The sequence below is a fragment of the Typopeltis vanoorti genome, chromosome 15 (assembly GCF_054136105.1).
Source record: "Typopeltis vanoorti isolate ZY-2024b chromosome 15, IOZ_Tvanoo_1.0, whole genome shotgun sequence".
Taxonomy (NCBI): domain Eukaryota; kingdom Metazoa; phylum Arthropoda; class Arachnida; order Uropygi; family Thelyphonidae; genus Typopeltis; species Typopeltis vanoorti.
In genome coordinates, this window is record NC_143563.1 from 38,582,780 (window position 1) to 38,654,868 (window position 72,089).

General features: G+C 36.3%; 1 protein-coding gene and 1 long non-coding RNA gene across 4 annotated transcripts; one reads left to right on the forward strand and one right to left on the reverse strand.

The window, feature by feature from the left end:
• The first annotated feature begins 4,678 nt into the window (after positions 1-4,678).
• On the forward strand, positions 4,679-11,737 carry LOC150098648 (uncharacterized). The gene is made up of 2 exons (XR_016549492.1): positions 4,679-5,035; positions 8,798-11,737. It is a non-coding gene; the product is annotated as an uncharacterized LOC150098648 (long non-coding RNA).
• Positions 11,738-32,195: 20,458 nt separating this feature from the next.
• On the reverse strand, positions 32,196-40,579 carry LOC150098649 (uncharacterized). Of its 3 annotated transcripts, none has more exons than XM_090405308.1 (2): positions 40,416-40,579; positions 32,196-33,714 (listed from the first exon to the last, which is right to left on the reverse strand). In XM_090405308.1, the coding sequence occupies exon 2, from the start codon at positions 33,543-33,545 to the stop codon at positions 32,418-32,420; it is 1,128 nt and encodes a 375-aa protein (XP_090261434.1). In that variant the 5' UTR covers positions 33,546-33,714; positions 40,416-40,579; the 3' UTR covers positions 32,196-32,417. The 3 variants fall into 3 exon arrangements, with proteins under 3 accessions (XP_090261434.1, XP_090261432.1, XP_090261433.1); XM_090405306.1 differs by having other exon boundaries at positions 40,402-40,579; XM_090405307.1 differs by lacking the exon at positions 40,416-40,579 and adding an exon at positions 39,979-40,347.
• Positions 40,580-72,089: the final 31,510 nt, after the last annotated feature.

Sequence of the window (72,089 nt, forward strand, 5' to 3'; positions counted from 1 at the left end):
TGTTAGAGAGATTCATAAGTGATAGAATACAAAATTGGGTTGATCAGAATATGGGGTATTTCCGTGGACTTCTTAAGGAGAGGTATTGTTTCAGTAGCCTAGTAATATTTTGTAATGGATCAATTACTGTACTGTACTGTATTAAACAAAGAAGATTTTATATGGTGATTTTTCTAGATTTCATAAAAACATGAGATACAAATCCACATGGAAAACTATTGATTAAATTGAATATAATGGAAATGAATGTTCAGTTCGTAGCTTGGATGCAAGGATGGTTGGCAGATAGAACCCATTGTAAAATGCATGTAAGAGCAGTATCCCAAAAATCAAAGGAATGACATGTGGTATTCAAGGTATTGCTCTGTATTTTCACTGTTGTAGAACTTATATATTGATGACATAGTTCGTTTATATACATCGTTTAAGATATACACATATATAAACGAATATATAACGATATACATACATCGTTTAAGAACAAATATTCAACAATATTCTCAGTTTGTCCCCATACTTATATTAGTCCCTTAACTTTATGTCATCAGCATAAAATTAAGGGACTAGTATCAGAAAGTTTCATGATGAGATGTGCCATGGCTGCAACAGGATTTGAATACATTGAATCTTTGAGTATATAAATGCAGATTTCAGTTTAATGTTGCTAAATATAAATCATTCAGTTTGGCTAGAGATGAAATGAAGTATATTTTATTAGTGAAGTTTTACTTCAAGCAGTGAAGAAACTTGGGCATCTGAAAATTATGGTGGACATGGAGTGGAAGCACACGGATCACATTCCAAACATTGTACACTCAGAAAATTGCTGCCTTAATAAAAAGAACAAAGACAAGTAGGGACAAAGAGATGATGCCACTGGATAAGGTGATCAGGTGATCGAGATTGGTGTCGATGTCGATTTGGCACCTGTATTGTTCAGGAAACAGTAGCGAAAGCGCGCGCGCGCACACACACACACACACACACACACACACACACCGCTGGTGAATAAAAATGTCTTGGTACGTAGAATATTGAACACAAGAATAAATTAACGGAATATGCTCTGCCGACTGGCAGATAAAATGAGAAAGAGTGACAAGAATGTGACATAAGTTAGCTAAAGTAGTTTATTAGTAGGCTGACGATATTTCTTTGAGACAAAAACGGGACATTCAGATGACAAAAACGGGACGGGAGTTATGTACTATTTTGTATTCATGAAAAAGTAAGACGGTAAAAAAGTTTTATTACACAAACATATTGAGCTTACCATTATTCTTCAGTCACAGAATCCATACAAAAATTTTGACAGATGTAAAGGGGGACTGTATTTCATCACGATCGTACCATGAAAATTTCACCGATGAAGTGATCTTACGCAACAAATTTCGATCTTTCAACACCTTATCATAAGACTTCTACATTCCATCACACAATTTTGGTCTCAACATTTAATCTAGATTTCTCCTTTGACCACATACTGTTCATAACAGAAAATGTTCCCTCAGCAAGTGCTGCACTTCCTGGAAGACAAAGAAGAAACTCTACAATATTAAAAAGTCTTGAAAAAAAGTCTAGGCGTTTTTCCCCTCATTTCAGAAAAAAATCTGTCCCCATCTGTCAGATACAGGAATGTTTTCTTTGCTCCATGTATCCAACTGCCTCACAATTATAGATTTCACGAGGGTCAACTGATCCACAACCGATTATAGGTTATGAATAATAATTTATGATTGGCCACCTTACCTGCCATTATGGATCAAATATGCATCCGCAAACGCTTCGTATCCATCATATATTTCAATGTAATATCAATGGTATTACAATTTTAATATGCACTTCACATCCATGATAATCGTGACGTCTATATGCGTCTTGGCCGGTAACGTGGTTAAAATATATTTGTAGTTTTTATTAAAAATGGGACAAAACTGACATTTTTATTAAAACGAGGGGATGGCAGGGAAATATGAAAAAAACGGTACTGTTCAAAACGGTACGTTTGGTTAGCCTATTTATTAGGCATATACCAGTTAACTACTATGAGAATGAGTAGCCATCCCTCGACACTGTATCAAGGCCATATAAATAACAATAATTATTATTACAAGTATTCTGCATGGAAGCAGGAAATTCCATCGTCGGATTGTTACCCACAATAATCATTCACACAATACCTACCATACTTCTTGAACTCATTCACAACCACCTCTGTTACACAATTTCTACAGGTAATCCCCTCGTTCACGTCCTTTACTGACGTGTACTAAAGAAAAGTCTTCAGTTTCAGTCCTGTAAAACCCTTTCAATGCGTATATTGTTCTTTCACATTCCGTTTTTCGCCTATCCGCTATTTCTTGATCCCACAGATATTGTCTATTCTCAGAGGAAGTATTCTATAGATTTACAACAACCTTCTCATTCGTCTCTGGATATTTTGCACTTCATCCCCAGAAGATTCAGGTTTCACATCTGCATGCAGTAGTCCTGTGGCTTTATAAAGGGGCATAAAAGTTCTCTGTCCCTGATTATTAGGTGTGTTCCTCAACCACCAAGTAATCCGATGTTTGACTTCCTTTTGTATGATATTGTAATAAATCGACGCACAAAATTAGTTTTATTCTTGTTAAAACGCTCTAGCACTGTTCAGACATTTTAATGCGAGTGGGTTTTAATCTGCTCGGCACCCATCTTGTGCAAAATTTTTCCATTTGCAATTCTTCATGCAAAATATATCCTACATGTTCTTTTGAAATGCCTATAGTCTCAGCAATTTCACTTGATCTGACTTGATCAGAAATCATGATCAAGTCAGACACTTGATCAATGATTTCTGATGTTATACTTTTTGAACGTCCTTCATGTGGATCATCTTCAAGGCCGGTACGGCCACGTTTAAACTCGGAATCCCATTTCTTAATTGTCGAAAATGACGAGAAGAGTGTCCATAAACTTTTTTGAACTTCGAATGAATTTCTTTTAGCGTTAAACCTCCTTTTACAAAGAATATTATAACCGCACGATATTCGATTTTATCCATTTCAAGGGATACAGAAAATACTTGATAGAATGACTTGCAATTTCACAAGGATGCTTGTAATAGATGCATCAAGGTAGAAAAAAAAAATCTTGCCGATAGTGTTGCCATCTATGGTCCAGGTCGAGAACTTTTCAGACCACCCTTGTATTTTGTCCTCTTTCTACTTTGCTAGAACTTTCCTAAAACTGAGGCTTAAATTAAACAGCTTAATCAGAGGATGTGATAGTTCCTTGTGCATACTCGTAATTCACGGCCTGAGATATACCATGTGAACCCAATACAGTGATTGCATTAAAGTTTTGCATTAAGTACCTTAAGTGTTTCCAATTCATGAACCTCCTATGTTCTCTCACCAATCAATGTTGCATCTGGCACTGTAACACTGTAATATCACCATCTGGATAGTACACACTTGCAAAATGATCATTAAGTAACTCAACTGTTCTGTTTATTTCTGTTGCATCTTACCATCAGCACTATTTTAAGTCATTATTTTTACTTGCTATATAAGAAAGCAAAAAAAAAAGTTTTGGGGCAGATTTTATTGATTAATTGAAACACACTTCCAGCGTGAGCAGTGAGTGCACAGCTATAAATGTTTTCAGATAAAATATGATGCACATTGTGGTCTGTAGAAATTATGTCCTTCTGCAATGGGTCCAAAGTTCTTTATGAAAATATACAAAATTTTTACTGCAACACAAGGAGTGTGGTGATGTTAGCAAATGTTGGTCGATTGGTAGATCCTCTGCTTCTAATGGCTCACACCAAAAGTTAAGGAAGTTTGAGCGTGGTTAGTAGTTGGAAGGGATTCAATCGTTCGATGCTGTTGACACACATTCTCTCGATGAGCCTTTGGACTCCCTGGAGGTGCTAAATAATAATAATAATAATAATAATAATAATAATAATATTATTATTATTATTATTATTAATCTATTTAGGGAGGAGGTGGAGAGGATCCAAAGACTAGTGACTAAGATGATAGCAGGTCTATGGAATGAACCATATGAGAACAGGTTGAAGATTTGTGGGTTGCAGAAATTAGTTGATAGGCGGAAAAGGGATATGATATGATTGAGACATTCAAATTACTGAAGGGTTTCTATAGGATTAATTCAGGGGATATTTTTGAGATCAGGACTGATGGTGGGAGAACTAGGGGACACCTATGGAAGCTGGGCAAGAGTGTGGTTAGCAGGGGTGTTAGAGCTGGGTTCTTTACTTTTAGAGTGGTAAATGAGTGGAATAAGCTGCCAGAGTCTGTTGTGGGTGCTATGACGGTGAGTGAGTTCAAGGCAAGGTATGATAGATACTGTGACAATGTCGTATAGTTGTGTGGACATGATGTTTAGGGCCTCCCTCGATGAGTCTAAGGATTCCCTGGAGTCGCCCGTAATAATAGTAATAGTAATAATAATAATCTTCTGTTGATCTGGTATAAGGTCTTGTATTCAGGGTTATGACGTCACTAATCGCAAGCCTGGAGAGCAAATAGTATATTTATTTTTTTATTTCTTTATTTATGCTTTCCGTTTAAAGTAAACAGATATATATTTCCGCAGCCCAAGAGTTTGGCTTTATCCTCAACAAAATACAATTTTAAAAGTGAGGTGGCCTTCGTGTCGTGTGTGAGCATATGTTCTGTATTAATTTCTTTCAGTTCTATGTTTGCTGTGCTTGCTTTTTAGTAATTATGTGCGGAATTTTCATAAAAAATTTTCAACTTGACTGTCAGAAATATATATAACTGGTTCCCTAAGCTATTATTGTATAACAACCACTTGACTGCCTTTAATATATTTTGCTTTTGCTGTACCATCTGGAAACTTCGACGTGTACATAACTAGGCAAGAATAAGAGGCCCCGAGGGGGAATTTGCTAAGTATTGAATGATTTGTTAGATATATAAAAAAAAAGATAGATTCCAAACTTGGCAAATTTATATTTCATCGCTACTTCCATAGGATTTCATGGCCAGTCAACACCTAAGTACGGAAATTACATGTCTTTGCTTAATATACTTGAATTCTTTATTTACTCGTTCTGGTTTTTAATTGATCAAAAAAAAAAAGCAGGCATTTCGTGATTTTACTGTCAATTTTGGAGGAAGCCGTGCTGGTTTCAGTTAGCCCAGAATTTTTTGTTGTAGTGCATGTCATTAACTTTTTGTTCATACACTAATGCTTTCGTGTAATCCTAGATAGAACAGTTTAAATAAATAAAGTAGGAAAATCTAGCTACAAAGAATGAGACCTTATCAAAAACAATAGGTGAAATAGCGCGTTATTTGTATCGTGATAAGAATGAATATGTCCTCATGTCAGTAATGGAATGTTCAGTAGCATATTTTGTAAAATTTAGGTTCCCTTTTGACAATGGCAGCCGAACACCGGTGTACTGCTCACGCAAAAATGCGCCCGCTCCGGTCTCCCGTAGACTGCCACGTTAACGAACCGCCCGTTGGCAGGAAGAGTCCGATTTTGGAAATGGATTCATTCAAAAACAAATAAAGAGCGCCAATTTTTATGAGTTGCTCTGTTATCATTGAAAGGTAAGAAATTGCATGATATGCCACGTTTCGCATGATTCGAAGTAACTATAGCCCTTGTTTTGACTGTTGCAAGAAGATTTCACCACCTAATAAATAGCATTCACAGTCATTATTCACTCTGGATCACTGTATTAGTGGTAAATATTTGCTTACATACCAGTAGTTGCAAACACCCAGTGATGGGAGTTCATTCACAGCCCCTTCAATGCAGTGTACTTGCAAATGATGCTGGAAATGCTTTTTAATTATTGCCCTGTAAATGGTTGTTTGCAAACTCCAGGGCATGACAATTCATAGTACAAGATTTTAAATAATGGCTTCACACATATAAAAAAACTAGAATTTAAAAAATATTATATATTTGCTCAGTATGTCATGAGCATCATTTAAGAAGAAAGCAGAAGAATTGGCTACAACATATACAAATTATGAACACAGAAATGAGTCGTGGCATGCAAATTCACCTGTGCTTGTTCCAGAATTGTATCTAGTACTGCTTGAATCATGTTATGAGATGTCCAGGTAACACTAATAATTGTTTCTCCATGGACATTGATATACCGCAGTAAAGTCTTGTTGAATCAGAGTTAACAAGAAAATCGTGATGGTAGTTTTCGTATTTTCATTGCAAGAAATGCAGAATCCAGCCTCATTTGATGGGTAGATAATATTCACTCTCCAGTCAACTGGCTGAGGATTTGATATATCTGATTATGAGGATTATGTATGTCCGACCATGAACATAAATAATTATGAATGTTTGGATGGGAGATGAATTACGTTACATTACGTTGTGCAAGACTGCTTCCCCTTACTGAAGGTCCAAACAACTTTGAAAAGTTCCAGATTTAGTCTGTAGAGCAGGGTTCCAGAAAATGTAAAAACATAAAAACCATAGCCCAGCTATGGTATGTATTAACATATTGTTGATTTACATTTTGTGGTGGTCACATTAAAAAAAGAAGGGGGGGGGGAGGCACTTCCCCAGTACTGAGACTTGAATGGCTTGGTCAGAAGAGCTGATAATTCCCTTGCACATTGGTATAATACACAGGCCAACATGTCATCTAAACCCATGTCTCCGTTTGTATTAAGGTTCTGCAATATCCTAAGCAATTGCTCCAGTTCATCAACTTGTATTCTCTCATCAGTCAATGTCACATCCAGCATTGCAATATCACCCACCCACCCACCCACCCAGATGACACACCCTTGCAAAATGATCACTCAGTAATGCAACTGTTGATTTGCTTGTTATTTCCTTGTCATCATCATCAGCACTTGATGTTGAAAGTTTTTATAGTCATCAACACCTTTTAAAGTTATCCTTTCATCACCATTTCTCTTTTTGCTTGCTACATAGCAAAAGAACTCTATGATTCCTTTTGGCCTCATCAACTAGCTAGCTTTTTTTGATAATTAGCTTTGATCTTCCTTACAACATAGGCCACTAATTGTGTGTGTACTGTTTATGGGCATGCTAATCACCTTCTTTATACTCTCTCTCAACAACTTTTTCTGCACCTCCTGCTAAATGAAGCTATTCATTCATCTAACTCAGTGGCATTGCTAGAACTTTTGCCACCCGGGGCGGTTCGTGGGTTTGCCACCCTTCTCAATACACACCAAAAATACTACAAAAAGTCAAAACGACATACTATATAGGGTAAGGTTCAAAGTGCTACCCAGGGCAGACCACGCCCTGCCCCCTAGCTACGCCACTGATCTAACTCCTATCTGATTTATCTTTCTGACTCTGAATATGCAGTTTGATACAGCCAGCTTTCTTCAAACACCACTTGACTGCTTCCAAATTTTTATGCTGTCGCACTCCTGAAAACTGACTCCTCAACTTGTCATAATTACCTGCTTTGTAATTCCACATATATCCTTTCTTAACAGAAAATTGTGCTTGTCTGATAATTACCCAGGTCAAGACTATATGATCACTTTCCCAAGGAGGCAGTATGGTGTTAGATTTGTTACTGTTAAGGTCTTTGATGCTATGGCCACATCCAGTACTCCTCCTAATCCCTTCCATTATGAATGTTTATTCATGTTTCCATCCTCAGGAATGTAAGTTCCTGAGGATAGGATCCCTCATCCACATTATGTTTATATTACTATTTTGATGGTGAAGATATTGCATTCAGCTATTTGTCTACTTGCAGTATCTTAATCCTGTGTTTTTAATCCCATCAGAAAGTTTTTAGATTCTAAGATGTACCTTGCATATCCAGAAACATAGGAATAATTGCAGATAAACAACACTGAGAGGATTTCCAGGACTAAGCATAGAGTTATTTACTGTAGAGAATCTGTAATCCCAATAGGTTACAAGATTGATAAACAGATCAGCACTACAAAGCGGGACTAAGATTAATATGTGGAAATATCATTTCTAATGAGCCTCCATAGCTTAATCATTGTAGACCTTTGGTTGGAAAGACCTGGGTTCGATTCCTGTCCATGATGTGAGGAACCGTTATTTGGTCTTGTTCAACTATAGGTGAGTTAGCCAGTCTCATACAGAAGAAGATTTTTTTTTTTTTTTACCTGGAAACTTGTGTTTTTCATCCCTTGGAATAGGCAAATGGGCCCCATGAACACACACATCTACAGACATAAGACACTCCTGGAATAAGGATTAACCAACCAACCTATTCCATAGGATTTCAGTCTCGGATTCCTACAGAGTGAAGCATGGCCCTATGCTTGAGTTCAAAATCATCATTTCGTACATTATGCCTTCATTAAATGCTAAGTTTTTCTGGATAGTTTGATTTGCTAAATGCAGTGCATTTTGATAATTTGCTCCAAAGCATCCTTTGAAGTTTTGAATTGTGTTAAACTAATTTGTTGTTATTATTCCAGAATTGGAAGTGTGTTTTCTACTTGCTGTTGTAATCCCCCCCCCCCTCAAATGAACATGTTCAGACAGATTATAAGTTGAGTGATTATAAATATGCAAAAAGTACTGAGGATTAAAATTACCATTTAAGAATTGTAATTTTGAAAGGCAGTGCAGGAGTTATCAGAACTTTAGTAACATCTGACACTCGCAGGGAATGCACAAAATATTTTTAAGATATATATGTAATGAGTAAAGTAGAAATTTCTTTATTAATTTCAAAATATACATTTTTTAAAAGTATTTATTGTACTTATCATTGTGATTAACTTCTTGGTTTCTTTTTCAGGTTTCATCATGAAGATTAAAATGCATGTCAGCATGCAGACAAATCTTTGGTGCATTTCAAATTTTAAGACTTCAAAATGCTTGAAAACTTAGCTGACCTAAATGACCATATGACCTGAATAGACATCAAACTAGCAGCACAGGATATTCCATTGATACAATTTATGCCATGTAAACATATCTTTAACAATTTAAATAGCTTCATGGGTGGTGGCATCAGCAGCAGAGAACTGCCTCATCCAGTAACAAGAATTAAATGTTTTCCAAGAAGAGGTAGAACAGGATGCCATCCCTGAAAACTGTATAAGGAGTGTGTGATCAAGAGAGTGAGTAGCAGTTTCTTTGCTTGGAGAGCAGTTGGTGATGGAATGTATTGCCTAATAGTGTGGTGAATGCAGACATGTTGAATGAGTTTAAAATATAGTTTGATGAGTTTTGTGTGTGATGATGTATACCTCCTGTGATAAGTCATTCCATTGAGGGCTGTTATGTTGATATCTATTGTGCTAAGTAGTGTAGTTGCACTATTTAGCAGTTAGCAGCATAACTGTATCTTGCCATTAAGAATGTCAGCCAATATTGATCAATAAAAAATGTCTGTAGAAGTTGATGCAAAGACAGGATAGACAACATTTGAAGTAATTCCAGAAGCTCTGTTCTATAAAGGACATTATATAAAATATATCTTGGGAGAGATTATATCACAGAACTCTGCTGAAATCAAAAATGCATCATGTTTAGCTACATGCTCTGTCTTGGCTATTTGATTTACCTAATCTTTTGATGCTTTATCTACTTCTCCTTTTTAATTTGGAAAGAAAGAAAGACAGTTTCAGTAGTGTATGAACTTATGACAAGATATTGCATTAAGGTGGCATCACCACGAGGCTTTTAGCTTTCTTATTCACAAAGCTTCTGTTTTTCTTCCATATTCCTAATGATTGACAGTGTTACAGAAATGATTTTGTATTAGATTCAGCTGGGGCTCCCTTCCCATTGGAAAGTCCTCTGTCAGCTTTTCTCATTTATACTATTGGATTAGGATCTCTTGTCTTATAGAATTATTATGCGACTCCTTCATGGAGACCAAGGACTCATTGCAGGAGGGCACTCCACTCGTACAACCACTATCTGCACTTCTTAATCCTCTGTGTATACACACACACCATTACACCATCCACTGCTTACCAACAGTAAAATTTATGTTCTCTGGCCGATTGTATGTGGGATGAAAAATCTCAGTTTCTAGGAGGGAAAAAAAAACCTTGCAAGTTCTGTATGAGATTTGCTAACCTTCAATTGAAAAAGATTATATAAAGATAACTCTTGTCATGACAAGAATTGAACTCAGGTATTTTCCATTTGAAGGGTGCAATGTTTCTGTTAGTTCTTCCTTCATGTAGATTAGTGCCATGGAGGCACTAATCTACATGAAGGAAATCATGGAAATGAATGTTATATGCCAAAATAATTTGACATGACTACTGCATACACGCACATTAAGAGTATGTTATAATTTTTTACACAGAACAGTTAAATGAGCTCAGGACTAAGAGAATGCAGTATTGTTTGTGTACTGCATTCCTTGGTTTGAGTTTTTAAAACTTCAAAAATCCCAGCATCAAGATGCTGTACTACTTGTTTAATGTAGCCAGGCTCTCTATTCAGGAGATATGGTCATTTAAAAGTATGCTAAGTGTTATTGATTTATGGAAATAACATTTGAAATATTAACAAACTTGCAAATTTAAGAAGTCCTTTACATGTGAAATACGTAGCAAATCATTTTTATTTATAAGCAAGAATTACAGAGTTCTCCAGACTGTGAGTAGTGAAATCCTTTATTTGTATTGTTTCAATTTTTTAAGCTGGCATCTTAAGCAATTATGGAACAGCCCTTATTTAAAAAATCCTCTACAGTTGAAACATCTGTACCAAAGAAATTGAAAGTTCTGAAAAGATGTACTATTTCATATAAAGAATGTAAATTTTTACATAGAATGTAACTTCATATAAGATGGAATAATTTGTATATACTTGAACAGAATCATTTAGTCATCTGGTATTCTTTTTTTGAATATATTATGATGATATATGAGACACATTGTTACTTTAGACAGTGTTTAGCTGTAATTGCTAGACAGAGAATGATAGAGTTTAGAAAAATACACAACTTATCTTGTCATCATGAAAATATTCAACTTGCATCTTCAGTTGTAAAAGACCGTGTGAGAAAATTGATCACCCCACATCTTTGGCATTCATAAGGATCAAGTCCAATGATAAGAAATATTACCAGGAAAAAAAAATATGGAGAAATACTGCACATTGAGATGTGCCATGAGAAAACCATCAATTCAGGGCAGATACCAAGAAGCTATTACAAAATATTGCATTGATGCATGAAAATATGACTGTTGGACCTTACACCATTTGTGTACATTATCTCACATAGGAACCATATGTAAACCTTACCCCATTGGACTTCACCTGTTCGGGCCATTCAGAAGTGTTTCACTTTGATGATTTTGCCAGTGAGTAATGTGGAGGATGCATATGTTTATGCCATGTTTTGTAAATACTTTTGTAGGCTAGAGGTCATTCTAAGTTATCTTCATTCTCCAGTGCTTTTGTGTAGGCATCATATAAGAACGTAGAGAAAAGAATTTGTTGTAGGTAATTCTTCGCAATAACTAGCAGGATTTAAAATTTATAATACATTTAAAATTTTTCAGATGGTTCACATAAATAATTTTCAGATGTAGCATATTCTTGTGGAATCCTTGTTGAGAAGACCAGCTTTTGTGATAATTCATTACTCTCCAAAAGTGATGGTCACTAGGTTATTCTTTTCACGTATTAAGTATTTTTGTCAACATAAAGATGAATGTTTCTATTTCTGTAATTAAAAAAATAAAAAAAGCAATGTTAAGTTTCTCGATGATAATGATGTACTTTTTCAATACACTAGACCTCACCTTATTAAGCTTGTGCACCCACATAAATCATGCTGTTATTTTTAAGTATGAAAATAACACTTATTTCCACATGTTGTTAACCAAAGTGAGGAAGGAAATGTTAATGTTAGCTTGAATGAAATTTGCAAATAAGGCTTGCAAACATCATTGGAAATGGAATTGTATAAATGAAAGTGGCCTTGTAATTAATAAAAACCTGTTTTTCTGCTCTGCTTTAAAGTGACATACATTTTTATCAAGTGTACCAAACATAAATCTGAATAACAATGACTTTCCATGCCTCTTATCTTTATTGACAAGATGGTGAAATTCCAGAATTTGTGACAGTATTGTTCATAAGTCACTGAGCATTGAAACTATTTAAGGTGCAACTGGGAAAGAAAATTATTTTTAACCATGGCTTTAATGGCTTGGAGGTCAGCGTTGTGGGAAGTGGTGGTTTATCTGTAATTGGGGTAATTTGTGTAGAGTGAGGTTTGTCAAATAAAAGGGAGAAGTGCAATGTGCTGTCATCTGCAAAAACTATTGTGTTGGAGGTCAATTGGATCATTGATATATAGAAGGAAGAGGGTTGGTGAGAGAACAGAACCTTGTGTAACCCTGGCATTAGTTGAATTGAGAGGATAAGGATCATCACACAGAGTGCGTGTTCAGACAGAAAGCCGGCAATCTAACTGCAGAAGTCGTCTTGGGATACTGGTATTCTGGTTGGCGTGTGAACAATTTGTGTAAATTGGTGATGGCAAATGTTTCAGCATCTTTGCCTGCTAGATCTCTACAACTGGAGGAAGAAAGCCAATTGGTGTTGTGGACATTAAAATCTTCTAGGAGGATGATTTCACTGTTCGGAAAGAGGGACTGGAGAAAATTAAATTTTAAGGAGAGGAAATTAAAAGAGCTCAGAGTGCTTGGTGGCATTAGGGAGGTGATAGAGACAGCAAATGAATTTGACTGAGTGGAAAAGGGGGAGATTTTCAACCAAAGAAGATCAAAGGATGGGCAATTCTAGGTTGGGTGCTCTGTTGTATGCCTCTTGCTAATATGCATGTCTGGCAAGCTGCAACCACTACTTGAGTATACAACTAGTGCCTTCCTTGCTTATGGAGTTTTAGTGAGCCCATATATATTCTGCATTTTTGGAAACTACAAGAAATTCATGTTGAAAGTTTATTTTTCACTTAGTTAGAGTATAATAAAATTAGTTTAATCCTTTTTCCAAAAAAGGGTGGCACACCATTTGGCAACTCCTATAGGTAGAGATGACCTGCTAATGCTTCTGCCTGGTATCTCCACTTGGGACTGGCTCCCACTGAAGAGACTTCAGTAAAGGTCGAAACTAGTCTGGGTAGTGGCCCTTCCCTTAATGCATAACATTAGACATATCTGCAAGGAGATGTGTTTTGCATTATAGGAGATACTGAGACAGGAGAGTTGGTATCTTGCTCCACCTTTGCAACGAGTTGCCCTGGTGTTGTACCACCAGGGCAACTGTTCTGAAGATACTTTTAGGTGCAAACTTTGTTTGCTCACACTTGGAAAAAGGATTAAACTAATTTTATTATACAAGAAATTCAGTTGTTTGTGTGGCTAGAATTTTCAATCAACCACTGCCTTCACACTCTCAGCAATATTTTTTGCACTATCTCTCTCTGCTTTTGCATTCCCCACGTCACGTTGACAATCTTGTCTTATATCCTTATTATCAGTTACTTCATTCTTTCGCGACTCGCATTATATTCATTTACAAAATATTTCCGATAAATATTTTCTCCGTTCTCGCTAACTGGTTACTCTCGGCAACGAATATACATCAAACACACAATACATTGAACTAAATCCCACACGATATAGGCCAACATCGATGTCTTGGTCGCTATTTTTCTCGTGTGTATCGGTGCCATAACGAAAAACATTCTGAAAAGAATATCACCTAATAACACAGGCCTGCGATGGAAAAGTTGTCTGAGAAGTACTAATTGATTCTTATAGATTTTTAGGTGCTGAGTTCAGAAAAAATAGTAAAAAAAATTCCATCGCCCACCAATTTTACCCAAAAATACCAATGTGCGTCGGGTTTAAATCCAGCGCATTGGTATTTATTTACAGCTAATTAGTTGTATAGGTGCTTTTTTGAAGTGCCTTTTTATGATAAATAAAGAAATTTCCACGAAACGTCTCATTCTTAAAATAGGAGACGGAGGAAGGAATGCAGATAAAAGTGCAGATGGCTACTTCGAATCTGATGCGCCGAGATAATGGATGACTTTCCTGTTGTCACAGACACATTTTCTTGTGTGATTCTTTAGGTGAACGTTAGTCGTTGACTACTAAGGTCATATTTCTGAAAGGTAGCATATTTTCTAAGAAGAAAGGTTTTCTTCCTTACTTTTCAGAAGGTGATTTAGTTTCCTGTGGCGATATTCCCGGACTGATAAGTAAATTCAACATAAAATATGAAGTCATCGATTTGAAGTTGTTTATCGATTCCTTAAAAAGAAGCTTCAAAGCTGTGATCTTCATTATTACAATAAGTATGCTTCAGTACCAGTAGCGCATTCCGTGTATTTGAAAGAACAATACGATAATTTAGCCTTCATTCTCAGCAAACTTAAGTACATGGATGAACAGTTTGCAGTGATCTTAGTCATAGCTATGATTTTGGGACAACAAAGAGGATACATCAAATACCCGTGCTTTTGTGCGAGTGGAACAGCCGAGATTGAGAGCAACATTGGATCAAGAAGAAATGGCCAGAAAGAGTCACAGTAGAACCTGGAAGTAAAAATGTGTTACACAAAACTTTGGTTGCTCGGGAAAAAATCCTTTTACTCCGCTTCACATAAAGCTTGGATTGATGAAGCAATTTGTCAAGGCTTTGTCGAAAGAAGGAGAGTATTTTAAATACATCTGTGCAAATTCCGCCATTATCTACAGCAACATTGAAATAAGGTATTTTTTTTTATCTGTCCGGACATCAGGAAACTTATGAAGGATAAATTGTTTGAAGAAAAAATGGCAACTTTTGAAAAAGAAGCATGGAAAGCTTTGAAAGAGGTGACCAAATTCACAAATTTTAGGAAATCATAAGGACGCCAACTATAAAATGATTGGGGAAGATATGCTACAGAAATTCAGGATGCTCCACGAGCTTAAAAGTGCACTTTAACAACTCTCATTTAGACTTTTATGGAAATATAAAAATTTATATTTATATATATAATTATATAATATAAAGAGATCGCGAAACATGTTACAGATGAATACTATAGTTTATGCGAGGGAAAAAAATTATCGCCAACAGTACTCGGTATTCCCAGGTGGTCACCCTACCAAGTACTAACCAAGCTCAGCGCTGCTTAACTTCGGTGATCAGACGAGAACCGGTGCTTTCAGCGCCATTTTTTTTTTTTTTTTTTTTTTTTTTAAACAACTTTATTATAAACTTTTGCAATTATTTACATCATAATGAATTCTATATACAATATATACATTTGTTATACCATTACTTCAATAGAAGTTTCATTTCATATTATATCATCATGTTATAATGTAGTTGTTACATTACTGTTCTCTTAAAATGCCTTAACTTCATTTACTTATAAACAGGGAATCTCATCTTTTAGTTACAGACACATTATTTTCTCTATTACATCAATTGAGGTATAATTCAGCTTTTTTTTTTTTTTTTTTTTTTTTTTTAAATATACAGTTAATTCTATTTACATACCATATATAATTATATATCACACTTATTATATATTTACCAATCTATATATTCTACAAGATAAATCATATATACATCTGTACAGCGAAATAACATTTGCATGCAATGAAGTAGGAGAGCACTTTTTTTTTCCTGCGGTAGGAAATCTGTTCCAAGTGTCTGTTCCAAGTGACTCAGGTGCTGTTTCCTCTGGTGGAAGTGGAGAGTTAGTATCCTTCCGAATTTACTTCCAATTTGCCCCATTTCCACTAGGAGTGATGAAGGTGTCGTTCTGTTGTTGGTTGGAGGGTTCATCTGATGTAAGGTTGGAGGTTAAGTGTGTGGTGCTTTCAGCGCCATGTGACCGTTGGCTGGCGATTTATTTGTTAACTCCCTATTTATAGGAAAACCACACTAATTTTACATCGAGAGGAACGACTTATGTAACTGCATAGAATGTTCTAACACTTATGCTATATGGGCAAATAGTTTAGATTCCTAGTGTCCATACAACCCCCAGCTATGGATAACAGATAGCAAAAAAGCCAACAGGATCATGTTTACTTTTTCATTCCAGTTGTTTCTAAATACTATAATTACTTAAATATAAATATAAAGAGCTAATAGGCTTCATTTCGGCGATATAACATATGGATTTTATGCAGAATATGTATTTTATGACATGAAACTCTGATTCCAATCTCTGAGTTTCTTATTCGGTTTTAAAACAATGTGGGATTTAATATCCCCTTAATTTAAATAACTAGAATTACTTTTTTTTTTATTTTTTTTTTTACTAAATACAATTTATTTAAGCTAGTGACCATATTTTGATTTTTCCAAACTGGGACGCTTCTATACAAGACAATAACTGGTATGACAAATATATTAATATTGACTTTTAATTTTAAATTGTTTAATTGGTATCAAAATAATTTACATTTAAGCACGGTTCTTCCAAGAAAAGCAAACAAAACATGTTTACTGTTAACTTTAAAAAAAAAAAAAATTGAAAGTATTTTATTAATTATGTATGTTTTAAATGTATATATATATTTTGTTTGGAATAAAACTGTTAAACTTTAAATATAGTTTTTAGTCTATGAATGTTGATAAGAATGATTATTTCAAACAATGTTCGTAATATTCTTCTTATTATTATTTTAACGGTGTCTCCATGGAGTCAAAAGACTCATCGCGGGGGACCCGGCATTGACACACTAACCATTATTTACACAATACCTGTCATACCTCTCCTTAAATTCATTCACAGTTGAAGCATTCACAACTACCTCTGGCAAAGCATTCCACCCATTCACAACCCTCCAAGTAAAAAAAATCTAATCCTAACACCCTTGTTAACCACACTCTTACACAATCTCCATGGATGGCCCCTCGTTCTCTCACATCCTGTACTGGTCTTAAAAATATCATCAGTATCATGATATTTTTAAGAATACCTTTAACAATTTAAATACCTCTATCATATCTCCTCTCCTACGTCTATCAGCTAGTTTTTGGAGCCCACAGATCATCAATCTATCCTCATAGGGAACATCCCACGACCTGCAACGATCGTTGTAACCCACCTCTGAATCTTCACCACCACTTCCGCATCACTAAGAAATCCTGGCGACCAGATCTGTGCACAATAGTCCAAATGCGGCCTTGTTAATGCCTTATAGAGTTTTATTTTTATCCACTGTCTTCTTTATTGCTTCAGAGCTGTTGTATACCACTCATATTTATCACTTGAGTGAACCTTCTTTAAAAATTGTGTGTTGTTTTTTATTTTGTCGTAGAACTCTGTGCAGGTGAGTTCAGTATTAATTTTACAATACAACAAACTTTTAAAGTTGATTCCAATATTCTACTTTTTTCTACTGACCATACATTGTTCATCACTGAAAATATTCTTTTGACTGGAGCAGAATATGTATTTTATGGCACGAGAGAGGTTACACAAATTTATCTTTGGCTCTTGAAATGTGAGAACAATCCAACCCACTTTTCTTCACTAGTCAAGTTTTCTTGTTTGCCTCCTATTTTCTTTTAAAAAGATTCTTGGCAATCACCAGCTCATCAAAAAGATTATCGAAATCTATAGCTTCAACACCAACTGCCTCATCAACATTTCTACAGACCTTTCTACATCAGACCATGATAAGTTGTTATTGTTGACCAAAGCAAAGGATCTGGGGGTACTCACCAAAGCTGTTTTGCCACATTTCAATGTAAGAGATGCATCTCTCCTAAAAGGCAGTAACTTCTTGCATAACAACTGTACCATTAATCTGTCCCTCGTCTTCAATGATTGTAATAGGTTTTTGGCTTCCTGTGGCAAAAATCTACTTTCTAGCCTTTCCTGGGGCAGAGCTGACTACTACCGAGTCCGTCCCCAGGTGGCAGATCGGGGAACAGCCTTCAGATATGGAGGCTAGCTGCGATATAAGCAGAGCAATCTGGCGAATAAGCAGCCATGGACCAACAGCGACTGAGCTATCAGGGCGTGGGGGAGCAGAAGTGGCAACTCTGTTTCGCTTAAAACCTCACAAAGCCCAATGACAACTCGGTGACATGGCGAGTAGCGCCGCCATTAAATAAGCACCTGCTGGGGTCACTGCCCCTGACATTGGGAAGCAGCATTGTCAGTACTGACACAAGGTTGAAGCCAAATGATGATGGAAAAGCTTGTGATCAGAGATTTGCAGATGGCAATATGATTATATTGTGTACGTCTGTAATACTGCAGAGCAGAAAGCAAACGGAGAAACTACAGGTCTACTTTATCTCCAGAACAGCCACCATGGCGAGCAAACCCTTACAATTGGCCCCAAGTTCCCAGCCCCCCTTAAATGGGACAAGGGCGCGAAAAATCTCCGGGATCAAAATGGTGTCCACTTTTAAAATTGCAACTTGGAATGTCAGAACTCTGTATGAAGCTGGCAAATTAAGAAATGCCACAAGAGAAACGAAGAGGCTGGGCATCCGGATTTTGGGAATTTGCGAGACAAGATGGCCAGGATCTGGAAAGTGTCAACAAGATAATACGACAATGCATTACTCTGGGAATGATGAGAACAAACATCGACATGGTGTAGCTGTAATAGTAGATGAAGAAATCAATAATAAATTGGATTCCATTTTCTGAAAGGATCATGCTGTTACAACTTAAGGGAAACCTCGTTAACATAAATATCATCCAAGCTTATGCACCCAGCTGACAAAAGTGAAGATGTTGAAGAGTTTTATGAACACCTAAAAGAGATTAAAAACCTAACAAAGAAACATGATATAAACATAGTGATGGGTGACTTCAATGCAAAAGTGGGAAGAGGGGGTGATGGAGAAATTGTTGGCGAACATGGCTTAGGCACCAGAAACGACAGAGGAGATCGCCTAGTCCAGTTCTGTCAGGAAGAAGATCTAACAATAGCAGATACCTGGTTTAAACTTCCACCCAGAAGACTGTACACTTGGAAATCGCCTCAAGATAACCAACATAACATTGTCAAAAATCAAATTGATTATATACTGATAAATAAAAGATTCCACAGTAGCATAAAGAGTGCAAAGACTTATCCTGGAGCAGATATCTCACCAGACCACAATCCCATAGTTGCAGAAGTACGTCTTAGATTAAAATCAGCTAAAAAATCACAAAAGAAGAAAAAGAAAATTGATGTAGAAAAACTGAAAGACCCGAACATAAATAAAAGTGCCAAGACATAGCTTAACCTGCGATTACAACAGATTAACATAGAAGAAAATAAAAGTGTGGAATCTCTTTGGAATAGCTTAAAGAATGCCATCGTAACAACAAGTATTGAAGAAGTAGGTTATGTGAATAATATAAAACAACAGGAATGGATGACAAATGAGATTCTTTCTCTTATTGATACAAGAAGAATGTACAAAAACAAAGACCTTGCCAGGTATACAGAAACACATAACATCATCAAGAAAAAAATAAAAGCCAAGGAAAATTGGATGAAAATTGGATGAAAAATTTATGTACTGAAATTGAACTGCTTCAGAAGAAACATGATAATTTCAATCTGTATAAGAAAATCAACGAAATTTCTGGAAAACTGAGGAAAAAGCAAATAGTGTCTCTAAGAGACGAAAATGGAAAAATAGTTCTAGAAGAAGAGAATAAAGCACAGATTTGGAGAAAATTTGTAACAGAACTTTTCAATGATACTAGACAGAAGACTATAAATATAAAAGATAACATTCAAGGACCAGCAATCATGAAATGCGAAATAGAGAATGCTATACGAACAAGTAAAACAGGAAAAGCCAGTGGACCAGATGGTGTGCAAACAATTTTTAAAATTAATAGAACCAGATAACATCAAACTTCTTGAAAAATTATTTAATAAAATATATGAAAGTGATGAATTTCCATCAGATTGGTTCAAATCTACATTTATCACTGTCCCAAAGAAACCCAAAGCGAATTCCTGTGGTGACTTCCGACTTATTAGTCTAATGAGCCAAACATTAAAAATATTTTTGAAAGTAATTCAGAATCGCATTTATAGAAAAAGTGAAGAAACTCTAAGCGAAACACAATTCGCTTTCGGAATGGTTTTGGTACTAGAGACGCCCTTTTCTGTACCCAAATATTGATACAAAAATGCATAGAAAAACAGAAACCTGTCTTTATGTGTTTCATAGATTTTGAAAAAGCATTCGACAAAGTCAGACACACTAACTTAATAGAAGTCCTTCAACAAATAAGGCTAGACGAACAAGACATAAGACTAATAACAAATCTGTATTGGAATCAGTCAGCTACCGTTCAATTAGACAACATTACCACCAGTGATATTAACATCAAAAGAGGAGTGAGATAAGGATGTGTGCTCTCACCACTCCTGTTCAACATATATGCAGAGGTAATCTTTAAAAAAGCATTGGAAGAATGTTCAGAGGGAATCGCAATAAATGGAAAGATTGTTAACAACCTTCGATATGCAGATGACACCGTGCTAATTGCAGATAATATTATGGATCTTCAAAAACTCATTTACAGAGTATACATAGAAAGCCAAAGAATGGGAATAAATATAAACATCAACAAGACAAAATACATGATCATCAGCAAACATCCAGCCTCATCAATGAAACTGACACTCAATGGGAAAAATATTGATCAAGTGTCAAGATATAAATATCTTGGTTGCTGGCTTAATGAACGGTGGGATCCAGAAATAGATATAAAGACAAGGATTGAAGTTGTACGGCAGTCCTTCATGAAAATGAGAACACTATTCTGCAATAAAGACCTAAACATGGAAGTCAGATGCCGAATGCTGAAATGCTACGTGTGGTCTATTCTGCTCGATGGAGTTGAAACATGGACATTGAAGGCGACAACCATCAAGAAAATCGAAGCCTTTGAGATGTGACTATACAGAAGAATGCTAAAGATATCATGGACAGAAAAAATTACCAATGAAGATGTCTTAAAATCCATTGGCAAAGCTAAACATCTTGTACAAATAATCAAGAAACGAAAAACATCATATCTTGGCCACATCATGAGAAACAGCAAATACCAACTTCTACAAACTATTTTGATAGGAAGAATTGGTGGCAAAGGAACTAGAGGAAGAAAAAGAATATCATGGTTTGACAACATCAAGACGTGGACAGGAAAGAGCAGTGCACAACTGCTCAGATTAGCACAAGAGCGCAGTTTGTTCGCCAAGATGGTCGCTGACCTTCGATAGAAGATAGCACAATAATAAGAAGCCTTTCCTGAATGTTTTCTCAGTTTCTCAAGCTCAGTTGTCACTTCAGTTGCCTTCATAGCCAAAACGGTTTCATTGAAGAGACAGGGGCTGTCCATGCACAAACCATGGGTACATTTCTCCACACTCACTGTTGAAAAAATTACTTATAATCACTGGACAGTGGTCTAGTGAGGCTGAGAGGAAGTAAGACTTCCTACATATAAAGAAATCATTAAATAGCTGGGAGGAGGAATAAGAATCATGTATTTCCATGTTCCAGTAATTTCCTGTATTTCAACGATCAAAGTTTCCATGTTTATTGGAAGACCATCTACTGCAGTTTGTAGACAATATGTTCCCCACAGCCAACACCAACAATGTTTCAACCCAAGTCTTTCTTCAAATGGGTGAAAACATTATTTTCACCTTGGCGTTTTACACCTCCAAAGTTGATGTTGCAATTATCGCCACAGAATCCGACAATTTTAGTAGACAGTTTGTGTTTCTTAATGATAGCATTAAATGATTCCGTCACTATTTCCGATGTTTCACCAGGGAGAGTTTCAACATCCAGAAATTTAACCTTTATTCCATATTGGGGCATGAAGTACCTCAGAACTACTGGCAGAAATTTAATTTCCTTCCTGAAAAAATTACGTTTCTCTAAGTCCTCGTAGAGTTCATCAATTACCATGGGTCCAATTACGTTCAAGACGATAGCCTCACATTTTGTTCTGGCAAGTGCAAATTTTGGTTCAAAAAGTTTCGAAATCAGTTTAGAAGAACAGTCAGAGGTTCTGAGACTTAGAAACGGAATGGAATGCAAAAGTTGCTTCTTTAGCTGCGATTGCTAGGTCTTTTCTGCAGGATCACTGTTTTTGAAATACGTAGATAATGAAGAACCTCCGCAGCTAACAAACCAGCTTTATGCTTACGCTTTTTCAAGTGGTCTTTAATGTCTGACCGCCTGCCATGCGCTACAGACAAAACTGAGGCACAACGATCGCATCCGCACCCGATCAACTTCATCACAGCATCTCTTAAGAAAATGAAAGTCCTTTTATTGTTCATCGATGAACTTAAACTAAAACAATTCCTTTTAGGCAGAACAAAGCAGAAGCAGAATTATAACATAAACTAAAGCAAAACACTCTCCGCAAACACGTGATTTGCACGCCTGTATAGATTCTTCGTGCGCAGTGGTCTAGCCACAATCGAAATGGCCTTGAAGTGTTGTCAAATGAAAAATAAAAAGCTAAAAGGAGTTAAAAAATAAAAATTTAAAGCTAAAATTTTAAAAGTAGTGGCTGATACTTTTAAGTTACTGTATTCAAGTTGAAGTGATACTTGCATATAAGTGGCTAAATAGATCTTCCATGTGGTCCTCTGCGCTTAATTCACCCACGATTTCACTTAGATTTTCAGCTTTATTATGTAGCCATCGTTCCAATATTACTCAGTGTAGATGCTGGTAAATGATAGTCCGTACAGCACTTGTTACGCCTGAGGCCATACTTGACAATTCCATGCAATTGTCAATATGTAATTGCACATGCAATTGTCAATATGTAATTGCACATGCAATTGTCAATATGTAATTGCTAATGCTGCCATTGGCAATTGTAATTGCCAATGGCAGCATTGGCAATTCCATGTCGTTTCTTAATTTAGTTTTAACTACATTCATGGAACTAAAAATTCGTTCAATTTCCGCATTACAATTTGGCAGTATTAATAAACTTATTGCACATTGAGCAATTTCTTTAAATGAATTCATTCCAGATGCATTTTTATATTCTCATACTTGATCCAGAATAACCCAGTATTTTCTATATTTGTCCATTTATTTAAGTGGATAGTATTGTACTGGTATTCAGCAGCAACATCTTTTTCTGTTTTCAGCATTATTTCTAAGATGGGAGTAGCAGGTTCTTTTATATGTTTTAGGATATTGTCAACAGAAAAAGAAGACATCGTTCTTAAAATATTCAAGTTTTCAGGCAACCTTTGCTTAAGCTGTTTGAAGAGACCAAGAAGAAACTGTCTTGCTCTACTTCTAAGATTCGCTCATCATTTTGCGTTATTTTCTTTTGTATCATCAACTCTGAAATTTTTCTTTCAAATCTGTAACTAAGATTTGGACTGGGATCCAAATAGCCATCAATCTCTGACTCTAGAGGGTCGACTGTGGATGATGGTAACACTAACATATTAGCAATAGAGCGAATCAAACGAGAAAGGTTATCAAATAATATCATCTTATCTGCACTGTTAGATTCGAAAAGTTTGTTAACTTGCTGAACTTGAACTAGAACAGGATGCAAAAAATAAAAGGTACAGCAGCTTTCATCTTTGTACATCTCCCACAAAATTTGAGCTTTGTAATATTTCTTAGTCACACTCACGACTTCGAAGTGAGTTTTTAATTCCAACCACTGGCTGAGAATTCTGTCTACTGCAGGTTCAATGGAGAGCCACCTTGTTGCACAATTGCTTACAATTTTCAGAGGAGAATCATTTTCGTTGATAGTTTGCTTGTCTTGAAGAATGTGAAAACCACTTGTTTCAGCAACTAAAAATTCTAATTTTCTCGGGAGAGATTCTGCACAGGTGTAAGACATTGCCAGTTGTAATGAATGGCATGCACATCTAATTAAAATTAAGGAGGGAACATATGCCTTCAGTTGTTCATAAACGCCATTATTGACACCACTGTTTGCAATGAGATTTTTAATGTCGTTTTTGGTTAAGAGCTCTTTTTTCAGTGCAGCCACAATACCACTAGCGTCACACTTTTCTAGAACCACCATGCTCAGAAATATATGCATAATTTTGTTGAATTTCCTGCTATAATAAATGCTCATTCCTAAAATCTTATTCACTGTGATATCATTTGATTCGTCTATTAGCAAGCTGATATTTTCATCTCCAATGTCCGCAATTAGATCTTCAAAATGCTTACTTAGAATATTCTTTACAATTGCAGAATACTTAGTTCAGTGCATTTTTGCCTTTGGCATAATTTGACTGTCTGGGATGCTATTTTTGCAAAGATCTACTAGATCATCGCAACTGTTGAATGATGAGTGACAACAAAGAAATAACGCTAACCTACCTTCAAGGTTCGCGGTCTCATCAGACTTTTTCACAAGCATATATGTAATAGGAACAGCCTTATATGGAACTGCAGCAAAGTGTTAGTTTCGCTATGCTTTACAAGCTGACAATATTTAGCAGCTATATCACATCTGCAAAACTTATAGTGGCCTTTTGTAGCATCACTAGGAACTTCACACAACCATCTACTAAACATTCCCATTTGCAACAACTCCCTCATAAATTTTTGCTTGTAAGCTTTACTTTTCTCTTTGCTCATTTTTGAAGAAGGGTATACAACTCTTTACTGCAACGATTTACGATCAGTCTTTGAAAACTTCCCACTCGCTTTTGTAACTACCAAACAGAACACTGTGCAAAGACTAACTTGTAGCGGTGATATCAACTTTAAAACGACAAAATGGCAGACTGTTGGCCACGTGACTGACATCATCATGCATTTGAAACGTGTACGATGTAATTTGTTTAACAGTAAGTTCTAAAAACAACTAAAAAGAGCTGATACTAGTTCTGAAGGAGCTGGATTAAAATTTTTGGAGCTAGGGAAGAAAAAAAAAAAGAACTAAATTGGCAACACTAGCCTTGATGCGTATCGATTATACATATTCTAGTTTAGCGCAGCATCGTTATTATTATTTGTGACACCTCCAAGAAGTCCGTAGACTCATCGCGAAAGGACACCTACTGTACAACTCTCCGTTACACTGAATCTCTACTATCAATCATCTATTGCCCACAACTAGTCATTTTTGTCTGTAAATTGCATGTATTCTGAAGGGATGATTTGTCTGTATGCATGATGAAAAACCCTGCTACCTCCTATGAGATCGGCTAACTTTTTATAAACTTGTTTTTCTATTTTTACTTTCCTCCCACTCATGATAATGTACAATAGCAATAGTAATAATGTTTTCCCTGGACACCGGGACCTCCCCAGTCAAATCAGGACATATGGTCAGCCTATATTTACTGTATGTGTTGTATTTAGTGCTACAATAAATTCAGGTTTGCATGCATCCGTGTCAACTGTGTTGGTATATCAGACTACCAAACTGGTGCTGATTCACTTTGGTAGGGATTGATGTCATTAAGCAGCATGAACTTCAGTCAGTTTGCAAAAATTTTGAAATTTTGCAGTCTGTGCTAATTAGTGAGATTGGATGGTATTCAAGATCTGTCCTGTCTCATTTCTCATGTATTTTCTGGAAGGAAAAATTCTATGACCTATATATATGACAATTCTTGCTGATGAAGCATGCAACTGAAGTTGTGACAGATTTTGGATACTACCTGTAGAATTTTGGAAGCATGGTCCATGTTATTATAGTACAAACATCTGCACATTCCAGATGTCTGTGGGTGTCTGCAATCAACAAATTCTCAATCTTTCCTCTTCATCTGAATTGCAGTCTTGATATCATCTTTGGCACACACACACACACACACCCCCTTTGCACTCTCTCCACTGTATCTGCATCACTGCAAAATCCAGGACACCAGATAAGTGCACAATTATCCAGATGAGGTCATATCCAAGCACTGTAAAATGGAAAAATAACTATCGACACATATTAGCAAAGCAATTATAATCTGAGTTTTGTCCCCCCCTCCCTCCCCACTTTTATCTTTCCTTTTATATTCAATGTTGCTCAGGTATTCCTTTTAATGGATTTTAATATTTCTTGGTTTCATCAAAGTATTCTTTGCAGGCTTAAAAATTATACTGTTCGCTTGTTTTAAAAATTGCAACCAATATCTCGAAATTTGGTGATTTGAGTCAACATTAAACCTCATTGAAACCAGGGCTATATCCTACAGAATTCTCAACATTTCTAAACACAGCATTCCTTTTCAACACTTTCTAGAGTAAACAAGATTCCAAGTTCTTGTAGCAAAGCATACATCAATTCATTAATTAACACGAAAAAGTTTTGAAGTCCATTAAAAAGAAAAAAAAAAGAACCGAGTGACATCAAATCTAAAAAGCGATGGCAAGTCATACTTCATCAATTTTCTCCCAAAGTCATAAAATGGTCATTTACCTCATTTATGGCAAATCTCTGGAAGGCAATGTCTTTTTACAAGATTTAAGAATCCTCTGAAACAATGATTGCATGTCATTTTAAAAAGGAACCAGAGTCTTAAATTTGTTGGCATTTGGAGGTTTTTTTTTTTTTTAATGTTTATGTGACTTATAAGCCCACATTATGTCAAATACTATCTAAGAACTCTTGCATAACAATGACCAGCTTAACAAATACCCTTATGTGAAGGAATTTATTATGATACAGATACTTTCACGAACAAAGATATCATTTTCTGCAGAGCAGCAATGTTCATGCATTTCTCTCATCAAGGGATTTTAACATGGAACAATCATTATTCCGTGTTTTAACTGGAAATAACAGCATGCCTCAAATAAGTGCTGGTTGCAAATATTTTCCAGCTATGTCTCTTCCTGTGTCAAAAAAGATGAATTTCACTGGATATGCAATGAAATGAACTCCCACTGAACCCAAACATCCATAGTCAAGAGTAGTAATGAACAATCCTGTGCATACTGCCTGAAATATTAAGCTGAGCAATGTCGGTTAATGAGTTTTCTCTCATTAAGACATCTACAATGAAAAGATTAAAACCAGACCTAATTCAGTTTCCATGACATATTTTCTTCTGACACAGACTTAACAATAGAAATCAAGCCATGCTGGACATCTCTATGTATGTCCATAGCTGTAAGCTCGCCATCTTTCAGCTTGTTACTGATATACAGTAATATTGTCTTGAGATCACATGAGGAAGCAAAGAATATAAATATTCTCTTTCCCTTATTCAATACCTAACCAAATGATACATTTTTGCTTTGAAATATTAATTTTTTTGATACATCATATTTTACATTTGGTAGCAGTTTGGTGGTTTCGATTAAGACAAAGCAACCAAAATTATCAGGGTTTACATTTGGGTATTTCATTTACTCTATAAATCACATTCAGTTGAAAATATTTTACAAAGATTTCTCATATCTTAGATGGAATTTGAAAAAACCTGATTTTTTTTTTTACAATCAACAACCATTATCATAACTCTAGCCTATGAAAGTTTTTGTTTTTCTGAGCACAGTAGTCCACATACCTCCTTATCCCTACACAGGAGTATACTTCTTATCATAGCGACACTACGATGTGCAGTCTTTGCAACACTTACAATATACCCCATAAACGGTAGTTTATTGTCATCCATCACTCTCAACTCTCTAATCTCATCTACTTCTTGCAGTACAGTACTATAAACCTTGCACTTATTTTATGTTGAAACTAAAACCACCACTGCTTTTTCCAAGCCAAAAGTCTATTGAAATCTTTCTGAAGAGAATTAACATTTGTAATTTCTTAGAATGACAATTCTGAAGTTCCTCAGTCAGTCCACATGATACACTTACATGATACATCATCACATGATACACTTACATGATACATCATCACATGATACATTTACAAAGAAGTTAAACAGCATGGGACAAGAATAAAACCTTGGGTAACAACATTGGTAAGTTCCTTTTTTGAGATACTGCTCTATCATACACAACTGGCTGGTATCATCAGAGAGTCAATCTCCAATCCACCTAACCAATACTATCTATTCCAATCCTCTGCAGCTTGCACACCAACTTATCATGTGGTAATCTATTGAACACTTTTTCAAGGTCCAAGAATATCATATGTGATTCTGCCTTATGCAAATAAATTGCAAAAACAAGAACTACCATTTACAAATCCATGCTGACCATCATAAATGTCTATTAACTATGTCTATGTCTATTAATGCAATCTTGTATTCTATTTCTAACCAATCTCTCCAACACCTTGACTCCAACTGTCGTTATACATACCTGTTTATACCTGGAAATTTCTGTCCTAGAACTATGCTTGTAGAGTATTACTATTTTGCCTTCTTTCCACTCCTTAGGAACTTTACCCACTGCAAAACCTTCATGACATCCATTCCTTGAGCCTTATCTAACCCAATCAACACCTGACACACCTCTCATTTTTTCACTTTCAATCCTCCTGATACTCAATTCTCCCAATTTGGATTGAAAATACTGAATTTAGTTAAATCTGAAAATTGAAACTTTTCAAGGTTTTACTGTTTCATTAGATGTTAATTTAGTTCTGGAAAAGGCATACGACAAGATGCCCAGAGAAAAGCTTTTCAAAACAGTACAATTATATGGGTGAATGGAAGACCAAAACTATGAAATAGGCAGAGACCTATTTCATAGTTTTGGTCTTCCAAATAGAACATAGAAAATTTCAGCTGTATTCTGAATGAAGATCCTATAGAACCAGTATAATATTTCAGCTATTTAGGCACAATTTACAGTGAAAATGGCAGGTTAAATCTGGAAATGGACAACAGAATAAGCAAAGCTAGTATGGTGGATAGTCAGTTGAATAAATTTATATGGAATAAGAGAAATTAGCCAAAACACCAAACTAGCAGTATACAAGACAGTGTTCAAACCAGTTTTAAGTTATGGATCTGAGAGTTAGGTTAGAAATAGAGCACTTGATCAAAGACTAGAGACCACAGCATGAGGGGTCTGAGAAAAATTAGGGGAGTGAACTGATGGTATCAATGACAGAATCATATTAAAAATGAAGACTTTAGAAAGGAACTTAATATTATTAGCATTCAAGAATGTGTCAGCAGAGCTAACTGAAGGTGGTATGGCCACTTAATAAAATGGGTGAAGAAAGGTTAGCAAAACAAGTGTGTGATGCCAAAGTGGCAGGAAAGAGACCAAGAGTAAGACCAAGGCCTAGGTGGACTGATTTGGTCAGAAGTGCCTTAGAAGCACGAAATGTTAGATACTCCAATATTGTCGTATCTAACATTTCGTGCTTCTAAGGCACTTCTGACCAAATCAGTCCACCTAGGCCTTGGTCTTCCTCTTGTTCACAAGTAATAGATTGATTTGGAGAAAAATTGTTGATAGCAGATTAATAATAATGTAAACTTGTAGTGCTGTCATGGTAACCTAAACACTTCGGATTACATATCAAGAAATTGATGATGATGATTAATTTAGTTCACTTAGTGTTGTGTTTTGCTAAGAACCCATTACATCATTTGAAAATATGGATTAAAATTAAATGCATTGCTCACAACTACTTAATCAAATTATAAAATCACTATAATTAAGAAACCATAAAAAAGGGGATTTCAGAACTGCAGACACTGACTACATGTGCAGTTTTTTTTCATTTATATCCTCTGGTATTCATTTGCACTTGCTAAGATCACTTTCATTAATTTTGTTATGCATCATCTTCTGGTGTATACTCTCAAGAATGTACCAGATATTATGGCAGCCTAATACACAATTATAAATGCACAACTAATTTCTAACTTTCTTCCAAAAGTCTAAAATGCAGAAGGGGCAGGTGGAACCTACTTATGTTTTTCTTTTTACTATTTGAAAAACAGATATTATTTAAAGTTCTTGCAATCAGGTTGTAATCAACAAGATCCTTAACTACAAAGAAATAATTTTATATTCATCGTTTAATTATTCTTATTTAACAAAAAAACTGAGTCTTCAAGTATTGTCATCTCAATATCAGTCATGTGATGGAAAATCTGTAATTCAAATATAGATGTTATACTGCATGACATTACAAAAATCTAATACCAACTTGGTTCTGCATAACAATACAGAAAAAACTAGGCATCGCTGATCCCTAATTCAGAAGGCAAGAATATAGTTGTCAACTTGACAAATCACAATGAAAATAGTTTCAAATTTTCGACTTGTATAAGATTCTTTACATCTCCGATATTATACTTTATGAATACTTTCTGTATTGAAATAACAAGTGAAAAGATTCTGAATCTATATATTCGGTCTTTCATGTCTCTGAAAGTGAATTTCCTTAATTTATAGCTATATATAACTAATCTTTCAGATTTTGTCATTGTTAAAATAAAACAACAGTCTTGTATCATGAACAGCCCATTTTAATGGCATGCTCACCCAAAACCACAAGAACATTCTCCATGACCGCTTAAACAATAAGAAAATTTCTATTATCAACCTACATGTATCAAATATTTTTCTTGCTGGTCCATGTATTTGTTAGGAAGAAAGCAAGAATATATACATTTTTTTTGAATAACTCTTGGTTATAATCCTTACAATAAGCTTTTTTTTTTTTTCTTTTAAAGATGAATCTTATCCATACTACATTATTATTATTATTATTATTATACAGGTAGCTCCATGGGGTCTGAAGACTCATTGCGGGATACCGAATCTATCCACAGAATCTATCATACCTCTTCTTAAACCCATTAACAAAGCACTCGCGACTGATTCTAGCAACCCATTCCACTCATTCACAACTCTCCAGGCAAAATATCTAGTCCTCACACCCCCTACTAACCACACCTTTATTCAACTTCCATGCTATTAGTAGGATAGGTTGCTCTGTAGAGCAAGCATGGTACTTTTTTCAAGCCATTTCAGACCTCACCTCCAATAAATCCATTATGATGATCTAGCAATGGGTAATGAAGTACATTTATCATCTAGTGTATGAAGGTAAGACTATGCATGGACACTGTTTTCATATTTCTATAAGTTTGGAGCAAAGCAGAAGGATTACTGATACCAATTCAGTTGAACATCCTGATTTCTGGTTGTTTCAAAAGATGCCATAATTAAAGCTATGGTGCAAGTATATCCTATATGATAACTGTTCTCCAGTCAGTTTGTTTTTTCAGAACGAAAAACTTCTACTTCCAGATGAGATTGGCTAACTCATCTTCAGCTAAAAAAAATCTATTAAACATGTTTTTGACATCATAGTTTTTTTTTTTTTTTAATGTTGTTCCCATCCATGAAAGGTTGTAAACCTGTAGTACTAATGTACTATAGATTTATGACCTGAAGAAGCAAAGGATTTTTTCCTCTTACTTTTAATTTCTTTTAATATTTTTTATTTATTTTAAAGTCCAGAAATCTCATTCTAGTGACTAAATATAGAAATTTTAAAAGCCGCTTCAGGTCTAAATTAATGAGGTCCTTTCAACACTAGGTGATAAAATTCTCTTCTGGCATCATCGTTCTCGCTGTGTCTGAGAATGATGATGTACTCACTGTGTATAATACTTAGTGGATTAAGTCAATACAGGAAGGAGGCAATGAAATAATACTCTTCTGAACAGAGAGAGTTTTAGTAATCATATGCCAGGAGTGACCCAGTAACAGTTCTTCAGTGAAGGGCAGATTTGGGATTTATATAAAATGAACCAAAAAAATGGCAGAAGAAACTACATATGTGATATGTTTGAGCCAAGAAAAGCTGAAAGTAAAAGTGAGGATTTAGGTATTATCAAAAATAATGTAACCATAAATAAAAAAAAAGTACTTGTTTGAAGTGTTTCCCAACCAGCTTTGGCAAATATGTTGAATCTGGGATTTCAAAGAAGAAATGATATCCTGCACAAGAATTCTACCTAATTTATGTGCCTAAACATGTATTCTGTTTGAGATCTCTCTCTCTCTCACAAACCCATACCTTATTTAAAATCTTGAAGTAGTACAAATTATTTGCCAAATATCTATCATATTCATGTTGCATGAATATTGACAGGTACTCCAAAAGATACTATTCATGAAACTATTTTGTCACAAGTTTATCTCAAATAGAATTTGCTTTTAAATAAAGCACTGACAGTATCCTAAATCGATGTTTTTCTGACAAACATATAAATTGCTTCCTGACTAAAGAGAATAATAAATGAAATGAACTGTGTCTTTGTGATAATGAAAATTATTATACAATCTAATAGTATAGCTAGTATATAGTTTTATTTTCTTTGTTGAAAAACTGTTTCTACAGATACAGAGAAAGAGTTTTTCATTAGTTATGGACTATCTTATGTTCTTCAAGACTTCCAACTTGAGAAAATGACTTGTAACAAAATTCACATTTAAAAGGTTTTACATTACTGTGAATTCTCTTGTGAGTTTTAAGGTATCCTGGATGCGAAAATGACTTTCCATAAGTTTCACATGTGATCGATTTTTTCTTTGGAATGTATCTTCTTATGTTCTTTAAGATGGTCTGACCTCAAAAATAATTTGCCACAAATATCACATGTAAAAGGTTTCTTATTGGTGTGGACTCGCATGTGCTCTTTAAGATGTCCTGCACGCAGAAATGCCCTTCCACAAGTTTCACACGTAAAAGGTTTTTCATTAGTATGGATCCTTATGTGTTGTTTAAGATATACTGCCAGTAAAAAGGATTTGCCACAAATTTCACATCTAAATGGTTTTTTGTTACTATGAATTCTTCTGTGTTTTATAAGATTTCCTGGCTGTAAAAATGACTTGCCACAAATTTCACAAGTAAAAGGTTTTTCATTACTATGGATCCTTATGTGTTGTTTAAGATATCCTGCAAGTAAAAATGATTTGCCACAAATTTCACATCTAAATGGTTTTTCATTACTATGAGTTCTCCTGTGGATTTTAATATATCTTGCATGAGGAAATGATTTACCACATATTTCACATGTAGAGGATTTTTCTTTGGTATGTATCCTTATATGTTCTTTAAGAATGCCTGACCTCAAAAATGATTTGCCACAAGTATCACATGCAAAAGGTTTCTTATTGGTGTGGATTTGCATGTGCTCTTTAAGATGTCCTGCACGCAGAAATGCCCTTCCACAAGTTTCACATGTAAAAGGTTTTTCATTACTATGGATCCTTATGTGTTTTTTAAGATGTCCTGCCAGTAAAAATGATCTGTCACAAATTTCACATCTAAAAGAGTTCACACTAATGTGAATTCTTTTGTGTCTTGTCAGACTTCCAGCCTGTAAAAATGCCTTACCACAAGTGTCACACAAAAAGGATTTCTCATTAGTATGAATCTTTTTATGTCTTAAAAGATCTCCTGCTTGTAAAAATGATTTACCACAAGTTTCACACAGAAAGGATTTCTCATTAGTGTGAAACTTTTTGTGAATTTTAAGACTTCCAGCCTCTAAAAATGATTTACTGCATATTTCACATGTAAAGGATTTCTCTGCAATACTATGAATTGCTGCTTGTTTATTAAGTTTTGATTTTATAGAAATTTCACACCATATTTTAGAAGCAATAGAAGCTTTGCTAGAAAAACTCATAATGAAATTTGTGCATTTATTTTTGTGGTTTACTTTTCCTAAACTGCAAGAGATCTCTTTTCTGTATTACTGTGATATGTATAACACATTTTGAAAAATGTAAGTAACATTTCAGATCATTTCTTTTTTTTTCTTTTGCCTGATTTTAAGCTTCATTCCTTTCTTCATTCTGCAAAGAGAACCAAATAAGTAATAAAAAAAGAAATGCATGTATTGAAATTATTAAAGGAGTAATAAATTCAGAAAATTTCTTGAATATAGCACAACTCAATTAAATCTTATGTTAAAAATCATCTTAAAAGGTAATATCTTAATTATATCATTGTAATTAAGAATTATATAATGACAGTGATATAATTATTTATCTGTATATATAATTATATCTCTAATTGCATAATTATTAATAATAACTGCAATTAAGTGTAAGTACTGCTGAAGCATACATAATAGAAAATATTTATTTCTAAGGAATATCAAGAGCACTAAATATGGATAGGTGTGGATAAGATATATAGATGATTATGGAGGCTAGGGATTTGGCAGTGCTAATGGCCTCTGGCTTAAAGTTCAGATGACATATTGCAAAAGTCATTAAAATAACTCATTGAATTACCTGGTTGTTGAAGAGCATGCTAACAAGCAGAGATTGGAAGACATCGTATATCCCTTTAATTGAGGATAGATTGAAGATTTGTGGGTTACAGAAATTGGCAGATAGGATAGAAAAAAGGGGAGAGGAGGTTTGATCGAGACATATAAGTTATTTAAACGTTCTACAGTATTGACACAAACGAAAATTTTCAGTACATGACTAGCATGTGGAGAACTGGAGGTCATCCCTAGAAACTGAGAAAGGATTTAGTTAGCAGTGGAATGAGAGCTAGATTTTTCACTTCAAGAGTGGTGAATGAGTAGAACAGGTTGCCAGAGTCAGTTGTGAGTACTGTGATGGTCAAATGAGTTCAAAGTATTGTACAAATGAAGGTTAGTATTTGGTTTCTGGAATGTTAGTAGACCTCCCATGATGAGTCTATACATCCCATGGAGATGTCCATAATAATAATTGTGATAAGAGGAATATATTTTTTATAGGGTAATATTTTTAACATAAATAAAAATGTCATTTTATCATGTTTTACTGATACAAAAACAATTGAAAAAAATATTAAAGATGTCAATACGGTTAATCATGTGAAACCATTTAGCATACTTCTGTTTGCAGTCTATTGTTAGGCAGAGGTTTTTAAGTGATTGCTGAAGAGGACTGATATAAAAGAATGGATAAGACTTCCAAATATTAAGATAAGGTTATAGTTTTGTTTAGATGAAAGTATGTGATTGCATATAAGAAATTGCATATAATCACTTAAAGTGTATAACATCACAACATTCAGTGAAAAGTCATGATAGGAAGTTTTGAATTTAAAACCAGTAACATGTGCATTCATAGGTTTGTATGACAGCTGTAGTCAGGCAAAGATGGTGCAGCCTTGTAACTGTAGCCTCGAATTCTGTACCATCACAAAAACTGTCATACAAATCTATGAATAAAATCCTTTCACAGAGGAAACATTCAGTAGAATAAACATTTGACTGGCTTTTTAAATTCAAATGTGAAGTGAAGGCTAATTTTCTGCTATCTTCTTAGATGATATAGGAAGATATAAAACCAAAATTACCTTAGAAGTGGCAGACCACAATTGTTTTCTCTATAATAATGCTCCAACTTTACTCAGATCTGAGTAGGAATTTATGACTTTAAAAAAAAAAAAAAAAAGACTTGTTTAGTATCCTACTTCTTACTTAACAGATCTGTTGTTAATAGGCAATCCATTATTATTATCATCCTAAGACCCCATGAAGTCAAAGACTCGTCTAGGAGGTCTTTTTATCACACACACAGCTCATCATACCTTGCCTTAAACACATTCACATTCTCTGCAGACACCACACTCTCAGGCAAGGCATTCCAATCGACAACTTTCCATGGAAAAAATCTGCTTGTCACTCCTTTACATCCTTCAGGGATGACCTCTTGTTCTCCCCTGGGAGATCAGGGGATTATTAATTATTCATGTACAGCATCTCTATATTTCCTACTTATATATCAGTTTCACAAATGAGCCTACAGCATATTACAGCTGTAGTCAGGCAAAGTTAAGAGAGAAAGAATCTATTAATGTTCTCTCTGAAAAGCTTGAGACTATAATTCTTGGAGATCACCAGGAAGTAAGGTGAGGAAGACTGTTCAATGAATAAAGGAAGATGGAAATAAAAGAGGGGAAGAATCTGTTTTGTGAGCTTGCAATTGAATTGTGAACTAATACTGAGCAGCTGCTCAGTATTAGTTCACAAAAAGCTGTGCATAGAGAAGTTGTATCATTGAGGGAAGTTACCAGTGTAGTCACACAGGGTTCTGTCCTGGGAACATTTATACTGCTGTTTAATGAAATGTAATAATGTTTTGAGATTTGTAAGAGGATATTCAGTTTTTTTTTTTTTAATGTGTTTTTCACCCATAGTTAGTAATGATGTAATTTTTTTCATGTAGTAGTATCAATTCCTGTAAACCCCTTGAGCGTACATGGCAGGAATTTGATGATGATGATGGAAGTGATTGTTAGACATACAAAAATATTTTGGGAAAATTTGGAGAAAAGAGCAAAGCTAATAATAATGGCAAATACCTGTTAGATTTCTGCTCAGGACATGGACTTATTATTACTAGCACCATGTTCCAACATAAAAATGTGCACAAATTCACATGGAGAGAAGAGGCAAGGAATAAGAAAAGTCTCGCTGACTATGTTATTGCTGATAGTGATGTTTTCTCCCTGGTGCAGGACACCAGAGTGTACAGAAGATTTGAAATTGGAAGTGATCACTATTTAGTCTTGAGCAGGATAAAATTGAATTTCATATTGAAAAGAATAACATGTAAGAAAGTTTTAAAGCAAATAAAAGTTGAGCAGCTCTCAGATGTGAACTGTAGACTAAAATACACAAAGATTATTGAAGAAAAAATGAAAGAGTTTGAGAACAGGAACCAAACCTTGGAGATTCAGTGGCAAACCCTGATTAATTCAGCTAGAGAGGCATGTGGTGAGGCAAGGATAGAAAAATCAGAACTCCATGGTGGACACAGAAAGTAAAAGAGGCAGTGAAGGAAAAGAAGAAAGCATATCAAAAATTCCTGACAAATAAGTCAGTTTATGCTCTTAGAGAATACAGAGACAAATGTAAGAAAGCTACACAAGTCATGGGAGGACTTTGGCAAGAACATAGAAAATAAATATCATGAAGGTGACAAAATATTTTGGAGGTTGTCGAAGAAGATCAGAAATGGAGGAAAGAGTACTGTAAAAGGAATTAGAGATGATAAAGGTGACATGAAAACAGGAGAAAAAGATATCCTTGAAGTATGGAGTAATTACTTCGAAGAATTGCTAAATAAAACAATTAGTGATAGGACAGTGGTAAAAAACACTCGACAGGCATACAGTCAGGAATTCATATCCATACTTGAAGTAGAAAAGGCCAAAGGCTTGAAATGTGGAAAGGCAGCAGGAGTAGATGATATTCGACCAGAAATGCTTAAGTATGGTGGTATAAAAGTCTTATAGTGGCTGCACTGCATAGTTCAGAAGGCGTGGACAGAGGAGCGAATTCCCGATGATTGGAGTAGAGCTCTCATAGTACCCATATATAAAAAGGGAAATAAAACTGAATGTGAGAATTACAGAGGTATTTCCCTACTGAGTGTTCCTGGTAAGATTTATGCTAGTATACTTGAGAAACGGTTGAGAAGAATTGTGGAAGAAAAGCTTGGTGAAGAACAAGCTGGATTCAGGCCAAATAGAGGCTGTCAGGATCAGATCTTCACTTTACGACAAATAGTAGAGAAATCATGGGAATATAACAAAAATCTGTATTTAAGTTTTGTAGATCTGGAAAAGGCATATGAAAAGGTGCCAAGAGAGAAGCTATTCGAAATGCTACAGTTATATGGTGTCAATGGGGCATTATATCAAGAAATACTTAGTCTTTATTTGCGTTGTAAATCAGCAGTTAGGATTGAAGGAAGTACAGAAAGGTTTAATGTTAAATCTGGTGTGAGACAAGGATATACATTATCCACTCTGTTATTCATTATCTATATCTATATTTATCATATTATGAAGGAAAGTGATATTAAACCCGATATCAAAATTGGAGATGTTAATGTCAGCTCTTTGCTTTATGGAGACGATGTTATACTTCTAAATAAATCTGCTACAAGTCTGCAAGGTTCCCTGACTAGATTGAATAACTGCTGTAATAGATATGGTATCAAGGTCAGCATTAAAAAGACAAAGACAATGAAAATAGGCAGAATCGTTGAAAATGTCAACTGTGTTGTGAAAGGAGAACCTGTGGAACAAGTAAAACATTTCAGCTACTTAGGCATGAGTTTTAGTCAAGATGGTAAATTAAATATGGAAATAGACAACAGAATCAACAAAGCTGGTATGGTAGGAAGTCAATTGAATAAATTCATATGAAATAAGAGAGAAACCAGTTCAGAAAACTAAATTAGCTGTATACAAAACAGTGTTCAAACCAGCTTTTAACTTATGGATCTGAGAGCTGGGTCAGAAGTAACACACCTGACCAAAGACTAGAGACTGCAAATATGAGAGTCCTTAGAAAGATTAGAGACATGAACAGATGGCATCAATAGCAATATCATATTAAAAACGAGGATATTAAGAAAGAACTTGACATTGTCAGCATCCAGGAATGCATTAGTAGAGCTAATCTCAGGTGGTATTGTCACTTAAACAGAATGGGCAAGGAAAGAGTAGCAAAACAAGTGTTCGCTGCCAGGTTGGCAGGAAAACGACCTAGAGGAAGACCAAATAGTCGAGATGTTATATGAAAAGATATTTTCATACAACATCTGATGCAGCTGCAATAGATTTATTTGAAGAATTAAAAATTCTCTCTAAAATAATACAAGAGAAAAGTGGTTCTCACCAAATTTTATCTCACACACACACACACACACACACACACACACACACACACACACACACACATATATATATATATATGTCTGCCCGGTTAGCCTAGTGGCTATGTGCTTCGGAACCATATGCCTGGGGAAGGAGTGTCCTAGGTTCAATTCCCATCGATGACGTGAGGAGCTTAAGGATCTTCCTCAGCCATAACCAAGTTAGCTGGTCTTAGGCATGATGAGCAGTGTCCCCCCACCCAGTTTATCTGGGGTTTTTCATCCCACAAGCAGGTAAACCGACCCCGTGAACACATACTGATACAATCATGAATATCGCCCTTAGGGGATGCAGCAGAGGAGTGCTGAACCAGCTGCATTAATACACTTGTAACCCCTCATTAGAAGGGGACTCAACCCATCCTGGATAGAGGAGAAGGATAGGATGAAGATATATATATATATATATATATAACCAAAATCTTGTAGAAATTTATCCCAATACGATCACCACCCTAAGGATATTGTTAACAATTGCTGTTAGTGTAGCAGGTTCAGAAAGAAGTTTTTCCAAGCTGAACTGATTAAAAATGATTTGTAAACAGTAATGACCCAAAAAAGATTGGTTGGTCTAGCAACTATATCGATAAAGGAGGACATAGCTTATAAATTAAATTTAGAAGAGCTTAAAAACAGTTTTGTGTGATATCCCCCATAGAGCAAACATTTAATTAATATCATTATGTAATTGTTTTGCATTAATGTTTCTCTTGCAATAAAAACAAAATAGCAATTGGAGATTTATATTTTTGTCTTATAATCCATCAGGGGAATATTTATTTGTTTGCCTGAGGGCACAATCTAATCTGTGCCCTCAGGCTGTATATTGTTAGCAGGAGTTTACCAAATAGAAATCCACGATATTTTTCAAAGGGCTGAGGGAAAGAAACAAATAGTTCATTCCTGGAAAATACATAAAGGTGCTGGTGTATAAGAGAGCAAAACATAAATTTTTTGCATGAAGAGTGGTTGGTAAGTGGAATGTGCTACTGATGATAGTAAGTGCACAGATATTGAATCAATTTAAGGCATGGTAGGACAGATTTTATCACTAACAGAATGCTTCTTACTCTTATCTCCTGCAGTAAGTCTTGACTTCAGGAGGTGTATGTAAATAATATTTATGAATTTATTTGCCACATTCATATACTGTGTTGTTCAAAAATTAGCATCACACAAAAATAGTTTTGTTTATCACTTTAGTGATCTATGGTAAAACTGACATATGATTTGTGCATTCAAAACATTATTGCTGAAGAAAACCTACCTCATTACACACACACACACACACACACACACATATATATATATATATATATATATATATTTTTTTTTTTTTTTTTTGGGACCATATACCATATAGTAGGACCATATACCTACCGATTCGTTAGTGATCGATTAGTAGCGCATAAATGATGTGAGAAACACTCTTCAGAAACAGTCATGGTTGCTTGGAAGTAAGGCTGAAGCGACTAAGGCTGTGAGGCTACTGTATATTTAGAAACTACATGTACCATGCCAGCTTGCCTGTTCGGCGGATGAAACCTTCAAGGATCCTTCAAGATATATAAATCATATCTTGCTTCCAGAAGCAAGGTATGATTTATATAAAACCATTAATCGTAAATTCGCGTGGATTTGTTATATATTTGTGAAAATACGTAGTCACCCTTCTCAAGCATTTGCCCAAACGGAAAAATCAATTACTTGTATTCCATGCTGAAAATTAAATGAAAAATCGTTACTTGAGTTGTGTAGCAACATTTCAGCTAGTACTAGTTTATAAAAATTAAATATTCTTACCAATAAACACATACAAAATTTAAATCAACAACTTCCTAGAAAAGTTAGGGCTAAACGGCCTCGCTTACTCACTATACGGGAATAAACAGGCGTTAGCTGATTTTTTTGATTTTGAGAACTTCCTAGAAATAAACACACATCTTCGCTATACTAAACAATAACAACACACCACAGGCGTGCGAGTATGTTTTTACACGAGCGCCATCTTAATTCTAAATATTGTTAATACACAGTTTTATTTCAAATAGAAATCCAATAAGAAGTCGTAACAAGCAAAAACAAGCTAACAGCACCACTAGTTTTATTTAAAAAAAATAAAAATCAGCTAATGCCTTTTTGTTCCCGTATATAGGGAGTAGGCGAGGCCGTTTTTAAGCCCTAATAATAAATACAAATCACTGACAACCTTTCAATTCCCAGGACAATTGTGAAATACTGAAAACGTTTTTTTAGATATTTATTTCCTAAATAAAATTTTTTTCCCTTTCAAATAAATTCACTACATAAACTTCCAAAAGCGCCAAAAATTCAAAAAAAAAATTGCTTTGTTGATTTATGTTAAGAAAAAAATTTTAGAAAAGAAACACACAAAGAAAGAAAATTCACAAATTCTCTTTAAAAAATAATGTTAACTTTTTTCCCCGCGCCAACAAGTTTTATAATTAGACTGGTAGGCGAATTAAAATAAATAGTTGATATCCTTAGAATAGAGATTGCTACTTCCACTGAGCTACACAGGCCTTCATCATCAACAGACCTCCATGGAGTCAATAGAATCATCAACAACTTCGCTGGAGGTCCCACTGTTATACCTAGACTTAAATGCATTCACTGTCCATGCATTCACCACATTCTTCAGGCAATGCATTCCAATCACCCACCACTCTCCATACTAAAAATCTACTTATCACCTCCTTTGACATCCACCTTATACAGTTTCCAGGGATGCCCCCCTCATTCTTCCCATCTCTAGATATTGTATGAAAAATCTTATTCACGTCAATTTGTAGTAAGCTGACCTCACACCTTAAAGTTAGTGAAATCCAGATTATCTCTCATCTGAGAACAAAACATTCACTACAATACTTACATTATCCATGGGTAATCCAGTACTACTTGCATTACCCACGGAATTGATGTTAGAATGTAGAAATAGAAGGTGAAAGAATTGATTGCTTTGGCTGGAAATGACCTGAGAGGTGAGAAGTATTGTATGAGGGAATGTGTGAAAGAGTTATTGGAAGAAGCGAAAAAGAATAGCGAAAAGATAAAGTTAAGTCTGTTGCCATGCTGTGATATTTCAGTTCCTAATTGACTGCTATGAGGATATACTAATAAAAGTGTAGAAGCTACTATCATGTGGTTTGGAGTTTCATCATCAAGTGTGTTTCGAAACCTTGGTTTCTGTTCATACATTCAAAGGCTTTCCTACATGCGTCTATAAATACTAGTACTACATGGGATGGTTTATTGAATAGCTGGAGTAACCATGGCCTTTTGCCAGGATTCTTGTGTGGTTTTTCCCCCCATGCTATATAATATTCGGGAAATCTGTAAATCTTGATTTAAGAGTTTCATCAATATATTTGAAAAGTTCCATGTGAATACCATCTTCTTTGGGTCAATTTGTGCTTTTCAAGTTATTTAATAGGAGTATATCATTCAGTTCCTGAATAGAAGTGTGTTCTAGCAGGTTATTTTTGTATTGTAGTATTTATAATTCTTTCTTAGTATGTAATCATACATCCTGACATTAGTACAGCCATGTAGGTTTTATCAATCATATTGATTTTTATTTTCTCTAGTTTCTTTAATCATTTTATTTAAAATTTTACAAGTTACTGGACTGAATCTTGTTAAATCTTTCTTTCTCTTTTTCTCTAAATTAGATATGAAATTATTCCCAGATTTCGTTGTGTTCCCTTTCTCATATCTTTCTTAGTTATTTATTTTTTATTCTATATTCAATCTCATCTTCAAATGATCAATTTTTAAATTCTTTTTCAAAAGCATTTCTCTTACCTTCCATAATCCTACAAATATCCTCATCCTATTGTCTAAGACCTCTATCAATATATCTCTTCTTGCATAAACTTGCAAATGCTGCCTGCTTTAATATACTCCAAATATTTAACGATTCTTCTTCGTCAAATTTACTCCTTTGTATATCTGCCAATTTTTCAATTCTCTGTCGGAAAGACCAACTCTGTTTTATTTTTTTTTAATTTTATTTTAAGGGAGACGTGGTAGCATTTGTCTCTTATACTCTCGAAAGCCTTGGTTCATTCGTAACTTGAACTTTCAATAAAGGAAGCGGATTGGCTGTCCTTTTATCTCTCAAAAGGGCTGAAAATGCCTAAGTTAGTGCGCAAAAGGTGTTCGAGTTTTTTCTTTTTTAAATTCTAATATCATTGATCTCGGCATTCATCCGATTATAGTCGTCAGTTTGGTCTGGTGTGCTATATTTAGGGCGATTTAGTAATTGTTTTTCAGCAAATAAATATTCATAACTCGCAAAGGGACTTCATAAGTAATGCATTACAAACGTATTATTATTATTATTATTATTATTATTGTTCCGGGAAACTCCAAGGATTCGACAGACTCATCGAGGGAGGCCCTAACATCATGTCAAGAACAACTATTCAACATTCACACAGTATCTATCATACCTTGCCTTGAACTCATTCACGGTCGTAGCACCCACAACAGACTCTGGAAGCTTATTCCACTCATTTACCACTCTCCAAGTAAAGAACCTAGCTCTAACACCCTTGTCAACCACGCTCTTGCCCAGCTTCCATGCATGGCCCCTAGTCCTCCCACCACCAGTCATATTTTCAAAAATATCTTCTGGATCAATCTTATAAAAACCCTTCAGTAATTTGAATGTCTCAATCATATCACCCCTCCTTCGCCTATCGTCCAATTTCTGCAACCCACAAATCTTCAACCTATTCTCATAAGGTTCATTCCACAGACCTGCTATCATCTTGGTCACTCGTCTCTGGACCCTCTCCACTTCCTCCCCATCACGAAGAAACCCTGGTGCCCATAGCTGGGCACAGAAGTCCAGATGGGGTCTTATCAAGGCTCGATACAGAGGAACAACAACTTGTTTGTCTCTGCATGTTAAAGTATTTTTCAGAAGCCAAGTGATTTGGTGAGCTGTTTTAGTTACTTTTGCAATGTGCCCCCTAAACTTCAACTCCCTATCCACCAATTCTCCCAAATCCCTGGCCTCATCAATCTCCTGGAGTATGATTCCACCAATGCGATATACTGCTGCTATTCTTTTCACCCCAAAGTGCATAACCTTACACTTTGCCACATTAAATTGACATCCATTTTTCCTAGCCCAGTCCTCCAAACTATCCAAATCATCCTGTAAAATTTTGACATCTTGTGCACTCACAATTGCTCTACCCAACTTTGCATCATCAGCAAACAAGTGAACACTTCCTCTCAGATCCTTTCCAATATCATTGATGAACAAATTGAAAAGCAGTGGTCCAAGAACAGAGCCCTGTGGCACTCCACTAGTCACAAGCCATCTTTTAGACTCCACTCCTGAATAAACCACTCTTTGATATCTCTCCTTCAACCACCCTCTTATCCATCTCACCAACCCTATATCTATACCGATCTGCTCCAGTTTACTGATTAGGGTTCCATGTGGTATCCTATCAAAGGCCTTGGCAAGGTCCAGTAGTATCACAGTAAACCCATTACCCCTATCCAGTTCAGCCGTCACTGTGTTATAAAACGTGAGCAAGTTACTGAGGCATGATCTACCCTTCACAAAACCATGTTGTCCCCCATACAATATCCTATTTTCATCTATCCAATCCTGTATTCTTTTCTTGACTAATTTCTCTAAGACCTTGACAATGATTCCTGATATGCTAATCGGTCGGTAATTTACAACAGCAGTCTTGGAGCCACCTTTATGCAGTGGAACTATTTTCCCCTCTTTCCACCCGCTCGGGACTAACCCAGACCCGAGACTCAAATTAAACAAAATGGTCAAGGGTACTGACAATACTTTAGCTGCTTCTCGTACAACACGAGCTGGTATACCATCCAATCCCACAGATGTATTGACATTGAGGTTATGCAATAGACTACTCACCTCCACTTCATTAACCACAATTCCCGTATAATCTACTGGTTTATTCGTTTCTGCAATGTCACCACCTGGATGATATACTTTTGCAAAGTGCTCACTCAGTAACTCAACTATCTCAACTGATTCAGTTACCTCCCTACCATCGGCATTCTTTAAAATCAATCTGCCATGTACATTTTTCCTTTTACTTGCTACATATCTAGAAAACTGTTTAGGATTCTCTTTAGCCTGCATGGCCAATGTTCTTTCGTAATCCTTTTTTGCTTTTCTTACCACACTCGTCACCCTTCTGGCCTGCGCTTTATACCGTTCATGTGCCTGCCGGTCACCCTTCTCCTTAAATTCCCTCCATAGTTGTTTCTTTTTTTGCAACTCAAGCTTAATGGTGTTATTCATCCATTTAACCCCTACTTGATTTATTATTCGGACTCTAGGTATACAGTCAGCCATTGCTTCATGCAAGCACTTCTTAACTACCTCCCATGCACTATCAACTTCTAGTCCTTGCAGTTGTACATGCCATGGCACTGAACCAATCAAACTCCTAAGCTTGTCATACTTTCCAGCCCGATAATTCCACATGTACCCTGTCTTAATTGAAAATTCTACACCTTTAGCCATCTCCCAAGTTAAGACCCTATGATCACTCTCACCGATTGGTGGCAATGTGGTCATATTTGTTACAGCCAAATCCTCAGATGTAATTACTAGGTCAAGCACTCTCTGACCCCTACTATTTTCCATTACATGCTGTCGCAGATAGTTATCCCTTAATAACCGCATAAAATCCAGTTCTTTCCTCCCGTGTGTCCTCTGCTCACTCCAATCAATGCGACCATAGTTGAAATCTCCCATAATAATCACCCTCCTTCCACCCATTTCTTCTATTTGCTTGTGCATACTGTCACCATCATCTTTTCCATCACCTGGTCTATAGCAGCACCCAATTGTATATTTAGTTCTGCTAGCCACAATCTCACACCAAATGGCCTCAAATGTGCTCTTTTCTCTATCCTGCAATTCAACTTCTATTCTGTGTGCATTAATGAAAATGAAAAAGTTGTCCACTATTTATTTGAATCGTTGTGATGTTTTGGGTCAACTGTAGTAATAAGCTGAACAAACTTCCATGTATGGAATTAACGAAATCCCACGCATGCATATGCTTCTTTTCGGTATGCAAATTTAATGTATTTAATTTTTCTACATTCATTTTGCAGAAAACACACGCATACATTGAGGAGATGAGCAAACCTCTCCAGTGAACACACACATATATCTGCAGGCATAGAATACTATTAGACAAGGATAACAACGGAAACTTCCTTCTATTATGATTCTTATAGTTGAACTACAGTTCATTATAGGAATTCCTATAGTTCTGGCACATTTAGTTGTTTTTTTGGATGAAATGCTATGGTTTCCAAGCCAGGGAAGAACACTATCACCGTTATATGAAATAACCAACTAACTAGCACTTGAAAAGCTTATAAAGGTTTCTCCATGGACGACATTCGGACCCAAGTTTTCGTACCAAAGAACAAATAATTTACTCATCTTACTATAGCGCTACAGAGATTACGAAACCAGCTTACTCACCTTCAACTGAAACTGCTGCATAAATATTCCTTGCGTTTTACGTAACATTCGAACCCCAGTGTTTCTGTTTGACGAACAAATGCCGAGGCTTTTGCTGATTAATAGATACAAGGAATGAGAAAAGATGAAATTTGTAATCAGAGATCATTTCCCATATGCCTCGGGGCATATAATAACGCTGCTCTCTTGGCTTCCGACGATCATAAAGATGGCTCTGACTACATCGTTTTCCTACTCAGAATTCCCTTACATTTATAGTTGATAGTCTACAATGATCTATGGCAAGGTATCCATTTTTTTTCCCCTTTTTCATATCGATGGTTACTTTTCACCTGGAAATTGTGTTATGGAATGCAATATTTGTTTTTCAAATATACATATATGATGTATTTTAAGTAAAAAACAAAATTAACCATGAAGAATGTAAAGCATATGTAAGGTACTATTCAAAAGTTCACATATTAGCTACTAGGAGGATGAACAACCTATATGTGAACAAGCGACTTACCACTCCTATGCTTTATGTATTTCTGCATTAAGAGTTATTCAGTTGAGTTTTGCCATCTTAGCTGCATTTCTTAATGCAAACACGTTTTAATTGCTTGATTATTTATTGTATTTGGCAAGTTTTATAGAGCGATTATAAAGAGAAAAAAAAAGGGGATTCAAATTTTGCTTTAAACCGGATAAAATTGCTTTCCGTAGTCCTCTGAAGTATTGCAGCATTTGTAGTCTCAAGAGAATGAAAGCGAAAAATGGTTTGAGTAACCAATTTGGCTCCAGGTGGTGGTGAAAGCAACCGGTTTTGAGTGTTGTCAGCGGAACATACTTCCTGTAATTTCATTTTGTTTTCTCCAAGGTGATATTTGCACTGAGATTTCGGGACAAGTACAGAGTGGATTGTCGGCATTCCTGAACGTAATCGCAGAGAAAAGTATCCTGCACTATGAGAAACGCAGACTTTTAGTATTTCACAAGAGGAATAAATGACAACAATGATGATCTATATTATCATTCGATAATATAGAAAATGTGCCACAGATTTTCACTTTTGAATAATAATAATAATAATAATTTTGTAGTTGCTGCATTCTTTCTAAAGGATGCCCGGTCTTCCTGAGTTAAATCATAGTCACCCCTAATGTGGAAACATTGACATTGAAAATCTTAATGCAAGATAAGTTACGGTAATGTCAACTAGAGTTTCATGTGGCAGTGAAACTTCGCATTTATCATGCAGAAACACAGTTATTGTTGTTGTTGTTATTGTTTTACTTTTTTCTTTCTTTTTTTTTTTTTCGACTAAGAAACGTTCCATCACGAAATTCCAGTGATTTTACAACATGCCAACGCAACTAAATACATTAAATTTATCTTTTAATGAAATGCGTGGAATCCAACTTCTTAATTTCATTCCCGTCTACTGTATCGTAGAGGGGAATGAAATTAAGGAAACACCCATCTACCCACCCACACACACAGACAGAGAGAGAGAGAGAGAGAGAGAGAGAGAGAGAGAGAGAGAGACGGAATATCTCGACAAAACGATATAGAAGTCTCTTTCAAAGATCACAGGCATATCGAATGAAATTGAAACATGTATCATCAAGAATTCTTAGAAAGGTTTTTTTGAAATATGAAAACAATATGGTAAAGAGGGGAGAACTGTAATTTACACAATGTTAGGGTACAGAGTAGAAGTACTGTATTACGTTTTACTGAAGAGAACAAGTTATATTTGGAAAATGAGAAGACGGTGGATGAGATATGTTTGTGCAAAGAAAGGCGAGAGAAGTAATTCAGTTCAAGAAGAGAAATGTGATCCTTTTTAGATCTAAGAATAATCAAAGGAAACGAAAAGTGAGATTTTGTCTTGCGAGAGGTAAAACAAGACCGTTTTTCAAAAGCATTAAAGTTGACAATCGTCTGGAAAACTTCAGAATATCAGCACTGACACCCATTAGATCTTGAAGCTTGGAACATGCAAGTATGGCAAAATCCAAATCCACTAACGCCACTTTTTCACCGGCAGGAAATAAGTGAAACGCCTTTAGCTTAACAAACTTCATGGAAATTGGCTAGCATTGGTCTTCACCCTTAGTCATCGAGGAGAACTGAATTCCGGGTTTCAATGATTTGTAAGACCTCGGAAGAGAGTACGGCAGGCAGCTGTCTCCATCTCGTGACCATAAACCCTAATATTTGCATTATTATCTGAAACGGTGATTAGTTTACAATCGATTTTCTTCAGTTCGGGGTTTAAAATTCGAGTTTATAGGAGGAAACCTACATGTGGACATGGGAAAATGATATTGTAGTTGGTGTCAACTAGAATCGAACCCATAACAGTCTTTCTTGTGGTGTTCTCTATTATGTGACAAGAAACGTTCCCACAAGGCTGTGCAAGCTGAAGAGCAACTTATATATGTCAAATGAAGAAGGATAAAGTGTATACCGTCATAAGTACAATTAGAATTGAGTTTGGTGAGTTCAGCGCTATTGATGTTTTTGAAGATTCATGCCATAATATCTGTTTTTATACACCCATCGGGTACTCGAACACTAGAAGAGAAATCTAATGAGAGGAAGCGGTTTACCATGACAAGTTGTGAATGACCAGAGTGGAAACCAGTAATTCGTAAGAAAGAGATCTATGACTTCCCGTTTCTTTGTCAGTTTCCATATTATTATAATTGAAAAACATATAATAATATGTCTTTCAAGTTATTACTGAAGATCTTTATTTTGGTGTTACTATAATACTGTATTTGGATGATTTCAGTATATTATTCAATCTTCTTTCCTTATATCAACATTAGCTTCGAAGTATGCAAAATTCTTAACTTCTCTGCTGCATGCTGGCCAGTTTTAATTTCTTCAAGGTATTTGTTGTTCAATTTAAGCCCTTTTATTTTAAGTGCAACATTTTCAGCCGTTTTATACAACGCTTCTGATTTTGAATGTATGTCAGTGTGTTTGGATGATATCAAAAGTTTTCATCTACATACTCAGATCATCCAGCCATGATATGACCTTCTAATTTCTTCCACTGCTTTCACTTTTTTCCCTTCACAAGCCAATGATTACTATGTTTAAAAGTAGACTTTTTAACATAGTGATTTTAACAGTCAACATGGCAAACCTACCTCACAACAGGAGTTAACTTCTTGATCTCAAACCATTCTGATGCTTTAGCTGTAGTAATTTTTATTTCTTCCAGAATTCTTGTATTATTCTCACATATTTACCAAAATTCTATACCCTCTACTCTATCTATCTATCCTTCTCGTCCGTCCTAGGACGGGTTGAGTCCCCTCCTAATGAGAGGTTACTGGCGTATTAATGCAACAGGTTCGCCACTCCTCTGCTGCATCCCCTAAGGGCGATATTCATGACTATAATTCCGTGTGTGTTTACAGGGCCGGTTTGCATGCTTGCGGAATAAAAAACCCCAGATAAACTGTGGGTAAAAACCCTGCTGTCCACGCCCAAGACCGGCTAACTTGTCTGTGCCCGAGGAAGATCCTTAAGTTCCTCACGTCGTCGACGAGAAACTTAATTCACAAAAGTAGCACTGAATTACATTTACAAACAGTGGTACTCCTATTGCACAGAATACCATGAGGAAGAATTGTTATAAAGAAAAAAAAAATTCAAGTAAAAATTAGAACTACTGAAATATCAATCAGATATTCAATACAACATACTGATCTGCTCAAGGGAAGTTTAAATTCTGATTCAAGCAGTAAACGTATTAGGGGATGTAGAAATGTTTTATCCTGTATTAAACCACAAACAAAAATGTCAAATTGAAACTTTTTTATTTCGAATTTTATTTTGCCCTTTTTTAATGATTTTGAGGCTCTTTGTGATATTATTTTTGTGATATTATTATTAGGAGGTTTTGTTTGTAACACTACAGAAGCATTTGGATGCAAAGAAAATCTTCAACATATCTTGAAATTATTTCGAAGTTTACCTTTTTTTTTTTTTTTTTTCACATTTGCCATTGTATCTACTTTTGGAATCTTGGAAAGGATAAAACCATCGTAATACTGAAAACTGACAAAGGCCACTCCACAGCAGATTTGAACCTCTCCAGAATATATAGAAAAAATGAAATAACATCTAGAAACACTAACACCTATGAAAAGTTGACTCGCTATCCCACGGGATTCCATAAAAAAACCAACAACTTAATTAAAAAAAAAAAAAAAAAACGATAAAAAAACATGCCGAACTAGTCTGGAAAAAAAAAACCGCCTTCAATCTAGATACTCTCTGGTTCCTAGAAAACATGGAGTGCATAAACAAGACTTGCTATTGAGACCAATTGTTGATGCAAGATGCTCTACAATTTCTTTACTATCTAAACATCTAGAAAACTTAGCCCTTACATCACGCAAACATCCTCTAATGTAAAGAACAGTGGCGGCGGGGAAAAATTTTAAGTGGGGGTACTGCATATACAAAAAAAAAAAAAAAAAAAAAAATTCTAATCAGTAACGAATTTATTAATAAATAAATTTACATATTAAAAATTGCTTTATTAAAAATATTTCATCCTCACCACGAACAAACACCAATAATAAAATTTATCAATAGCAATGACAAGCGCAACCGAATATTATCGTGTAACGATAATTGAAAAAATATAATTCTTTTCATATTTTCAACAGTGACACTCGTCATAATTCAGCCTTGTATCTATAATAAATAAATAATTATAAGATATTTTAACAAAATAAAATAATATTGACAAAAAATACTTCACCACGCACACGCACCAATAATAAACGTTTCATATCTCACAGAAATAACGTGCCTAAGGATACTAAAAATACACTGCCGTTTGGGCAGTGTCTGAATGATATAACGTGCAATGACAAGCGCAAACGAATATCGGCGTTACATCGCAGTGCATTTGTTTCGTAATCTTAAGTGTTAATCGAACAATTCCAGTTATTAACTATTCAATCGATGTCAAAACATAAGCTGCAACCAAGATGAAAAGCCAAACGGCTATTTCTTTCTGGCGAGGTTGATCAGTTAAGGGGATAAAAATCCCTTATTGTTTTTCAGCCAGAGGTACCTCTCCTCATAATGTAAAACAGTACTACATCTCCTAAGAGCTGTGTGTTTTTACATTATGAGAAAATATCAAGAACAGTGAGGGAGCTTGCTCCACCTTTGCAACGAGTTGCCGTGGTGTGGCACTACCAAGTGGTCACTTACGCTTGGATACGCTGACAGTTCGTCGGCATGAAACGTTCAGATCGTAGTTTTTGATCTTAGTTTCGCTTACTGGCTGAAAAACAATAAGGGATTTTTATCCCCTTAACTGATAAGCTGCAACCTTTAACATGTTGCATTGCATTTATATAATGTTGTAAGCATTGTTATTATTTAATAAACACCAACAAAATTTACATTTTTCATTTTTTCCTTGGGGGTACTGCAGTGTCGCAGTGCTTATGTACGGGCCGCCACTGGTAAAGAATACCATACGCTTCATAGAAAACATCATCAAAGTCATCAAAATGGCTTCTACTGATATAACTGTAAGCCTGGACATAGTAAATCGTTTCACCAACGTTTTCAAGAACAGGAACTATACAACTACTCCAAGACATCTTTCCACCAGAAACAGTGAACTTTTTCACAACGTGTCAATACTACTTTTTTTTTTTCCCCCTTCAAATTTGGAGATTATTTTGAACAGAAAAAAGGACTACCAAGGCTTTCCCATCTCTCCGTTGTAAGTTGACGTATTCATGGAGTGGTTTGAAAATATAACCCTCTAGCACCAAGTAACACAATGCCTCACTTGCCCGGTGACGGAATAAATAAATAAATTGTAATTTTGAAAATATTAAGCAATTATGCGACTGAAGATGCAAAAATTACACAACATAGTAATTAAAAATATGCCGATTTTTAAGAAATGTAATCAAAACTAAAAAAAAAAAAAAACGCACTAGTACGTACATACAATTAAAAACATACCACGATTAAGAAACATCATCTGTTATCTAGAATGCTGTGATATGGCTCTAAATTTCGGGAAATAATGCCCCTTAGACATGGAAAATGAATCGATATTTCTGATATAATAAGTTATGGTGCTGGTGTAGTTTCCATTGGCAGTTTTCTGATTCCTTAATGCAAAACCCATAGGAAAAAAAAAAAAAAAAAAAAAATTCTAGGTTCGATTCTAGTTGCTTACTACAAGTACTTTTCCTATGAATTTTTCAGCCCACGTTTCACTTTGAGAGAAACGCTCATTTTTTATTTCGCTATTTTTAGATGTAATCACGAAAAGTGGATCAGCAGCCTACTCCAATGAACAGGCTATTGGTCCGAATACCACATTTTAGTTTATTAAGTCTAAGTGGTCAGTGATTTGATCTTCATAATCATAATGCTATATTATACCATACTTTTTTCTACTGAAAACTAGAAGAAGCTTGAAAAAAAGAAAAAAAGAATACCTCACAAAAACATTTTCTTTTTGTGAGATATTTTTTTTTAGATTTTTTTTTTCTATATTGGTTTCAATTTAAGCTTTCTTTTGTAATTTTACTTGATATATATGTACTTTACATGTTTTGAGTGTTCAAAGCACATACATTAGACCCTGGTATGTAGACTGCAGCAATTATTAACAAAACAAAACACGTTCTGTTTTGTTTTGTAATTTTATGTACATTACGCACTCACAATATGATTTCATCTTTGGGGACCAAGCAGAGCTCATCACTACCGAAGCGGAAGAGGAAATATTGAGAACTTGGAATGCCATTCCTGAAACCTTTTGTTGTTTAAAAAAACTAGCGATGGCTATATTATCAATTGTCTCCTCTACATATGCTTGTGAGTCATTATTTTTTGAAATGAATTTTATAAAAGACAGTTTAAGAAATAGAATGACTGATGAATCTAGTTCCGCGTGTGTATTACTAAAAGTGACAAAATATGAACCTGATATAAAGCATTTGGCATCTAATGTATAACAGCAAAAATCTCATTAATAAATTGATATATTGATATTGATAATTTAATAAATTGATAATAGGTTAATATTGATTTGTATACGACAATGTGTATGTCAAATTATGTGTTCATTATTATGAAATTCTATATTAATTTTTTTTAAACTTATCTCAATAAAATTCTGCAATTAATTTTGTATTAATTTCGTTTTGTATTAATTCAGCAACTCGATTTGTAAACTTTTGGCACGCGGACATAAAAAGGTTCGCTACCACTGGTATAGAATATCAGTATAGGTGCTAAAAGGGTGTTCAGCTGAACGGGCTATTCTTTTGACCGGGCTATATAATATGAGCCTCAGAAAGGAAAGATTCCGCAGTGATGGAAAGAATGTATGGTAATTCCATTAATAATAATCACAAGGTTTATACAAAGTCATGTTGTTAACCATGCCATTTTTGCACTGCGCTATTGAGACATTAGTTTAGTTGATATGAAATATAAATTTGTATAGAAAAAAACTGACGCACTAAGTGTCATGAACTATTCAGTGCTTCATTCATCTGTTCAATAGGCATCCGATGCTCGGTGATGTGCCACACTTGTCCTAGCCATTTAGTCCTGTTGTATGCTTTTCTGGAGGCTTCCTCTCTCTCAAGATCACCCACTCCACACGCACCATCCATCCATCTCATTGACGGTCTACCCATTCCTCTTTTCCCAGGAACTTTACCTTCTATTACTGTTCTGAGAAGTCCTCCTTCATTCCTTTCAATGTGTCCAAAATATTTTAACTTTCTTCTGTCAATATCCATAAGGAGCCTTAAAGGTCTACCTATCTTATCTAACACCATTCATTTCAGCAGGGCTGATGGAAGCGGGCCTGAATTGCAGGCGGGCGCCGTTTCGAAGTGTTAGTGTGAAGTTTCATTCTTTCTTTAAATTTTTGTAAACAAATTAAGTAATAATAATTATGTAGGTCAATATAATTGCTGCAAATTTACAGTTACAAAAAGTTACAAATTTACAAAGTTACAGTTACAAATTTAGAAAACATTCTTGTAAATTCTTTCCACATGATTATGACAAAAATAAAAATAAATAAATTGCCATTTGTTTGGGGACACCCATTTCAGCTTTGCAGATGGGCGTCGTCCAGCCTAGCGCCGGCCCTGCCTTTCAGTATATGATATCCTCAACAGCTTTCTGTAACACCACATCTCAAAAGCAGCTATCCATTTCTTATCTGACTTCTTTGGGTTCCAAATCTCACATTTATAAGTTGCTGTTAGAAAAACAACTGCATCAAAACTGCATCGAAACGGCAAATTCATTCAATAGAAATAGTTATTGTGATGTGAGCGAAATATTCAAGTGTGTCGTATTTATTCTAATCGTATTTTTCGTATCATTGGAAACTGTGAAGGTTGATAACACGTCATAATCCGAAGAAGAATTCCAATTCTTCTTTGATATGAAAATCATGCTTTGTCTAGCAGATGTCTTCCAATTCATGATTTTATTTTAAATAAACATATTGCAAATTTCCACCTTTCTTTAAAGATGTTTAATGAGGCTTTCATTGCAAATGTCACAAGAAAGTCGATTTTTTTTTTTTTCCCGCTAGTGTGCGAGTCAGATGTGTTTCCGTGTCAATAATATAATAATAATCTAGAACTGCCACTTAATCTATTATTTTCACTGGCATTTATTCAAATGAATTTAATATGGTAGCAGTGGCGTAGCTACAGCTTTTGCCGCCTGGGGCGGTCCCTGAGTTTGCTGCCCCTCTCAACACACACCAAAAATACTACAAAAAGTCAAAACGACGTATAGAGAAATAAATTAAAACACTATGTTTATTTTTGAAGTAAAACTTTAATTTCAACATTCAAAAATGTTATTTTTCTTGCTTTTCTGTTAGCAAAATCGTCGATGACAATGGCGAAGTCTATTTCATAATAATGTAGGTAATTCTTAATATATTTTATTTAGAAAAACTCCTCTCACAACTAGCAACACTTACAGCAATTGTGAGGAAAATTCGCAGTAGTATTACAATATTTGGAAATGAGTTCTCGAGACTGTATTTTAGAATTAACTGCAACAAGGTTCAAAGTGCCGCCGGGGCGGACCGCCCCCTTCTAGCTACGCCACTGTATGGTAGTAGTATTGGGATAAATAAATAAACAGTGACGTCTATTTTATCCCTTCATTTTCCATTTCGTTGTTTACGACGCTATCAGAGCGAGCGTGCGTGCGTGTGACCTATTATTAAATAACAAACTACTGGCGTTTCATTCACAAAATGGTAGTAAGGAATTTGCAGAATATACTGCCATCTAGTGGAAATTGTTTTGACAATTTGTAGCTTAAAAGGAGAGCGACATTGCTTCAGTAGGGGTGGGTGTGTGTGTGTGGGGGGGGGGAGGGTGATCGCATCTAGTACTTTCGTACTAGATCTAGTACTTTTTATAAATTTTTAGTGTTCTAGTACGCTGACCAACAGATCTAGTACTTTCTTCCTTCCGAATAACAACAGGAGAGTTAGACATATGAGTTTAATATTTTTCTCTTCTCCCACCTCCCCATATGTCACATTCAGTGACACAAGCACGATTTCTCTCTTTTTTTCTCCCCTTATCTTGTTTGCTAACCTTCTCTTCCCTACCCCGTGAACCAATACTCACGTAATCCGACTGGTATTAGCTAATGAAAACATATTCTTTGCTATTGAAACACCTCTCGCGCGTTATAAGATCACTACAGCAATGAAAACAGGTGGAAAAATTAAATATTTTAATATGAGTAACACCTTTTATTTATGTACAGCGAAAATTGGACCCCATTGAAAAGATAAATCCAGCCGACAATGATCAGTTTTTAGACATAGAAATGTATATCTATGGGCGTTACAAAGAGCTTGATAGAGAATGGCTGATATTGAAGACCGTAGAAGCATTTGGTAAAAGTTTTTTTTTGGAATAAAGTTTTTCAAATGAAAAATGCTTGGAGAACAAATGTTTTCTAATTTAACAATATTAGTTAAAGCTGTATTGTGCCTCCCTCATTCATCAGCAGCAACTGAAAGAATATTTTCAGCAGTGACAATAAATAAGAATAAAATAAGAAATCAACTACAAACTCCCTTTATGAATGGACTCCTTTTGACAAAAGAAAAATTGAAACTTTCATCAGCTACAGATTTTACTATTTCTGAAGAGTTAATTTAGCAAAATCTGCTAAAAATAATGAATAAATACTACCAGTGTTTTTCTTATGAATGGGACCCCTGTATATATGTAAACAGCATATTAAATAACTGAAAATTGAATTTAAATTACTTAAATATAAAGAGCTAATAAGCTTCATTTCGGCGATATAAACATTATTTAAATTAAGGGAATATTAAATCCCACATTGTTTTAAAACCGAATAAGAAACTCAAAGATTGGAATCAGAGAGTTTCATGCCGAATATAGTAAACTATAAAGTATCGGCGACCACTAGCGTGAGCTAATGCAAGTGACCCTAATACGTAGTACAATACCGGAGAATATTCGGCATGAAACTCTCTGATTCCAATCTTTGACTTTCTTATTCGGTTTTAAAACAATGTGGGATTTAATATCCCCTTAATTTAAATAATGTTTATATCGCCGAAATGAAGCTTATTAGCTCTTTATATTTAAGTAACTTAATGGTTGCACCTGTTTGGAAACTCGTAGAGCATATAAGTTCTTTTCGCTATACACTTTGGTATTAATTTGGTTTAGCTACTCACTGATGAAGCCTCAATTGCAACAGGACAGTATAGTATTTATTCATTGTTGAATTTGTTACTTACTAATATTTTGTTATTTATATTTGTTGTTTAGTTTGTTGTACTAACCTTTTGCATTCTTAGTACTAACACTACTAATTTGCTGGTAGTGCGTTTATACGCACTACGGGATTTCCTTGCAGAGTCTTAGGACTCTTAATTTTTCTCTTTTTTTTTTAGAACGCAGAGACTAATGATGAGCAGAGTAATCCCCGTACCCCCCCCCCCAGGACCCGGACATTAGGAGTGGAGATTCCAGGAATAGAGGATCCCAGAGCACTAACTACAGCCCTTAAGGAGATAATAGGAGTTTCTAACATCTACTCCTTCACCCCGTTTGGAGGAGGACAATTTCTTATAGTGGTAAAGAACTTAGCTTCGAGAGATCAACTTCTGAAAGGTTTCCCCGTCCAAGGGAAGCAGGTGACCCCTACCATGGTGGGGTCACAAGTACGTCAAATTAAGATCGACCGCTTCCCTATGGAATATCTAGAAGCCGGAGAAGACGTGCTTGTACAAACTTTTAGTAAGGGGGGAAAGTGAGTAATATAAAAAAGAGCGTCTCTAAGGAGGACCCCGCCTGGTACTCCGGCGAAGTCACCTTTACCATGTACATGCGACAGCCAGTGCCCAACCTCGTTACCATCGGCACGTCGCGTGTCATGGTTAATTATCCCGGGGTACAAAGACAGTGTCTGCGATGTGGCTCGACTGAACATCTGGGTAGTGACTGCCCCCGAGCCAAGTGTTTCAACTGCGTTGGCGTCGTGCACATCTCCAACCAGTGCCCACACCCCTGCCGAAAGTGCGCAAGCACAGAACACACTATAACATCATGCTCTCTGCGCACTTTTGCAGAGAGGGCAGGGGCGCCAATCGAACCTATTAATCCGCAGCCTGCTCGAGACGCCGGTGAATTTCCGGTACTCCCCAACACCATCAGGGAGAAAACATTCTCTCAAACAGTTCTAGGGAAAATTACGAAACGTCCTGCACCATCAACAGCAGAAGATACTTCCCCCCCCCAGCAACAACATCAGCTGAGGAAAGTCCCCCCCCTCGGTCGTTTTCACCGTACCACTACCAGCGACGGAGGAACAACGAACAACCGAGGATACAGATGAAGCTAAGGATAACACTTCGCCAGCTATCCCCCCCTCAACAACATCGGAGGAGGCTTCGTCTGTAGACGCTTCTATATTTCCCCTATAGTAGTCAGCGTCCACCCTGCAGAAGAACAGAAGACAGGGGAAGGGAAACATCAACTCCCCCCCCCCCAAAGAACCTCCTAAGAAGAGGAAGGAGCAGGCTTCCCCTAAAATGGGGAAAAAACACCGAAGCCGCTCCAGAAAAAGCACGGACTCAACAACATCTGAGTCCGAAATGGAGGTGGAAACCCCTTCCCGCCATGAGGAGAGCATTAACTTTAAAATTAGCAAACACACCGGCTCCCAGTTCAACTGCTTTGACCATCAAATAGTGAACAATAAATTAGCAAGTTTCAAGATTAAGAACAGTCGTCACGAGTTCGAGGTCCTCTCGAGCTCGTATGCAGAACTGGCAGCCGGTTTGCAGGGTGCGGGATATACTACCTCCCCCCCCCACAAATCGAAGCCTTAATAAAATATGTCAAGCAATTGCGAATCAAGGGACCTAGGCCGGGTATAACAACGTAAAACATCTTAATGCCGCCACCCCCTTTTTGCGTTGCCTCGCTCAGCATCAGAGGGCTCTGCTCACCATCAAAACAAGAGGGGGTGTGGAAGCTCATGCTAGCGTTCAACATCCGGCTTTTGTTCCTGCAGGAAATGCACTTTTTCCATTACAAGGACATGCAGGAACTAAACCATAAGTATCCCGTAACATCGTTTTGGAGCTTCGGCAACAGAAACAGTGCCGGAGTCGGGGTACTTATGCTAGCCCCCCCTCCTCGGAGCCTTCCATAACATCCAAAGGGATGCAGAAGGGAGAGTTCTCGCCATTGACTGGAAGTACCAGGGCTGTACCACTCGGTACATTAACATCTACGCCCCGGTAGATCCAGCATCAAGATCGACTTTCTTCCAGTTACTTTACACTTACTTATATGGCGCCCATCACGTCATCCTGATGGGGGACTTTAACTGCGTGGCGGACCCGGCCTACGATAAAGTGGGAGGTAATCCCAATACAGGTATTGCTGGCTACAGGCAACTGGGAATTCACCTCAGGAATCTCCAGCTGACGGATATCTGGAGGGCTCACAACCCCTACTTTCGGGATTATACGTGGACAGGCCAAGGTATCGGCACACGGGCTCGACCGGTTCTACTTGTCACCCTCCCTTGTCTCCAGATCCGAAGCCATAAGGCACGTTCAAATTAATTATACCATCTCGGACCACAAAATGGTTGTGCTCACGTATCATCCACTAGAAGCAGTAGAAGTTGGGCCCCTGGAAGTTACCACCAGACTTCCCGTCCTTGTTCTCGGCTAAGCTTAACCAACTGTGCTCCACTTGGAGCACCGCTGGCTGGGACTGGGACGCGTGGGCACAACTAAAATCTAACATCAAAGAAAACATGATAAAATGGGGCTCTAGAACGTGCCTTCCTCAGAAGATCTCGGCTTCGTGATCTATGCAAGGAAAGAAGCTGGTTCGTGGCCAGCCAAGGCTTTACATGTCACAATGCCATCCGTGACATTAATCTCGACATTGAAGCGGAGAGACAGAAGCAGGTGGAAGACAAGAACACCAAGATCTGACTCCACCTCCGCTCGGAAGACAGGCAATCGGCTGCTTTCTACAACAGGCGCTATGTCAATTTTGGACAGGAGAGAACCATCACCACCATCACTGAAGGCGGGTGTACTTACACCACAACACCCGACATCCTGAAGGCCTTCTGGGGGTACTACAACACCCTCTACCAGGACAACAGTACCCCCCCCCTAAGATTACTCCTGTTGGAATATTGACTCCTTCCCTGTGCACATCCAAGCAGGGTTGGATGCACCAATCACATCGGCCGAAATAACAGCCTTCAAGCAGTGCCGTACGAAGAAAGCGCCTGGGCCAGACAGACTAAGCACAGAACTCTATCGAGAAGCCTGGGACTACATCCTCCCCATTCTCGTGGCACTATTCAACAACTTTCTCAAAACAGGGAACGTGCCGCGAGAATTCGTGGAATGCCATACAGTATTCATCCCCAAAGCCAACAGGGATCCATTCAACATCAAAAACTGGAGGCCAATCAGTCTGTCGAACACGGACTACAAGATCCTCGCCCGTGTTCTCAATGACAGACTGAAGCTGGGGATGAGGTACCTCATCAACAGCACGCAAGTGTATGGTGTTCCTGGCCGATCGATGGAGTTTAATCTCATCCTCATCCGAGAACTGCTACGTCTGGTCAACCTTAAGATGTACTCAATGGCACTGTTGGCCATCGATCTCAACCGAGCGTTCGACAGCGTCCGGCACTCCTTTCTGTTTAACATCCTGCAGAAAGTTGGGGTCAGCAGCGGACTGCTTTCCATCATCAGAGGAAGCTACATGAACAGCTCCACCTGCCTCCTCGTCAACAAACACCTTTCGGACCCCATTAACATCCAGAAAGGGGTCAAACAAGGGTGTCCCTCAGTCCACTGCTCTTTGCACTAGCCCTTGAGCCATTTCTACGGGCAGTCAACAGCTCTGTGATGTGAGAGGGATTCCACTACTGCTCACCACGGATGACTCCAAAGTAATTGCATATGCGGACGACGTGGTCGCTACCCTTAGGGACAACGACTCCATATAGAACTTCTTCAACATCTTAGAGAGGTTCAAAGTGTCGGGGTTAATACCAACCCCGACAAAACTAAGATCAAGACGTATGGAGTCTGGGACCTAAACAACATCCCCATGGGTCTGGTCCCTACAGAAACCCCCCCTCACCATCCTGGGGGTCCCATTTGCAGCAGAGCCCGTGCTCGATGTTCAACAACTTATCAACACCACAGTCGAGTGTCTCAAGGACTGGACAAACGGACAGCTGTCGCTCTCCTCCAGGGCTACTGTCATCAAGACCATCTTGTGCCCTATGTGCCAGCACGTCGTGAATATAACAAACATCAGCGAGGATCAAGAACTTCGGCTTTACAGGAAACCCTTGAAGTTCTTCTGGGGCAGTCTACGCCAGGAGGTTGACATGAAGATCCTTCAACTTCCGGAGAAGCTGCGGGGCTTTGGCCTCCCCATCCTTAACATCAAATACCTGAGCAATACTGCCTTCCATCTGAGCAGGATACTACAGACCAACCATCCCTGCAGCTATCCTGTGCGGTATTTCTTAGGCTTTAAGCTTCCCCTTTTTGGGATCCCAGCCCACCAGGGTCCCAAGGCGGATATTGTTCCAGAGGATTACAATAGACTTTGCCAGCTAGTACAACAACTCCGCTCGTCGGGTGTCAACATTGCCGGGATCCGGAACAGCAAGATGTGGTATGATCATCTCCTTAACATCCTTCATACTGACGTTCCGGATCTAGGAATCAACAACAACGACATCCTCTTCGGCCACCTCTCTAAACATCGAGGTTACCCGTCGAGAAAGGACCTGGCCTGGAGGATAGCCTATGGACACCTTCCAGTCAATGTGAATAAGTGGTGGTTCAACAACAACTGGAACCCATTATGTAGCTTCTGCCGGAGCCCGGACACTGTAGAGCACGCTTTCTACGGGTGTCACATTTCCATCTTCATCTGGAGGAGGCTAAGCGACGTGCTCCGCATCCCCCTCCTACTGCAGGAGCAAGTGATCTTCCTGCAGTTCGCTCCACCAGCCAACAACAGGCAGAAGTTACTAGTATTTATCATCAATGAATTTAAATATCACATCTGGAAGGTTAGAAAAAAATTTTCCAACTATGCTAATCCTCCCAGTCTATTATATCTCTCCCGGATCGTCCTCTACATGTTCTATGGCTCCTTAAGGAGGTTTTTACATCTCGAGAGAGCCTTTGGGTGACACCAAAATTAACAACAAGTGGTGTTCACCTCCAATCCTGTGTACTGTCAGAAACAACACCAAGTTCTGCCTGCTGCTGCTTTAAGATCTCCATCTGCAGCAGCAGCTCCACTCCGAGTCATCGTCTTGGTCTCTGCGTCCCCCACCTGAGGTCTGTTTTGTTTCCTGGTCTCCCACGGAGGTAGTTCGGAGGAAAAACCCAGGCAGCGCAGGCTTACTCGAGGCGGGCTGCCCTGAAGGGGAGGGTCACCTGGGCACCGGCTACCTCCGTGGTCCTTTTGATTTCTTGAGGCAAATCTCCGAGGAGGGTGAGGAAATATCATTTGATAGCCTTAAGCTAGCAAGATGCGAATAATGAGCTGAGGCCTATTTTTCTTCTTTTTCCCTACCTCCCCACCCGCCCTTCCCATCCTATTCCGCTTCCTCTCCTCTTCCCCCCCTCCCCCCCAGCACCCCACCTTGACCTCTCTGTCACTTCCCTACCCCCCTTTTACTTCTCTTCGCGGACACTCTGACCTCTTTATTTTTCAATAGGCCGATGATGGGTTTATTCTTTACTCTCACCCACCTCAAAAAAGGCTGAAACCGGTCTGGGTAGTGATCTCCCCCCATAATGTAATAACAGCACACATTTCGTAGGAAATGTATTTTTACATTATGGAAAATACCTAAGAATAGCGATCAGAACTTTACCGACTTTGCTGCGAGTTCTCCGGTATTGTACTACGTACTAGTCACTCGCATTAGCTCACGCTAGTGGTCGCCGATACTTTATAGTTTACTATATTCGGCATGAAACTCTGATACCAATCTTTGAGTTTCTTATTCGGTTTTAAAACAATGTGGGATTTAATACCCCCTTAATTTAAATAATGAAAATTTAATGTTACATTATTTTAAACACTAAAAAAATATGCATTATATCCCATATCGTTTCTTAGCCGAATAAGAAACTCAAAGAGTTTCATGCCGAATATAGTAAAAACTATATAAAGTTCGGCGATTCCAAGCGTAAACAAATACCTGGATACTGCAGCAACTGACCCTTAAGCTTGCACTACCGTAAGGGTCAGTTGCTGCAGTATCCAGGTATTTGCTTACGCTTGGAATCGCACAACTTTATATAGTTTTTACTATATTCGGCATGAAACTCTGAGTTTCTTATTCGGCTAAGAAACGATATGGGATGTAATATCCTTTAACTTAAACAAAGTCATATGTCGCCGAATTGAAGCCTTTGGCTCTTCATATATCTAATAATGCATTATATTATTTTAAACATTTAACGTGTATTAATTTACCATATAATTTTAAGTGCTAGAGTTACAATTGGGATTTCTAATAGAAAGGGGGATGGTAAATCCCTTTATGTTTTTATAGCCGGGTACGAAACTCGGATCGAAATCCATAGAGTTTCATACCGAAAAAACTATCGGCGAGCCCAAGTGTAAACGATCACTTGGGTAGTACAACACCAGGGCAACTCCATGCAAAGGTGGAGCAAGTTCCGCCACTAACTTTAATATTCTCTCATAATGTAAAACCCAGCTCCTAAGAGATGTATATATATATTGTTTTACATTATGAGAAGAGGTCACTACCCAGACCGGTTTCAACCTTTTTTGAGGTCTCATCAGTGAGTAGGTAGACCTGGAATATCAAGGTTTTAAGCCTTGATATTACTAATTTAATAAGCCTTTCGGCTTATTAAATTAGTAATTGGGACTTCTGTTATGATGAATGACAACTGCAGCTCTTGGACTCATAGATGACTACAGTGAGATGAATTTTGACTTTTTTTTCTTTTCATTTTTGTTGTACATGTTTTAATTTACAGGTTTTACATTGAGTTCATCTATGATAATAAGTTAGTGATATCGTAAAATGTCCAAAACAGATTGAAACGAAAGAAAATAAAAATCTAGTACTTTTTTTTTTTTTCAGATTTAGTACCTTTTTCTTGCATAAGTTGGTACGAAATATTTTTGCTGAGTGGTCACCAGGGGGGGGGATGTCATAAGTATAAGATTTTCTTGGTCTAGTAATATAATAATAGGTTTTAATTTTATTTGTGAAACCTTACATTCATTATAACTGCAGCCATGTTTTTTTAACTAAGTACCACCATTCTTGCAGTTTCTACAATAAATACAGCATATCTCCAAACTTTTTATTTAAGAAAAAAAAAAAGATTAGATCGAACCCCAAGTTAAAATTTATTGCTCTAAAATATCATTAATAGTACAGTTTGTAATAATAATAATTTGCCTAAGAGCCTGTGTAGCTCAGTGGATGTGGCGTTTGCCAACCACGGCGCTTGGCCGCACGAAGGAAGACTTGGTTTCGAGTCTAGTCGGCGACGAGAGGAAATTTTTCTAAGCCTTTTTTCGACCGGTTCCCGAGTTAGTCGATCTCTGGCACGGGCAAGCAGGTTTTTCCTCCCGGAAACTCGGGTTTTTCGTCCTGTAAACTCAAGAAAATCGACCATAGAACCCACATTATTTCAGACATTAAATATATTGTGTTAGGGTTAGGGACCACGAGATAGCAGCACATTTGAGCCGTCTCTCTTCACTGAGTACCGCTTAATTAGTGATAGCCTTGGGCCATCTATCTCTGATTGGTACCAGTGGAGATTGAACTGCCCACTCAGTCTCCAAAAGTTAGATAGGGCTAAATGGCCTCGCCTACTCCCCGTATACGGGAATAAAAAGGCGTTAGCTGATAATTTGCCTATGCTAACTACTGACAAACACCGATATTAGAAGTTATTAATAGTTACTCTCTAAATTCCTCAGAGCCTGGCTCAAAACATCACTTTTTACCCAAGATTTTACCCAACAGATTTTAATTAGCATAGCGTACGAGACAATGCCAGAACCTATGATATTATGCACAGGTGGCTTGTGCTTGCTAACGTATAATACAAAGATTCTTAAACTTTTTTTTTTTTAATTCTCAACCCTTTTCATAAGACGAAATTATTAGCGACCCCTGGTAGTACTGGTTAAGTTAGATTTTTTATACTCTAGTCATTACAGCATAAATATAACAACAATATATTATTATACGAATGATTATTGAAACTGTATTCGTGTAATTATGCTTGACAACATTTATTTCTGCAGTAAGCTAAACAAATATGGAACTAAAGGTTTGCAACGTATAACAATTTCAATAATTCTATGATAAATATTTAATTTATTCACGTTTTTCGATGTTAACTGCAATCCCAGAATTTTCGCTACTCACAGTTTAAAAACCGTCGGTATTATACAACTGTACAATCATTATGCATAAACAAACGAATATAAAAAGATAGATCAATTTATTGTATTTAGAAAAATTAAATTGTGGGATTAAGTACTAACAAGCTCTTCTATATTTATCATGGAAAAAACTCACCAAAATCATCCAACCACTGCGTGTAGAAATTGACATTTTCTAGAGGATGGGCACGACATAACTATCAGACATCAGTTATTATCGATTTTTCTCATAATTAATATATAAATGCAGTTAATTTCAATTCAGAGAGACAATCGAATAACACTTATTAACTCGATTTTCCAGATTACATAATTTGTAGATAATGGCTCATTTAGCAAGATTTAATGTGGTCTTATGAACTATAGAGTTTTTAATTAAAAAAAAAAAGTTAAAAAGAAGAGACGCAAATATCTAATTGTGGTATATTAAATCATAGCTACATTTTTTCCCTAGGTTCGTCTTCTTAAGGAAATATATTTTTACTTCAAATGCTTTGACATTCTCATAAGCGTATCAGGATGAGTGCAAAAGAATTTGTTTCTGAAGTCCTGAGGAATAGCATGGCCACGGGAATAGCTGAAATCACTTCTACAAAAAACAGAGTCAGAAAAATATATAAACTCGTAATCTTGCTTGCCGGCGTCATAGGATCTCTGTACCAGACATTAGAATTCATGAGGTTGTATTGGAAATATCCATGCTTTGAAGATAGAAGGTTGATATTTGCAGAAGAATTGGAGGTACCAGCCATTACTTTGTGCAATAATAACCCGTAAGTAAACCTTTTTATTTCTATAAATATATCATTCTGTTTATATGCTTAATAGAACTTCGCAGGCACTGTAATATCTACTTCTCGAAAACAGCGATGGCAAATACGAAATAACCTAAGTGTAGTTTCCGAAATAAACTTATTTCAAAAGGTTTGTATGGTATGGTCAACATAACAAACTAACGTTTTTTTCCCTTTCATTTTTGTGTTGAACAGTATCAAAACAATGAAGTAATTGGTAACTGCTAAAGTAATATACTGTACTACACTTCACTAAGCAGTGAAGAGTTGAGGCTTATGAGTCTACGCACTTTTCGGCATGAGTTGCCTTAGTATACTGCATTACTTAATAGATGTACCTCTGAGAGTTCCCATATATATATATACATATATATATATATATATATATATTTTTTTTTTTTTTTTTTTAATTTTATTAATGTTCTATGTATTTATTTTAGTTTCATTTGTTTATTTTAATAAATTTTATCAATATACTGAGGCAATTAGATTCATCTGTTGTTGTACGGATTCGAAACAATTCTCAGCAGGACTGCATCGTTTTTGAACTACATTATCCATGAATCAGATGTTTAGGTGAGAGCAGCGGCGGCTCGTACATAAGCACAACGACACTGCAGCATCCCCAAGGAAAAAATGAAAAAAAAAAAATATATATATATATTTTGTTTGCGTTTAAAGATAATAACAATGCTTACATTATATGAATGCAATACAACATGTTAAAGGTTACAGCTTATGTTTTGACACTGATTGATTGAATAGTTAATAATTGGAATTGTTCGATTAACGCTTTAGATTATGAAAAAATGCACTGGGATCTAACGCAGTGTCAGAATTATCACGTTAGGCCAACTACAGCTAGCCTCGCCGATATCTGTTTGCGCTTCTCATTGCACGTTACAAGTGATTCCGACACTGCTCGTTTGGGCAGTGTATCGTATGCTTGCGCACGTTTCTGAGATACGAAACTTTTGTTTGTTCATGGTGAGAGTGAAAAATTTTAATAAAGCAATTTTTTAATATGTAAATTTATTTATTAATAAATTGGTTACTGATTAGGAAAAAAATAATTTTTTTATATATCCAGCATCCCAACTTAAAATTTTCACTGACCGCCACTGTTGTTAAAGGATCTGGTGTCCTCACCAAAGCTATTTTGCCACATTTCAATGTAAGAGATGCATCTCTCATAAAAGGCAGTAACTTCTTGCATGACAACTGTACCATTAATCTGTCCCTCGTCTTCAAGTGATTGTAATAGTTTTTGGCTTCCTGTGGCAAAAATCTACTTTCTAGCCTTTCCTGAATGTTTGTTCTCAGTTTCTCAAGCTCAATTGTCACTTCAGTTGCCTTCATTGTCTCCATAGCCAAAATGGTTTCATTGAAGAGACGGGGGCTGTCCATGCACAAAACACGGGTACATTTCTCCACACTCACTGTTGAGAAAATTACTGGACAGTGGTCTAGTGAGGCTGAGAGGAAGTAAGACTTCAGACTTTCATACATATAAAGAAATCATTAAATAGCTGGGAGGAGGAATAAGAATCTTGTATTTCCATGTTCAGTAATTTCCTGTATTTCACTTGCACAAAGTCACAAAAATCTTTCAGCTGAGATACACGAACGGTATAAATATAAAAATATATGTACACTTTAACGATCAAAGTTTTTGTTTATTAGAAGAACATCTACTGCAGTTTGTAGACAATGTTCCCCACAGTCAACACAAACAGTGTTTCAACCCAAGTCTTTCTTCAAATGGGCAAAAACATTATTTTCACCTTGGCGTTTTACACCTCCAAAGTTGGTGTTGCAATTATCGCCACAGAATCCGACAATTTTAGTAGACAGTTTGTGTTTCTTAATGACAGCGTTAAATGATTCCGTCACTATTTCCGATGTCTCACCAGGGAGAGTTTCAATATCCAGAAATTTAACCTTTATTCCATATTGGGACATGAAGTACCTCAGAACGACTGGCAGAAATTTAATTTCCTTCCTGTTTGATGTGTCTGTTGTAATTGTGACAAAATAACATTTCTCTAAGTCCTCGCAGAGTTCATCAATTACTATGGGTCCAATTACGTTCAAGATGATAGCATAACATTTTGTTCTGGCAAGTGCAAATTTTGGTTCAAAAAAGTTTCGAAATCAGTTTAGAACAATCAGAGGTTCTGAAGTTTACATAATGTGAAACAGAATGGAAATGTTGCTTCTTTAGTTGCAATTGCTAAGTCCTTTTCTGCAGGATCCGTTTTTAAATAAGTAGATAAGAAATAACTGCCACCGCTAACAAACCAGCTTTATGCTTACACTTTTTCAAGTGGTCTTTAATGTCTGACCATCCACCATGCGCTACAGAGAAAACTGAGATACAATGATCGCATCCACACCTGATCAACTTAATTGAAGTTGATAGGGTGCAATCATGTACTTCATAACAATACCACTTAAGAAAATGAGTCTTTTGTAGTTCATCGGTGAACTTACAATTCCTTTTAGGCATGACGGATAGGAACAAAGCAGAATTATAACATAAACTAAAGCAAAACACTCTCGGCACACAATGACGTGAACTTGACATGTTTACAACAGCATTGTAAACATGCATGAAGCTATATTATGGACACGTGATTTGCATGCCTGTGTAGATTCTGCATGCAGTGGTCTAGCCACAATTGAAATGGCCTTGATGAAGATCAGTTACACATATTTTAGAGTTTAATGCAGCATCGTTATTTTTATTCATGATGACACCTCAGAGGAGTCCGTAGATTCATTGTGGAAGGACACCTACTGTACAACTCTCCGTCTTCACCACTACACCGAATCTCTACTTCCAATCCTTCCTGATACTAAATTCTCTCAATTTGGATTGAAAATACTGAATTTAGTTAAATCTGAAAATTTTCAAGGTTTTACTATTTCATTATATGTTAATTTATTTCTGGAAAAGGCATACGACAAGACACCCAGAGAAAAGCTTTTCAAAACAGTATAATTATATGGATGAATGGAAGACCAAAACTATGAAATAGCAGAAACATAGAAAATTTCAGCTATATTCTGAATGGAGATCCTAGAGAACCAGTAAAATATTTCAGCTCTTTAGGTATAGTTTATAATGAAGATGATAGGTTAAATCTGGAAATGGACAATAGAATAAGCAAAAGATAGTATGGTGGATAGTCAGTTGAATAAATTTATATGGAATAAGAGAAATTAGCCAAAACACCAAACTAGCAGTATACAAGACAGTGTTCAAACCAGTTTTAAGTTATGGATCTGCGAGTTGGGTTAGAAATAAAGTGCTTGATCAAAGACTAGAAACCACAGTATGAGGATTCTGAGAAAAATTAGGAGAGTGAATTGATCGTATCAATGGCAAAATCATATTAAAAATGAAGACACTAGAAACGAACTTGACATTATTAGCATTCAAGAATGTGTCAGCAGAGCTAATTGAAGGTGGTATGGCCACTTAATAGGATGGGTGAAGAAAGGTTAGCAAAACAGGTGTGTGATGCCAAAGTGGCAGGAAAGAGAGGAAGACTAAGGCCTAGGTGGATTGATTCTGTCAGAAGTGCCTTAGAAACGTTAAATATGACAATACTGGAGTGTTCACGAGTAAAGATTGATTTTGAAGAAAATCATGGTAATCTAAACACCTCTTCAGGGTATATCAAAAAATTGACGATGATGATTAATTTAGTTCACTTTGTGTTGTGTTTTGCTTAAAACCCATTATATCATTTGAAAATATGGATTAAAATTAAATGCATTGCTAACAACTACTTAATCAAATTATAAAATCACTATAATTAAGAAACCATAAAAAAGGGGATTTCAGAACTTCACACACTGACTACATGTGCAGTTTTTTTCATTCATATCCTCTCTGGTATTCATTTGCACTTGCTAAGATCACTTTCATTAATTTTGTTATACATCATCTTCTGGTTATACTCTCAAGAATGTACCAGATATTATGGCAGCCTAATACACAATTATAAATGCACAACTAATTTCTAACTTTCTTCCAAAAGTCTAAAATGCAGAAGGGGCAGGTGGAACCTACTTATGTTTTTCTTTTTACTATTTGAAAAACAGATATTATTTAAAGTCCTTGCAATCAGGTTGTAATTAACAAGATCCTTAACTACAAAGAAATACTTTTATGTTCATCCTTTATTTATTCTTAGTTAACCAGAAAACTGAAACTTCAAGTATTGTCATCTCAATATCAGTCATGTGATGCAAAATCTGTAATTCAAATATAGATGTTATACTGCGTGACATTACAAAAATCTAATACCTACTTGGTTCTACATGACAATACAGAAACAACTAGGCATCGCTGATCCCTAATTTAGAAGGCAGAAATGTAATTGTCAACTTGAAAAATCACAATGACAATAGTTTTCAAAATTTCAACTTGTATAAGATTCTTTACATCTCCGATATTATACTTTATGAATACTTTCTATATTAAAATCACAAGCAAAAAGATCCTGAATCTATATATTCGGCCTTTCATGTCTCTGAAAGTGAATTTCTTTAATTTATAGCTATATATAACTAATCTTTCAGATTTTGTCACTGTTAAAATAAAACACCACAGTCTTGTATCACGAATAGCCCTTTTTAATGGCATGCTCACCCAAACCCACAAGAATATTCTCCATGACTGCTTAAACAATAAGAAAATTTCAATTATCAACCTATATGTATCAAATTTTTTTCTTTCTGCTCCATGTATTTCTTAGGAAGAAAGCAAGAATATATAAATTTTTTCTGAATAGCTCTTGGTTATAATCCTTACAATAAGCTTTTTTTTTTCTTTTAAAGATGAATCTTATCCATCAATCTTACTCAACCCATACTACATTATTATTATTATTATACGGGCACCTCCATGGAGTCTGAAGACTCATCATGGGATACCGAATCTATCCACAGATCTATCATACCTCTTCTTGAACCCATTAACAGACAAAGCACTCGCACCTGATTCTGGCAACCCATTCCACTCATTCACAACTCTCCAGGCAAAACATCTAGTCCTCACACCCTCTACTAACCACACCTTTATTAAACTTCCATGCTATTAGTAGGATAGGTTGCTCTGTAGAGCAAACATGGTACTTTTTTCAAGTCGCTTCAGACCTCACCTCCAATAAACCCATTATGATGATCTAGCAATGGGCAATGAAATACATTTATCATCTAGTGTATGAAGGTAAGACTATTCATGGATACTGACCAGATACTGTTTTCATATTTCTATAAGATTGGAGCAAAGCAGAAGGATTATTGATACCAATTCAGTTGAACATTCTGATTCCTGGTTGTTTCAAATGATGCCTTATTAAAACACTTAAGGAATAGAACAACGTAGTTAAGGATATAAATTAAATTAAACTTTAATAAATATTTTCCGATATTTCGGCAACGTCACATTGCCATTTTCTAAAGGAACTTACACAAAAAAGTTACGTGCACGTAGGCACTACAACACAGAAACTGGGAATGAAGAGACGAAGCTATTGTTCTCCTAACAGTCCTGATGGTGCCCTCTAGCGGGCTAAGTAGTTGTTCTTGGCCGTAGGGCTGAAGGTCTGCAGATGTAGGCCTCCCAAATTTGAGGCAGTCGCATACAACCAAATTTGTTGAGGTTTGGAGAATTTCTTAGGGCTGAGGCTGATTCCATAAAGAGTCTTTCAAATTTGTATTTGCTACGGTGTATCACTGTAGCTTTCTTCCACCGTATTCTGTGGCGTGTATCCAGAGCATGGTCCGCAAGCCCAGAATGACTGTATTTGTGAAAACGGATGTAGTCCTTGTGTTCTGAAATTCTGATATTCGCTGTCCTGCCTGTTTGGCCAAAGTAAGACAGTTTACAACTGCAAGGGACCTGGTAAACACCAGGTAGATCTAGGGGAAGTGGTTGGTCTTTAGTGAAGCAGATAAGGGATTGCCAATTTTCTGTAAGGTTTGTAACAGGAGGTCAGGTCATGCTTTTTTAAGATTTTGGTAATCTTTTCCGAGGTGCCTCGGATGTAGGGAATGGTGATGGATTTAGAG

Excerpts from the sequence above, each read along its gene's own strand:
- LOC150098649 (XM_090405308.1), bottom strand. The coding sequence starts at position 33,545 with ATGAGTTTTTCTAGCAAAGCTTCTATTGCTTCTAAAATATGGTGTGAA.